Below are 60,948 nucleotides of genomic sequence, written 5' to 3'. Positions count from 1 at the left end.
CCACCACTGCTCCTGGAGTGCTGATGTAGAAGCAAAGGCCGCACTATTAACGAGTTCATGTCATATGCTGTCTCCTGAGGTGCATAACAAGGCCCAAATAGAAACGAAGCAAGGTTCAAATTTTGAACAAGACCAAACTGGGCTTCTCCCAAATGCATTTACAGAGCAATAATGTGGGAAACAGGTGAAAACAGATGATCAGTGCTTTGTTCTTCCCCTCTGAAAGGGCAGACATTTGTCCACTGGGTTTAACAGTAAACTAAAGAGAGGTACCGAAGAATGCTTTGAAGTGACAAATAAAAATGTGAGTCCGTGGACAGCTGTAGATTTATGACGATGACAAATCCGCATATAATCTCTGCTAATCACATAATCAGTCAGGCATTGTTCCTGGTGGAGATAAAAGCATCTCTGTATTATTATTTTTTTTACATTCTAGCCACTTTTACAACCAGAAGAGTGGGAAAGTGCACAAATGTAAGGTGCAGCTTCATTGCTCCTTCTTGGCTTTAAAGCAAGAGTGCAATAGGAAACAATTTGCTCTGTGATAGCTAGTATTGGATATGTAAGAGTATAATTTATTGCCCATGGATTGTGCAACTGCATGTTCTCAGTCTCAGCTGCGCGCCAGCAGGTGGCACTGTTTCCATTATATTGATCCTATTTGTGCACTTGGTGGACGTTACAGGTGCTATTTATAGGAGGGTGCATCATTGCAAAGTATATGCAGCTGTCAAAACATGCACATTTGGAATTTTGGGTTATGCAATAACAAGAAAATGATATATTTTTTCGCAGTAAGTACCCCCTGTTGTCATAATTTCCGGTGCATTCATGCAGAAACGTTAAAAAAAAAAACTCTGTTCATAGCCTCATAATTAAAACACAAAGAGTTTAAAGCCATATATTTGAATTTGAGTACAGATTGCATGATGCAGCAGCAGTAAAAGTTCTCAGCAGCCCTGCCTCGGTTCTCTTTACGCACAGGGGGATGATTGATGAACTCGCAGCGCACCTGCTGAGGACACTCAGCGGCCGGAGCTGCCCTCGTCTCCCCGTCAGAGGACAGTGGAGCAGACGGTGTGACACTACCTTGCCTGGGATTTCATACGGTCCCCCCTCCTCCTCCTCCTCTTTCGAGCAAGTAAGACTATTTATAGCTCTGTCCTCAAAGCGCTACAGGCATGATTCGCATCCCGTCAACCCCGCCTTTAAGTAGACGGTGACGCTTCTATTTCAGTGTTTTTGTGCAGAAGCTATACAGTTTCATGTAAAATAAACTACACATATATTACTGTGTATTCTACAAAGGGTTAATTAATGTTTAAATTATGTAAGAACACTGAGCTTCTTGAACTGCACCATGAGGTCAGCGCATTAATATTTCAACTTGCGCTCGGTTCTGCGGTCACAGGTGGTCGATTTTCTAATCGATTGTAAGTCCGCCAGGAAAAGTGGGCCGGTAAGTGGTGACATTCTTCACGCCAACACAGAGCTGGTGATTTTTTTTTTAACTAACACTGACCTCATCAACACTGGTTTCACAAGCTGTTATTAACATGTGGGTATTGTAGTGCACTGTCGGATATATAGTCCTGCTTGCGAATATATGAGCTCATTAAACTTAAGTGTGAAAGGGCTTATTGAAAAAGTTGTTGATTAATCAGACAGCATCACCCAATAAACATGGGATTTTATGTGAGCATTAGAGCGGGGAAGCAACATATTTAACCTGAAGAAAGCAGTAATTTGGGTCCAACAAACCTTTCAAACCATAAATTGTCCACTTAAGCACTTATCAGGGTAGTTAACTAGGCCTGTTTACATTTTTACAATTTCTACAAACCCTGTGTTTTTCATATTGCTGTCCTTATCAACTCTGCTGAATGTATCTTCCAGCAACTTTATGACAACTTGCTCCTCTGTATATGGTTTCAAGCCATGCTGCACTTGTTATATTGATCCAGTATGCTCTGTTTTCCTTCTAGTGCTGATTTCCTCTCTGTTCTGTGAACACAGCCTGCAATTCATCTGGAATCTCTGAGTTTTTGTCACATGACCGTTGCAAGGTTGCAACTGAGTGAATGATGTATTCTCGGCAGTAGAATGTGATTTTAATGAAATATCACAATTTTGAGCCATTTTTACTCCGCCAAGGAATGCGGTGGAGTTATGCAATGATTGCTGTATGTTTGTCTGTCTGTTAGTCTATCTGTGTGCAACATTACTCAAAAACGAAATAACGGATTTGGATGAAATTTTCAGGGAAGGTCAGAAATGGCACACGGATCACCTGATTACATTTAGCCAGTGATGTGGCTTATAGTCTGGATCCACAGATTTGTTAAAGATTTCTGCATCATTGCGAGATAGCGGCACAGCATCACTGTAACTATGACAACAAGTGAATGTTATGTCAGCTGCCTGCTGACGATCACATGATTGCGATTCTACTACTAATAAACTGCTGGGGACTTACTAGGACTTATCCGTTGGAAATCATGCAACGACTGAGCGGGCTTTGCGGAGTACTGGGCTCTATGAGTGCTTTTCTTGTTTACTGCTGGAAATGTTTGTCTCACATGACACATTCATGGGCTTTTGGAAAGTTGAAAATGTGACATGAAGTTTTGCAGTTATTTGTTAGGATCAATGGGGTCATCTGGACATTTTTTTGTAAAAAAAAAAATAATAATAAAGCCTGTTGATGCCTGTACTAGAGTTTCAACTAAATCCACACCTATACCTAAATCATACACACTTAAACTAATAAAAATGTGTAGTTTTCAGTACCAATAGTATGACGTCTTCAAATTGCTAAAAAAATCAGTAAAAACTCGGATTGCTCATCACCCCTGAAATCTACACCTTTGACCCTTAGGCACAAGCTACCAATAAATTAAATAGACTAATGTTTAAATATAGCTTTTAAGTAAGAAAATAAAGTGGACACAACATTCTCCTGGGGTTGGAAAAAGCAACTATGAGTCTCCTAATTACTGTCATAAATACTTGTCTCAGCATAGTACTCTACCTGCATAATTCTCACAGCTGCATTGTTATGTTATGCAAGAAGAGGAAGAGTTATTTGGATCATTTGCTTACCACACAATATACTGTAAATGCTTCATTGCAAATAAAAGTCCTGCGGTCCGATTGGTAGTCAAATAAAGAAATAATCTCTATGAAAAATATACCCAAATCTCAAGAATATTGAGGTAGAATGGCTCATTTCACAGTCATTAGGACACTATTAGATCATTATTATTGACTTTAATGCTGCATTTGGTCATGATTGAGCTCATTTAACTGCTTTATTGTGACATTTAATTTTAATTGTTTTTTTGCTCTTTGATTGAAGCAAATGCGCTCAGTTATCTCACACTTGAGTTGTGCATTTTGTTCTGTGTTTTACCCCATACTGCTGAATATTTTATATCCCATGTTCCATATCTTTTATTCAGTTCATACATTTTCGTGCTTACTTCATGGCTTTCTGTTTTGTTCATTTGTTTTTATTTGTTACTTTAGCCAAAATTTACTTTACAAAATATTTCCATCCTGAGAAATCTTATATATTTTTCTCAGCTTTAATGTATATGCAGTGTGCAATATCTGTGAATATAAACATTTCACAGCTTGCTGAACTGTTTATGTGATAAATACATCTTTGAATCCTACATATTTGATTTTTTTTTTTTTTACAGATACTGAGGAACCAAGACTGCAACACATGTGGTAGATAGACATGGAGGAGAATCAAAAGTAAGCAGTGTGTTTTTTATTTCTGTCATATCTTTTTAGATGCCAGTCATTAATGAAAGGTAACCAACAGTGCAGATGTTGTAATGAGGGTTAAGTTTAGTTCGTTTGGTCGTCGGTTGTTTTTGCTGTTCGCACCATAACTCCAACTAAAACTTTTCTCAGATGTGGTGCTCTTTTTTTTTTGTATGATGGCTTTGCTGAGCAGTGCTCTTTCCACAGGTGTCATGCGGTGACAGCATTTCAATCTTCTCTGAGCCAGGTAATAGGAAAACACCAAAACCACAGGCCCTGCAGTGTACACGCGACATTTTCACTTAGACAGTGACACAAGAAAAACACAGCTCATACTTGACATGAAAGCTTTTCACAGCCAGTCCAAATGACCCTCCAGCCGTCTTTCCATTTCTGAATATTTATGATAATTTTACATTAGACTTGTTCTTGGCAGGTTAATGCTCACAGATGTCTACACTGCTCAGATGGCTTGAGGGGGCAGGTACCATCTGAGCTGTGTCAGGGAGAGAAAGTCATTTTAACAGCACCTTACACTTAGCCTAACACATAATTTCATAGTACCAATGAATGTGTTAATGAGACAAAATGTTTTTCGATAGAACAAATTTTGGCAGGCATCTGTGAATTATTCACTGGACCTGATAAGTTACCATGTTCAGCTATTCAAACTGGCAAGAAGTGTTCACAAAAGCAGCATGCAGCATGACATCCCCGCTGTGTAATGCATGTTAACTATAGTGGATTATTATTATTGCCCTGGAGTTGGCGTCTGGCAGATTTGTATCAGTAAAAATATTCTGTACACACTGCGAAATAATCTGTCAGCTACGAGCAGAGATGACATAAGAAGTGGGAGTGAGCTTGTTTGTCAAAGTGGAGAGAATACAATGTCTTTTCCTTTTTTTCTCTCCTTTTTTTCACAACTGAAGTGATGAAAGTGATGAATTACGCTTTGTCACTGGGGATTTATTTCCTGTGTTTGAGTGCCATCCTTGACTGACCGTGACAGTGTGAAGGCAGCCTTCATGTCACGCAGAAATTACAGTTCCAATAGAGAAAAAAAAAACAGAATGCTGTGGTGTTTTGTGCTGGGTGACGGAAAGTATGACATGACAAAATGATGGAGCCAATCTTCTGCCTCAATTGGGCACAAAGGGATTGTAGGAAAAACACAATTGTAAACGTGTGTGTGTGGGTGTGTACATTAGTGTCTGTGTACATTTATGCCAATGAAACAATACATTAGAACATCCAGTACACAGCTAGAATACAGTGGGGAGGGTAGAGGTAGGATATTTGCTTTGTGAAGGATCTTTGTCTCAGTTTTCAGCACACAATGGGATTTAATTATTAGCTGATAGCGGAGTCACCTTTGAAAATGTCGGCACTGCTGCTTCGCTTGCTGGTAAAAAGCCGGAGCCTCAAGGTTCTTAGCAATGAGGCAAGGTGGCGTGTTTAATTAAGAGATTAAAAGCCTCAATGGATTTTGTCTTCCTCAAATTAAACAATCCAGTTCAATTTGATTTGACGTTTATGACAAAAATGTCAGAATACATTAATAATGCACAATATATCATGCTGACAGATTTTTAAATTACTGCATCTTGTATTTGTTTGGTTATGATGCATTTAATGCACTCGCAGGCTTTATTCTATTGTATTGTTTCCCTCACAGTTTGTTATAGCTTATTATTAGGTTTGTGTGGTGAGATTATGGCTATTGTCAGTGATAAACACGAAGCTTTAATTTATTCAGTATTGCTGTAATAATAATGAAGAGGCTGTGTGTGTTGTACCAAGCAGTCCTTTGTAGCTTATAGCCCATGGTTGTTAGTTAATGTCCTTATTAAATGATGGTTTATTGACTTTATAATTTCCACTAGTTCACAAGAATCATGAAGGTTATGAGAGACATTAAGGATTCCGTCCGATGAACATGACCTTTTTGTCAATTAAAAAGCCTCCAAATCCGCCAAAATTATGAAAAACTGTATTTATAGGAGGTTGCTTTAGTTCTGTTAGGAAATAGAACAATAGAGGTTTGTTGTGTTAGCCTATATTATAAATTTGATTAATGGTGAGTTTAGAGAGAAGATTGCTACTAGAGAAAGACATCAAGCGGGCAGAAAAATTGTTGCTTGTTAGCTTCTACAAGTTAAACCAATCAGCATTAGTCTTCTACCGAGTTTTACCAATCAGCTTCGAGGCAGTAATTTTCAGCGCTGCTCAGAAGTACCTTTTTCTCAGCCAAAAAAGGCCTTGAAAGGGGTTGTCACTGGCACGCTTCTGAAAGTGTTCAGGCCTTTCTCAACTGGTCAACAACATTTTGTGGCCATGCTGACCACTCCAGAGTTGACAGTTGTTGGCCTGCAAGGCTTATTCCCAATTATTTTCTGTCTATATATGTTACTACTCTGAAACAATACTAGAAACTGCAACAATTTCTATATATGCAGATGATACCAAAGTTTACATTTGTATTGACGATGATTAATTGCATGCTTATCTGACAAAAATCTGGATGAAAAATATAGAGCCAAAAGGGTTTTACCACATAAAATTATTTGTACTACAGACCAAGAAACAAATCAAGCCCTTGGTCTTGTTGTTGGCCTACGTTTTTATTGTCACATGAGAGAACACGACTAAGCTGTTTTGTCATTTGCAGAATATTCTTTTTTTTTTTCTTTCTCCCAAGTAGAAGCAGAAAAGCTAGTACATACTTTTATCTCCAGCAAACTGCTATAATGGTCTTCTGTCACTGTGTTAGGAAGATGCTCACAGGTTCAGGATGCCCTAAAACAGGCAGCAAGATCATGCAGTAGAAAACGGTTTAGTTACTGTCCTCAGAATCAGTTTCTAGTTCAGGCATGTATGGCTGAATTACTCCAGTATTCCAAGTTGTGTAGCAGTTTTATAGTGTTTGAGGAGAGTTGTAGGTGAGTGTGCTCGAACCACATCAACTCGAAGAAAAGTGGGTGAAAAAAGAGTCAGGATCTTCATAGAGCATCATATTTTAAAGAAAGCAACAATGTAGAGTGACACTGAAGTCATTCATAGGCAGGAAGGGATTATTCCTCTTATGTGATTTTACTACACAGAGATGGGTTTTCAGAGGTTAAATCCATGACCGGGGAGGGACTTTAACAAGCTCTCAAAGCTCATAATAGGCTGTGATGAATTAATTTGTATGAACAAAGCAATTACGGTACAGGTAAGTATATGATTCCCCAAACACTCACAACACAGAAGCTCATAATATATTATAGTCTGTTGTGCATCCTCTGCTACAGTTAGGGTGTCTAGTCTTATTCTAATGTTCTCCTGCCAGATGCATAAAAACAATATTAAACCATGAGCATGAAGCATTGCTAAGTCCTGTGCTTTGTATGTCTGTGTCATGCCATGAAAAACTCTCTTTCACATCCACATATTTCTGTGGAGGGGGGCAATTTTTGTGATTCTGTAGGATCCAAAAGGCTTAAAATCAGTCTTGGTAATTAGTACGCAGCATGCAGTACCAGTCAGCATAATTTCTTCTTTAGCTGCATTTCACACTTGGAAATTAGTTCTCATTCTATCCATCATTTCACACTAAGAAGTGAGATTTGTTTCTTAAACATACTTCCCTCATGATATGTTTCTCAGCTTTCACATTTGCCATGCTTGTTGACACCCTTAAACTATTTTTTGTGTGGTTCAGGATCTATTATTGGCTCTTGCTGTAAGTGTTTTCTGTTCTATAACAAGATGAATCCCCCAACATGGCATTAGGTTACCAGGCAACAGTGTACACTCCACTGCTTGGTTATAATTTTCTTTGAGTAGTTATGATGTTTAATAGTAAGTGACTACATGGACGCCTGCCAAAATTAACCACTGTTAGCAGAACCCGGAGAGCCTGATGTATGTCGGGAGGCGTAGAGGCTACCAGGCTATATTTGGCTGCTGTGTTCCCTTCAAAGAGATGAGTTCTAGGTCTGGAGTTGACATTTCTCTTAGACTGGAAAAAATGGGTTTGGGTCAGTGAGTTTTTGTGGGAGGAGGGGTGTTGTTGATGCCCAGAGGAAGGAGCTGGTCTCTGTTCTGCAGTGGCTCATTGTTGAAATACAGCACAGTGTTTATTACATAAAAGGTAGTCGGGACATTTGGCCAACAGAGTACTATTACTGTAATCCACATGATATTTTAGAGATAAGATTGCATTTATTAGAATAATTATTATAAAGAAAAGGTTGGACAATTGACTTAATATTTCAACGTATCATGCACTTTATTTTTTTATTTTTTACATCAGTGGACTTGGAAATGATCAAAAAACGTGCCTGTGAGTTTAAACCCGCACCCTGTGCTCATGTTCCCATTTTAAAAAATATGCTTTTAGCAGTTTTGCAGGAGAAGTTTTAACAATAATGAATCACTTGTCAATCACAATCACTTTTCACACTGCTTTTAAAATAGATTTATTTAACCGTCTGAACCCTAAAAAACCTGCCGCTGGTGTTGAAAAGCCTGTTATTTGTTTAAAAAAACAGCCAAAATGACACCATTTATCAGTGCCAGAAAAACACAATAACAAAAAAGAGTCGTTGGATTTATTCAACTTTCCAACAGCCCTTCAACTAATCATGTTTGATGTGTAGAAAATGCCAGAAAAATTAACAAAACACAATCTTGAAACCATCATACTTCATTTTCCTTTTTTAAAAATTCCGATATAACTTTTTCATACTGCACAGAAGGGTTCTTCCTACTTTTAGCCATTGTTGTGCTGTTTCCATAGTGGTGCAGGACTTTATATTGCAGTTGTGGTAGGAACATTTGTATTTTGGTGAATTCTGTATTCCCATATAGCTGCTGAATGCACCACCGTAGAACTGGGTCGACTCATCCCATGGCCCAGCCCTTAATTGAGGGTATTTAAAGCACCTGTGGCATCATGGCTGCCTTTTGTCTCTACTTGGTGGTTGCCACATGATCTGTTCTCTGTGACACTAAACGTCCTGCCTGTTTCATTGTTCTGGCATCTGTTTGGCTGAGGTGTGCAATGAAAATGCTTTTATTGTGGGCAGTCTAAGGCACACCTGTGCACTAATCATGGTGTCTAATCAGCATCTTGATATGGCACACCTGTGAGGTGGGATGGATTATCTCAGCAAAGGAGAAGTGCTCACTATCACAGATTTAGACAGATTTGTGAACAATATTTGAGAGAAATGGTGATATTGTGTATGTGGAAAAAGTTTTAGATCTTTGAGTTCATCTCATAAAAAATGGGAGCAAAAACAAAAGTGTTGCGTTTATATTTTTGTTGAATGTAATTCCTGGTGTGTGATTCCTGAGATAATTTGCTAGATTCTGGTCCTCTTCTTTTTCGTCTTATCTTGCCACACAGTGCAAAAATGAGTCCACAGTGAGTAAAAATGTGAGTCAAAAACATCCAGTAAATGTTTGGAGATCATAGGGTTAACCTGCAGCTTAAAATGACAACTTGTATGTAGTCCAGCCTGTTATGTCTGAGTAAAAGTTTAGAAAAAGTTTTTAAACAGCTGAATGATCTCCTATGTGACAACACTGTTTGGGGGGGGGGGAATCCAAACTGGTTTCATGACCAGCATAGAACAGAAACGCTGTAGTGAAGATTGAAAAATGACCTCAGAATGAACACTGATGAGAAAAAGCTCTCTGCTCTGTTAAACCTCAGTGCTATAGGTTATGATGTACTGCTGACCAGACTTGATCTCAGGCATGGTTCTTAAATGGTTCCAGCCTTACTGAAATGGCTGACAACATTTTGTGGCTAAGCTGAATCCTCCTCCAATAAAACACATCTGACATGCGTTGGTGTGCAAGGCTTATCCTCATTTTTTCAGTCAGGGTATGTTACTGTTTTGCCACATTATTACAAACTGCAACTTCAATTTCTCATATATGCAGATGATACCCAGCGCTATATCTCTGTAAGCTCACATGCTTCCATTTGTGTCGCTGACGTAATTTCATTCCTATCTGACAAAAGTGTGGAAGAAAATGTTAGAACTTAATCAGGACAAATGTAAAATGCTAGTTTTGGACAAAAGCGTCTGCTAAATGAAATTGTAGAATTGTAGCTAGTTAGTGGAGCAAAACCTGAAAGGAAATGGTTTCCCCAAATATTTGTAATAAAAACCGAAGAGCAGCTTAAAATTGATTTTTACTCAAATTTTCATTGTCACATGAGAATTGGCCTTCTGTTATTGCAGAATATTGCCAGAGTCAGACAGTTTCTCTCCCAAGCAGATATAGAAATGTTAATACATGCTTTTATCTCAGGCTGGAGTGCTGTAAAGCTTTTCTGTCTGGTGTCTATAATGTAGAAAGGTATTAGTCACTTGTCACAGCTTGCACAGAATGCATCAGCATGTGTTCTTAAAGACAGAAAACCTACAGTACCCTAATCTTAAATTATTTATATTGGATACCCTTGTTTTACAGAATCAATTTGAAAATAAATTTTTGGTTTTTAGAACACTGACCAGCCTTTTCACATCTAATTGCCTGAGACGGTTAAGAATAGGAATGAATGATATCCAAGAGAACAACATTCTGTAGCTGTTTCGACAGATGTTTTGTTGTGAATCATTTCTTTTGCATTGAAAGCATATTATGGCGCAATTTTTGCATTTTGGTTTGTACCAAACAAGCATGTTTTTCTCTATCTGGAGAGTGTGATTGAGAGTCCCTCAATGCTTCATTTGTAATGGCATGTTTGGACACATTTCAAGTTTAACACAAAATTGAGAACAGTATATGCCTGTTAAGTCCCTTCCATCCTCTGGTTCAAACCTTTTGATTGTTGCTGAAGTTAGAACTAACTGGCATGAACAGACATTAATCAATTACATCCCAAAACTCTGGGACAATCTGCCTGAGGCCTATACAGGTTCTGAAGCTGTTATTGTTTTCCATAAAATCATCATTTTACTATTGCTTTTTCCGCCTAGTGTTGTTTCATTTTCCCTTTTTAAAATTATTTTATCATAGAAGCTATGTTTGTTGGTTTATTTGAAGCACTCTGTGTTGGATTTTATGCTTGGATTGCCATTATTATTACTATTATTACAAGATACCCATAAGAACAATAGAAATTCCTACCACACGGTTAATAACTTTTTGTAATGTGGTGAGTTTATATATTCTATTTCTTACATTTCCAGAGGTGAAACTTCAAATAGTGCTATTTTTCTATTGTTCTTTACAAAGGTGACATGTCAGGAGGTAACAATAGCAGATCAGTGTCATTCTGTAGGGAGTGTGGGCCTTGTGAGGAGCTGTGAGCTTTGTTTTTTTCAGCAGGAGCACAGTTCACTTAACATGCTATAAATCAGCTAAATAAGATCAGTTAATTTGGTTAGGAATCATACTGAGCAGCTGCTAATGACAGTTTTTGCACTTGACCCTTTTATACTAACTGATCAACTGTGCTACTTAGCAAACCTCATAACCACCTTTTTCCCTATCCTACGCATAACTTTCTACTTTATATTGCTCCCAAAACTCTGTTTTTTTATTAGTCTCTTCTGTGTGCTGTGCTGTACGTGTTTGGAGGTTTTTATAAGGATCATGTGGAGTGCAGTGCTGTGCTTTATCTCAGTGCGTTGTCATGAAAATGAAATGGAGAGTCTTGTTCACACCTTTATTTATTTTGCTGCTCTTGGCTGCTGCTCCGGTGAAGGCGGAGAGTGTGGCTGTAAAGCAGACATTGTGCAGGCCAACTGAATGCAGCCCAGGTGCCACAAATCCATTCGAACTTAAATCAGTTTTTCTTACTCACGGACACACTGTTTGTTATTTCTATTTTCTAGATATTTTTTTGCTGTTGCAAGCCTGTTCAATGCAGACACAGAAACGTCAGAAATGCTGAAGTCTAATCGCAGTCGAATAAAAACATCCAGCTCTCCTGCACCACAAACAAGTCTCACAGTGCAGACACAGGCTGCTGAATAATGTTGTGGACAGCGATGTATGTGTGAGGAATATTTTTCTGTCATTATAGATAGTAAGAGGAAAGCTGTGGCCCAGAGGGAAAGTCTGGTTCCTGTTGCAGCTGAGACGAGGAGCGCTGTGGGTTTAGCCTGGTGTTCTCAGGGTTGTACATTCAGCTTCACTGTAGACCCCTGGGTCCTCTGGGGGGATCCTCCTTCCATTTGTTTTCACTTCCTGTCCAAATGGAGTTGAAGAGATGAATCATTCATGTCTTTGAGAGGCCTCTTCTGTGGATGAAAAATGGGAATGTTTAAAGCTCCTTTTTCAAGTATTTAAGGTGGATTAATACGCTTTGCTTTCTGTCAGGCTTTACTCTTTAGTTTCAGTTTAGTTTTTACCTGATGTGTAGGGGTAGTCTGTTTATTGGCCTGACTGATATTTGGCATTTTTCTGATTATTGATGATTATTGATAAACTAAATGCTACTTAAGGTCTGAAAAAGTGTGCAAGACACAAAAGTTATTGCCACAAATTAGGAAATTAGCTTCTCTCTCAGTGGCTAAAGCTATGCTAGTGGTTAAGTTAGAAGGCAGCCACAGATTACCCTGAAACAGAGTCTGGATAACAGTAACTCATAATCCTTTATGGTATGGATCTTTATTTTCAACTGAGGTGTTATAGATACAGAAAATAGGAAAGAACAACAGATGTCACTACAGGAGACAAATTGATCTCAACAAAGAGAATCCTAATTTAATCCATTCTATTTCTATTTGACATATTCAGCTACATATTAGTGAAGAAGCCTAGTTATGAATGATGGGTTCTCAGCTATCACATGCTGTTAAAACATTATATGCAATGTAAATCGGTTCCAAATAATGATTATCGACCTTTCTTGATTACCAATCATCAACATCTGTCCTGAAAAACCCATGTTCTCTGGCTTGTACCCACCTGCTTGTCAGACAGTGCTCTCGCCCCAGCTCCATCCAGGTCTGTCAAATCTGTTAGGTGAAATCAGTGAAAGTGATGAATGAGATGTGCTCGGTATGCCCGGCCTGGCAGACAGACTGTCACTTAGCTGTCACAGGATGAGGCCGTTTACCTTAATGGCAGAAACAGACTTCACAAGCCCATTAGTTGTCACTCCTCGCCATCCCCACCATCCTTCGGGGAAGGGGAGGCCGAGACCAGGCCGCCATGCGTCATGCTAAACATCTCTTTGTTGTTGCCTTTCATCTGAGGGTACTTGCCTCTTCTCCCGAACCCATCCTGTGAGTTATGGGACGGCGGGAGGTCACGGCCGCAACCCCTCCCCACTTGGCGTGAAATGTGCAGAACAAACGGATCCAGGAATTACACAGAAATTGGACACACTGGCTGTATTTCTAAGAGCAGAGCCCGCGTGATGGTCTCGGTGGGCGGATAGGTGTGAAAGGGTTACAGCCCGTCTGTTTCCAAAACAAAAGATTTTTACCCCCTTTGAGTTGACAATCTTAATGCATACTCTCCTTTTTGGTTTTGAGTAGCAGGATTTCAGCAAAATGTCTATAAAAAGATGGCTTGAAAGCAGTATAGCAGTCTCTTTACAGCAGACAGTTTTACTCACATCCTTTAGATGTACTATAAAGCACAAAATAACATCAATGAGAGGGGTATTGTGTTAGGAAGCCGACCAGAAGACGAATGAAGATGCTCGGAATGCCTGGTTTTTTTTTTTCCGTCTCTCACTTATGAGGTCTGTTTTGCTCTTTTAACGGTAGGAATCTCCACACTTTGTAGTTTTAGAAAGGAAAACATCCATGTTCCCGACTTCATTGCATCTTTTGATTATTCACACGCAGCTTCAAGGAGGTCGCATAGTTGTAACAGTTTTTGTTTTTTTGTGTTTTATAAAAAGATGCAGCCAAAGCTTGTTAGGCCCTGTTGTTATTGAAGCGGCTGGGTTGAAAAGTCAGTTTGGTTACTGGATCTGAGATGAAAGGCAGAGGTCAGGAACGCTGCAGTCACTCCCAGCGTGATGGCATTGCTGTGTGGAATTGCATGTGCACGAGTGTGTGTTTGTGCGTGCATGAAAATTTGTTTGCAGAGTGAGTGTTCCCGATTTGTATTTCTGAAGCGTCTGGACCTCTGCGCTGTCAGTGGGTTGGCAACACTTTCTCCTCTTGAGCCCAGTTGCTTTGAGTACGTTTTGTGTCAGAGTATTTGTCTTTCAGGTCCTTGGAGTTTTCTCTGGAAAGTTCACAGTAATAGCATCTCTAGCTCTTTTACATTTCTTGTCCCTGTTCTTAATCAACCTGCAGGGTGCAGTGTTGCTGAAGGATCCACCAGGGGTTTTTACCCCGCTTGGCCGACGTCCCACAATTACAAGCCCTGCTGACTTACTGCTACATTTCCCAGTCGCAGCCAGAGCTGGTGAAACTCAGAAAAACAAGAGCTGATTGTGGAGACAGGGATAAGGAATTTGTAATATATTCATTGCAAGGGATGTAATGGCACAAACCACAAAATGGCATAATTGTAATGGGCTGTAAAAAGAGTTGACAAATCCAAAGTGTATAGAAAAACAGAGAGGAGATTTGGAACAGATCGAGACATGAAAAAAACAGAATAAGACTAATATCTAACGCAAACTCACAAAAAATTCAGTTTTTCCCACCAAACAAATGAGATGACCCTTGAACCATTTCTCACAGAGACATTTCTCACAGGAATTTCAAGGTAGAACACAGTCTTTCCACTGTACTTCTGAGTTTGCGTAACATAAACCCGTGTCCTCGACTGCATAAAATATGATAGCTCATGATGGTGATTTCATAACTGTATGGTAGAAAAAAAGAAATGTATATGAATATGATGCTGTAATAAGATACAGAAACTCAAGGTCAACCCAAGCTAAAGCGTTTAAAAATACATCTGGATCCCCTCCAGCTTTATGCATATGGAGCAGCCCAGACATTAACATTGGAACAGAGGTGGCGAGTGCACTGTGGGGCATTTCCCGGTATGCATAGCACTACCTTAATAATCAGAGGAAGAGCTATTTTTCAGAGGTATTGTTGTGTCTGAGACCTTTGAGACACCACAGGAGGAGAGCGCTGTAGCTGTTGTGCGGTCAAGCAAAGAAGTGATGGCGTAGGTGGAAGTGGCTCGGACAATAAGCGTCAGCCCGCCCTTCCCATAGTAAACCCGATTTCCTGTTGCACTTTTGTAGGTCAGACCTTTAAATTCTATGAATGGAGTTTTGTTTGCATCTTTGAATGTCATTGACAAATCCACTTGAACAGACTCCATTATCTAACAGTTCCCATTATCTTGTTCTTTGCTAATCGTTCTGAACATATTCAGTTCTTGGAATGAGATTTTTCCTTTTAAAAGAAACTCTTGAACTTTGGTGAAAACTGCCTTTACTTTCTCTAAAATATCAATGCTGATATTTTGCCAAAGGACAGACAAGCCCAATAAAAATGTGTTTCCTCAAATGGTGTGGTGATAGAGAATATATTTTGTCATCATATTAAGATAATAGCTCAGAGGCACTTAGGTGGGCCGATGCTATGATTATCCACTCATTTGGGCTTGACTAGCAGGATGTGGATTGGAAGGATGCCTCTGAACAGACAACCTTTGTTTTTATTAATCCCTGAGGGATTTTGTAAGGTCAGCTAAGCTTGGCTGGATTCCATCAAAGTCACATGTGTCTACTTGAGCCCTGTGTACTTATGATACAGATGCTACATTTGTCTCCTGCAGGCATTTCAGTGATGTACGTCTAAGAGTCTCTGATGCAATGATTTTGGTTTCAGGCAGAAGAGTTCATGTTCACCGGTTAATAGTTCACAAAAATGGCAGCTGACACGAAGGATGGTCTTTCAAAGGCACTAATCAGGCTTTTTGTGTTTGTAATAGTGCAAGAGGATCAATGGTTTGTGTTGCTTTGAGAGAAGATGTTGGACAGCAGGGACAAAGTGGAACATAAAGAGTGCTTGTCCTCGGTGAATGTAGGCTGTACAACAACAACGTGGTCAATTTGATACAAACAGTGGATCAATGGTTTCCAGCAGAGATGAGCACATTGATCAGTAAAAATACTGAGAGCTGCCCTCTGTTTCCAGTGTGCTTTTGTGCTACGCATCTATTTTTAGAAAGCCTGTGGCAGCAGATGAAGGCATGGCATCAAGGACCAATTCAAAGTTGGAAAGTAAACTGACCTCAAGGTCACTTCACAATAAGTGGATGCTTTGAAATTGTGTTTTTGCCCATTTGGAGCTCAGTCGTCATTCAGTCTGTCCCTCACATCTCAGATAGAAGGTTCACGTTTTTCAAAAAGGTTTTTTTATTTTGAAGGATAGACGCTGTTTGAAAAGCACCGTCAAATGAAACACACCAAGCTGCGTGGGCTGTATCCGGCTGCGTTGCAAGCTGCATTGCAAAAACTTTGTTGGCAAAGTTTCAAGAATGAGCACTAAACATGACTGCCTTTTTAATGCTTTTCATGTTATTTGATCCAACCTGTTAAGTGCAACTTATATCACCCTGAAAGTCCAACAGGAAATTCCACAGGATGCCAGACAGAATAACCCAATAAAACAAGAGCGCCCAAATCATTAGTGGGGAAACATGCTCGCGTAGCTCACCCAGATGTATGGGCTAATTGGATTTCACCATCAAATCAACAGTTGTAGTGCCTTTGTGCTTTTATGAGACTGACCACAAGGTAAAGGGGATAATGGGCCGTTTGAAGTGACAAAACTTCAACAGCGGCTTTTAGCAGGTTAGAATGGCTGAGCTCGGTTGCCAGCTCTGTGTGATGCACTCCACATGCTGAGACTGGCTTCATGCTATAAATTGATCGAGGATCTCTTCCACAGTTAGCGATGGTGACTCATCAGTGGCTGATGTAAGTAAGATGGGGGGTGGTGAGGTAATTGGTGTGGAGAGGTAATTTCCCTCCTGCTCTCGGAGCTGTGGGGGGCCTCTGGAGAGACGAGGCTCCGGGGACGGGGTGGTGCAGCTGGGGCGCATGGTAACTTGTGAGAAGTTGCTGTTAATATAAGCCTCCTCTGTCAGGAGGAATATCCCCACTGAATGCAGGAATCAGCACCTGGCAATGATCACATCCGCTGCAGTGCTCCTGAGGTGGCATGATGAAATTGACATTATAATAAGCAGGAAGACAAGCAACACGTAGGACACCAGAGAGGTGGATGAAATGAATTCATTAAAACTGATTCTACACTGTAAATACAACACAACTTCCCCTGCTGCTTTAAAAATATTAGGTAACTGCACTTCGCTTGATTTGTATGAGTATCATATGATGGGTAGTGATAGTGCAAAACTAGCTGAGTTAATTAGAAGAACTTGAGAAATCAATGAACTTAAAATGAATCAACTAGTCATGTATGGTTATAGACAGGCTTTGTTTGATTTTGAGTCGAGACAAAACCAATCTGTGAAGTGGCCCCCAGTTTCATTACATACATTATTGTAAGTAGAATTACAGTTTTAACTCTCTAACAGTGCAACCTCGGAAATTTGCTAATTTACTAATTTCTTTACTTATAATCTGAATTTAATGAGTTGAGTCAACTCTTAGCTGTTCATTCAATCAGCTCATCTTTTTAAGTCATAAATGCCTCCACTTGTAAAAACTCAAGACTGAATATAGACAGTTTAAGTTCAGCTTTTCAGCCGTTAGCTAAACTGATATATTTACATTCGGTAAACTAAACAAGACAACTTGATTTGACTAAATTCCCCTGTGGTGTTTTACAGTGCAATAAACACGTTTATCAATAAGGATCTTGTAAGAGAGCTTTGAGATCCACCGTGTGATGTGTTTATTTGACATGAGACACCCCCCTTCCTCTGAGATGCACGGGGGCTTTGAAGTTCACGAAACAAAACAACGTGGCTGACTCACTCCCTCCCACTCCCGGTTCATCCACTGTTAAAGGGAACAAAAGACTCCGTCGCCATATCAAATTAGTTAAAAAGGAGTAGGGTTTGTCCACCTCTCATATCTGTTGCAACACTTAAGTTGTGCTCGCTTCCTTCTCCAGTCTGCCTCCCTGCTGGGTTTCATCATGCACAGTGTGTCACAAGGCAGCATTGCTGTGGTGATTAAGCCAGAGAACTTTGGGAGTTGATTTGGAGCCGGTACAGTAATTGTGGTGATGTGAATAGGCTCATTTGGTGGAGGAAAAAAAAAGAAAGAAGCAAATCCCCAGGTTGTGACCACAGTTACTCAAAATAGAGCCGAAGGAGCTGTGAGAAGTGTCTGTTTGTTAGCTTTCTTGTCCCAATAGATCACCTCAATCGACTAAACTGGAGTAAGTTTAAAACAACAGCAGCAGAATGATGGTTTGGTGTTTAAAACGGGCTGTAATGGCCTTTCGTTTAGTTTCATAAAGTGCTGAGGGCACTTCACTGGTGTAGCCCACTTGTTCCCTCATCTCTAATATTCCCCCCACTCCACGTCGAAGCGACAAAACAGACACACACTCGCGCGCGCACACACACGCACACACAGAGTTTGTGTTTGATATGAGGGAGGTGACAGACAGTGAAGCCCTGGCCCTGGAGAGCAGAGCGGAGTGGCTCTCCAGCAGGGACGCTGACGTTCACACTTAAATGCTTTAATAGGACTAAAGTAGACAAAGGCCGCCAGTGACGCAGTTGGAGCTATAATGGGCTTGCCACATTGCAGGTTTACTGGACCCTGCCTATTGGACAGAGCTATTTCCAATCCCACAATCCCTCATCAGCCCCAGGAAGCTAGTTATAAATAAAAAGTGTAGGTTAATCGCTGCTAACATGTCCTGGTCAAATGTCTCTGTTATGTTAGTAGGGCAAGTTGACTAGGCTCCTTGAAGAAGATACTAATTATGAGAAATTAACAGATTTTTGTATGTTTGTAAGACAAATTCAGTGGAGATCATTCCGTAAAAAAAAACACAAAAGACGTCTGGATATAAATAACACTAATCCAGGCGTGAATCATCAGCATTAAATGGCAAAAATAGTCTCTAGGTTTGCAAAATTTTTATGGTGTAATAGTGGAAATCCAAGCAACAGGAACATTGCAAAATAAGTCGTGACCTCGCTGTTTTAGTACATGGTCAAGATGCAGACAAAATCACATTATCATGCCATTAGAAATAGAGATTCCTTTGTCATGATAATTGTCATTCATGTGACAGCAGCACTTCCTCTTTTGATCAATTATGCCTGAGCCTATGATGAGGCCGGCCTACAGGGTCAGAGCTCGCCTGTCTGACAGATACTGTGACAGATGGAGCTCTGGGTCTTTAGCCATCATTACCTTGGACTTGAAGGCTTGTTATTGCTCACACACAAAAAAAACACGCACATCTTATCCAGCATGGAAGCCGGCACTAATTCACAGGGATCAGGAGTTTGTACAATCTGTAATTTAAACTCTCATTTTAGAGTTTTTCTCAAATAAAAATCATTTTTGGTACTTTTGATATCAAAAAGTAAATTATTTATTTGAGTTTTGTTATAATAAAGAGATAATTCTGGAGTGAAAGAAAGTGCATACACAGTTCCTGATGTCTGTTTATTAGCAATCGAGTCACACAACATGCGTCGTACATCAGCCTAGGATTTGTTTTGCGTCTGGGGGTGAGCCTGCAAGCTGTGCATTTCCTCCTCGGCTTCTTGGTTGCGCAGCGATAAAAGGATTGAGGGGTTAAATGTTTGTCCAGCTGAAACAACACAGTAAAACTCCTTCTCTGTGTCTCTGTAGCCCAGTCGTCAGAGCTCAGGACCTAAAAATAGCCGTGCTGGCTCCACGCCCCTGGCTGGGGGACAGGTCAAATTATGAAGGAAGATGAAAAATTTAAAGGCACAGGCTGCTTGGCCACAAACCCAGCCCTGCATCAGTGGTCAGATACAACATTTGACTTGGCTTTCATGGAGTCAGATTATATTAACTAAGAGTCTCGTGATATTATTGTGGAAAGGTCCTGCTATATGTAGCTGCTCGGTTGTCAGAAGTCCTGTGTATGTATTTAGACTGTAGTGTTTTCTTTAAGCATCAAACAGTATCTAAGGTATTTCAAGGGAAAGGGATTTGCAATCCGGGGAAGTGTTCTTGACACAGTTTGAGAGTTTATGTAATTACGATCATGCTGTTATGGCATCTTACAGTTGGCTTCCTTGGCTGCTTGAAAGCATGCTTCCTGAGTCGCAGCACTGCCCTGGATACACACTGAACCCCGCACATATACTGTGCTAATGCAGCGAGGTCACACTCTGCATCTTAAATGAACGCCGCGTTCATTTGGTGTCTCGCTTGTCTTAACACATCCTGTTGGGTTTTTGTCACACATGCTGCTCGAGCCCAATTGCGCGAGTGTTTTGGTTGTGTTCGATGAACATATACCATTGTGGGTATCTGTGCTGTTTTTTGCTGAAATTGAAGAAACACACAAAAGGCAAGCGAAAGCCTTTAACGTGGCGTCTTGATGCGAAGTTTGTGTCTCTTTTCAAGGCAAAACAGGATCATTCCAGCCATGTAGCCTACCTGAGAACAAAATGAAGACATAAATAGAGTGAGTGAGGGAGACTGGTTCAACAAATCAGAAAGAGACACAGAGAAAGAGAGAGAGAGAGAGAGAGAGAGAGAGGAATCAAGCCTCCATCTGCAGAGAGGGAGTCAGGAGACATGCCTTCTGGCAGGAGCTGAAGAAGACAGCTGTGTTTGGTGTGGTATTTTTAAACGCATCAATGCTGCTCCAATCCCTGCGCCTCGCCTGACCTATTTTTAGCCAGGGCTGGCCATTGTTCTATTTCTGTCACCTGTGGGCCACGCAGTTGTTGATTCACATGCAAATGAAGCTTGCTCCCTCCCCGGCTTTGCATTGCTGCCTGTGCGAGGTGCTCAGTACACAGTGCGCAGCTTTCCTAGCAACTCACAATTTTTTCTCTCAGACACTTTGCTGAGGAGAGGACAGAAAGGAAAAAAAAAAACCCAGCACAGACCGGAGAGAAATAGAAAAAGGCAGAGAGGCAGATAAGAAAAAGAAGCCGGACTTGCCATCTTCCTCTTGTATTAGTGTTTGGACCAGACTGAGGCAGGCAGGGCACCCGGGAGAGTACAGCAGCCCTGCGGAGAGAGAGAGAGAGTGTGTTCAGCTTGTGTTATTGCTCCACAGTGAGAGTAGTTTCTCAGAGGAGGAGGCAAGAGGAAGAGGGAGAGAGTTTGCCTGTTGTCGTGGTCTCTCCCCTGAGTGGCTGAGGGGTGGCTCTTGGTGACAGGAAACGCAAAGCTGGCGATGAGACCTGAGCGCTGAGTGGAGTATGCTGCAGACGATTTACGAGGGCGAGTCAAGTTTCTCCACAACAGAAGGGCGCGTTGGACACCAGCAGCTCCTCAACCAGAGCAAGATGCACAACGTGAACAACTCAGGTGATCTCATAGCTTCCCGGCGTCTCTGCTCCTGTTGAGGGAATCTTGTTTTCCGAGCCTCTCTCTGTCTCTCTCCCTCTCTCTTTTTATCTCTAAATCTACTTCTCAGCTATTTTTCTTACATCCTCTGTGCCTCTCGTGCACACGTTCGCTCTCTCTCACTCCCAACTCTTCAGCCGGTCTCTCATTCTGTGCGAAAAAAGAGAAGTCAAAGCTTCTCAGCTCAGCAGCGTGGTAGGACCGGCCACTTCTTCCTGAATTGAGGTATTTACTCTTGTGATGCAGCTTTTATGAATTGTGCTTGAAACATGTTTCTGTCTAGAGGATGTTTTTGAGTTTAAAAAGTGCTGGACTAATACGAGGAAACGTGTTCACCCTGTTCCCATGCTCCAGTTGCCTGGAATGAGTCACTGTGAACATGACAGGGGATGTTGTGTTTTTGCGAGCTTCCATGTCAGCGTGCACTTTTCAGGGAACAGGAGGGAACTGTGACAGAAATACCGAGGGGACATGCGAAAAGGTTTCTCTCAGGATATTTACCACAGACATCGACTGTTTCTATTTTTGACCTGACAATTGAATAGAAGAGTACACGGCTGACATCAGTATGAGTAACGTCTATTCACTGCATTGACTCAAGATGAGTCACACCTTATTTGCTTTGATTTCTTTCTCTTTTTTTGATCTGCATGTTCCTATTGATGAAATGCAAAAGTTGTCTTTGGGCTTTAGCTCAGAGTTGAGGCGTTGTTGCTCTGTGAGAACATTGTCATGTGGGTTTGCTGGGAAATGTGTCATGACCAAGTGTGGATTAAGTCATGCGAGTGCTTAATTTACTGCAAAAAGAAATATAGTTGGGTGTTCACTACGTCTAGAAATAGCCGAGATGAGGATGTGGAACAATTTTAGCAAACTGTTGCTTGTACATTTAAGGCTTTTGACACACTCGCAGCAAAATAAATGTTAATAAAACTGCCTTCCATCCAGAGGCAGTGGGATAAACGTGAGGGGATTTAAAAATAAGACGGGAGCATGACAGAGGGATGACACATTCCACGTCTGTCAATAGAGCAGGTTATTTGACTATCAGGCTACAAGAGCAGGGCTTTTCTTCTCCTTTTGTCTTAGCGGCTTGCGAGCCAAACAACAGATATACCGAGCGCCTGAATTCGGGCTCCTTGCTTATTCTGTGGGTCAGCTATTCTTAGGTGAGTTATTTTCAGCTTATGGCATTAGCCTGCTAAGATTAGGCGTCTGTGCGTTATCATTCCATCTCGGCATGGTCCTGATATAACAGCGGTTTAGAAGAGATATTTATAGAGAATTCTGTCATTTGCGTGTTTAATTTGTTCTTTCCACTTGATAGTAAATCACCTGACAGTGACTAACAGTGTCTGTCTGTAAAACGCTGTTCCAGGGTTTACTGGGTGACATGTAAGAGCTGCTCCACTCCCTGCTGTTTCTTTCTTTCTTTTTTTTTTTTTTACTTGTTTAATGTTAAAAGATAATTAATATAGATGCTGAAGTGGCCATCTAAACAGATCGTATGCGAGTTGTTTTCCAAACTTCTTGACCTTTTGCATGATACTCTACTTCTCTGCTGCTATGTTTCAAGTGGATCAGCAAAATAAAAGCACGCATAATCACGTTTTTATTTTGATTAGTGCCATCTGAGAAGAACGCTCCTCACATGGGCTCTCAAACAAGGAGAAACTAATTAGTTTCCCCCCCAAGTGCGGAACATCATGCACAAAATATCAATAGGGACCTTTCAGACAACAACAATGCTGCACCTTTCAAGTCCACTTGTCTGAATCCTGTATCTATTCAAGTTGCCTCACCATGTGTATTTGAAGTGCTCACTGCAAAAGAGAAATGGCACAAAAGATGTAGGATTTTTAATTAAAAATCACCCATTACAAACATGAAGTGGCTTTTTATTTTAGAACTTCGTAGGAAAACGGTACAACAAACAGCAACATTTCCTTCTGTTTTTAACTTATTTTGTCAGACATGCTTTTCCTCTAGTTGGAGTGTTTGCTGTGGCTCAATGAATTAAAAGAACTGACTCTTGCTGATTGATTTATTAGGAATTTCATTGATTATATGACCTACTGCCAGCCAGTGCTGCTCATAGAGATATATATCGCCAAGCATTCGCCGGGTTTTCTATGTTCTGCTGATGTTGTTTTGCATGTTGTTGTTGTTGTTGTTTTCGTGAGGTGGTCTGACTGGACAGGAGGCGACTGGACTCCTGGCTCCCCTCAGCGAAAGGCCTCGTGGTGGCTCGGCTCGGTTCTCTTTGTTAGTAGATAGCTTGCAAACCGCAGCTCTGGCTCAGCTGCAAGGACGAGCCTGAGTCTTAAAAATAAAGACCTGTTTCCTGCTTTAGACATGCCAGCTGCTCAAAATAACAAGGCACTTAATGAGAGATCCAGCACCACATTGCAGTCCCAAGCATCAGCTTATTTTTGCCCTCAAACATCTTCTGTATCTCTGGTTCTATTTATACAGTCAGACAGGGAATTTAGATCAGCAACCATCTCTGTTTCACACTAAATGCTCACAACATACATGTTTGAAGTCTAGCAGACAGTTCTGACATCATGTTTTTTGCCCCAAACTGGCAAATCGGGATTTAAATATACACTAAATATATTGATTTATGGTCAGTTTGGGTGAATTTTATCTTAGCCTCATGGTTCAGCGGAAAACAAATGGCCATTGTGAGGTTGTACTGCAGGAAAATTGCATTGATTTACATCGATTTGATTCTTTTCTGCCTTGACCGTGAATTATATTATTCTCAACATTCCTGATTTAAGTGTTTTGTTTTGCTAATTTAACTATTGCAAAACTGTAACTGTAATTTCAGCATCATATAATGAAATATTTCAATGTTTTTGACGCTACATGTTTTATTTGTGCTGTTGTTTTAACTGAAAAACACACTAAGCCCAAAGGCCTAAAAAAGCACTTATGTAAATTTTTTTAATAACAAATTAAAATGTTAATTTGTTTTTTAACACTTTCCCATCACACTAAACACAATCTGCTCTGTCTGCTCTGTATTACAGCAGCATTTATGTGTTTTTTCCCTTTATAAAAAGGAAATCTTAATATGCAGTCTTATTTGGTAACACCGAAAGGTGCCTTGAGGTGCAAGCTCACTTGTGAAGGTGTAAGAATAGTTGAACTATATATATTCAGGAGGTAATGTTTACAATATTAATAGCGCTCACTTTTGTAGTTGGTGTATATGCTGTCAAGATAAACTGGTGAAGTGTCAAGATGTTCTTTAAAACCCCAACATGAGCCTTATTAGTTTGGTAATATTTAGACATGAATGTGTTTCGGAGTCCTCACGAGTGATAGTAGCATCACTGTTGGTGTGTTTCTCCGTCTGCAACGATGGGAAGCCTGCTAATGTGGCCAGAGGCAAAAGAAGAAAAAAAAAGAAGACAGCCATCCAACATCTCAAATTAAGGCTGTGATTGTCACTCTAACCACCACCACGGCTAATGAGAGGCAGATCGGTTATAGAAATAAACACTTTGGGGACAGTGGCGGTGCGACGCTGCAGTGGGAGCGTGGTCACAGGCCATGAGTCACCCTATCCCCCCTTGGCAGGCCCTCCACAGGGAGGAATTTGGGCATGGGGCTGGGTGCTTGTTGCTCCCTTGTGCTAAAAACAAATTTGGGAGCTGTCATTCATAAATCTCCTGTTTACCAGCGCCGACAGGCACTTGTGTGCACTTTCCACCAATGAAGACTTTCACCCGAAAAGACACTCGTATCAGCGGGTCATGATTGCCATAGTACAACTGAACCAGATGCTCTTCTTTGCGAGCAATCGTGTCAAAAAATGACCCGAAAGTTACATAAATGTGACACTGCGCGTTATATTTTTGCCCGTGTTAAATTGAGCAAGGGGGCCTCACAACTGTGACAGTCTTTCGCACATTGCCTATATTAAGACCCAGCTCAGAAAAGCATTTATATTTAGCCCTAGTTACTGGTGGTTCCGTATTCTCCTCTGCCTCGGGAGTATTTTTGTGATACAGAAACAGCAGATTTCAGTTATGGTCGTTTCAGGCTGCATTTTACTTAAATATATCGGCCGTAGACATAGATTTAAAGTATTCTGTGGTTGAGAACTGGCGTATATCTGTGTTTCAATCAGCGCAGAGAATAGAGTCTATATGTAAGTTGTGGATTATACATTATACAAGTTGGAGCTTCGGTGCGGCTAGAACAATGCCTGCCTACCTTTAGGACCTTATTATCTCCCCTCAACATTGTCACTCCGTTCAGTGTTATTCTCGCCGACACGGTGGACAGAGAACAGACAAGAATAGAACAGGCACATGAGGCTGTTGTGGTTTCCTCAAGGGCCATTTCATACAGCCTTGGTTATCAAAGGTGGCTTAAGCTTTCACACTCCTCCTCCTCGTCTTCTTCCTCCTCCTCCTCCTCCCCCCATTTCTCTTCCCATCCCGTTAAACCACTGTCTGCGATTTTTCTGATGGAGGCTCAGCTTGACGGGCTGATCAAAGTGGAGATCCTTAATGCCACTCACAGTGAGGGCACAGAATGAAATATGAGATTAATTAGATATCACAGTGGTGAATTCTCTCAGGCAGCAGGTGTTTTATTTTTTTTTCTTGTTGCTATATTTAGGTCCATTAGGCAAAAGTAAGGCTGTCTGACTCTCTGAGCCCTTCAATGGTTCACAGGTTCACGGCTGCTCTTGGAACAGTGCCCGCTACAAAAGAGTCCTTTGTCAAGTACTTACAAGCTAAGATTAATATTCCCTGTCAGGAGAGAAGGTTCTGTTCTACAGGTGCCTGTTCTCTGCGCCTGCTGAGCCGCTGCCCTCCTCTGTCATTTGATTGGTGCTGTTTTTAGAACACAGAGAGGAAAATTACAGCACAGGAGTCCCCTCTAGCTGTCTTCACTTTTTGAACACGCTTTAAGACAACTTATCGCTTAGCCGCCGATCCTCTACAGAGAGCCTGTCTGCGTGTTGGAGGGGTTTTGTAACTCTTCCTCTCCATCTCTCTGCTGGGGACTCCTTTCTTATATAAGAGCTGAAAAAAAGCTGATATAATAGTCAACATGTCACATTGCCACTGTAGGCAGGAGATGACATGCAGTGAGACTCGATATCTGCAGAATGGGGAGACATAATTACGTCGCCAGCGTTGCCATGGCAGCGGCAAGTTAGGGTGGTGGATACTAGGGTGTGGGGGTTGTCACAGACCAGGATTGCGCCACTTGCTTTTATGTTGCTATTTATAATCATCACCGCCGCATACACATGGAATGGTGGCAATGAAAAACAGGCTACATGACAAAACAAATGGGCGCCACCGAGCTTCACAGCATCAGTGAGCACGAGGGCACTGCTTCCTAATTGATGGCTACTGTAGGAGGACGCTGGTTCTTTAAGATTTTACTGGCGTTTTCCTCCCAGTTTATGAGCTTAATGAACAACAGCACCAGGACAGGATTATTTACACGAACACATGAAGTGCAACTTGTCAGCTTTGCTTCCGGAGAACAGGTGGCGTAGCAACATTGCCTGCATTTGTTCTCTCAGATGTGACCCTTGAGAAGATTAAGGCAATGAATGCACTCAATAAGTCTCCCTCAAGCCACTGGAATTTTAAGTAGGTTTGAATATTTCTCCGGTCTCAAAATGGAAGAGATATTATACAGTCTGGACAATGCATATCCTCCCTTGAATGTCACACCATGATCAGCATAACTAACACGTCTGTTTTTCCAAGGATTTGGCATTTCTGTTTTAATATATCCTCTGCTTTTAATATCTAAAATTAATTCACAGATGTGATTCTTTAAAAAAAAGTGCCTAATGAAGGAAGCTGATAAATGTAGTGGGATGGATTAAAACAAAATCATAGCAAGGACAAGTAAAATATTGTACAATCACTAATCATCCTCTATGGAATAGAGATGAAGTAGCCCTGTCTCCTGTGTTCTTAACTGGCAATCGATTTTCTCTGTGGAACAGGCTATATATAGAGCTCGGAGACCAAAGGGATGCCCTCTCACTTTGTATCTGGCAATTACTTATAATAGAGGCAGTTCCTAGCAATGCACACATAGCAGCATCTGCACTCAAGAAAAGGAGAAGACCACAGGAACATGAATTCCCAAACCCATGCGTTTTCATAATCTCCTTTGCCGTACATTATTTATCTTAAGTAGGGATATCTGCATGATGTTCTGATGTTGACAGGGAGAAGGACTCTGTTTATTTATTTAGCCAACGGTGGGAAGACAGGATTTATGTAAATACTTTAAATGACCGCTCTTAACATTTCGTGCCAAATGTCCATTGAGGTTCCTACTGTATATAGCTGCTCCCTGTGGACTCCACACTGCCGGATGTGATCCCGTGTTTGTTTATAGAAACTATTATAATTACAGGTTTCTGAGGATCATGGGAGAGAAAAAGATGTGCTCTCACTTTTGAACCTTTTTTAGTCTGTCTAAAGTATCTTTTTTTGTCCTCTTTCACTCTTGACATATTTTCTTCTGCAAAATCATGCAGATATGATACACGGGCACATTTGTTTGCATGGTTTGAATTGGTAAAGGTGCAATTAGGGGACTAACAAATCTCTTCTCCATTTTCTGGACCACAGTGGATATTAAGCCAGACGTGCCATTGGCTGTGGAGCCTTTATCTCCTTTGGACCTGCGCACAGATCTGAGGATGCTGGGGCCAGGCTCGGACCCAGGACTGTGGGAGAGGCAGCTGCAGCAGGAGCTGCTCCTCATACAGAAGCAGCAGCAAATCCAGAAGCAGCTGCTAATCAGCGAGTTCCAGAAGCAGCATGAAAAGCTGACCCGTCAGCATCAGGCTCAGCTCCAGGAGCATCTCAAGGTTAGCATCGCACCCGAGCACTTCGCATGGAGGACAGCGCAGCAGCATGGCGGCACAGCGCAGCACAAAACAACAGAACACAACACAGCAGGCGTAGATCAGTAGAAAACTGTATAGCTCAGGACAACATCACAAAGTGCAGAAAGAGGAGAAACAACTCAGCACAGCAAGGCAGAGTGTAGAGTAATACATTACGGCTCAGCGTGAGTTTTGTTTTCACAGTCGAGCACAGAATTGTCCATCACAGCAAAGAAGCAGAAATTAGAGTTTTCAGAAGAGCTGCTGTCATTTTAAAAGTGTGTTTATCAGTTGTGCTCCCTTCATGCTGATATGAGGCCCGCATGTTTCCCAGCTTCAGCAGGAGCTCCAGGCCATGAAACAGCAGCAGGAACTTGCAGAGAAGGAGCGTCGTTTGGAGCAGCAGCAGAACCAGCAGGAGAAGGAGCAGGAGAGGCATCGGCGAGAGCAGCATGTTTCCAGCCTGAGCCTCCGGGGCAAGGAGCGCTCCCGAGAGAGTAAGAGCTCGACACCGTCAACGTCACGATCAGGAGCTGAACTTAAAAGATAGGAAAAAAGAGCGCCGAAAGCAAAAGCAAACATGAAGCTATAAAATTTACCCCTCAACCTTTTCAATCATTTTATGAAAGCATAACCTCAGCAGTAGGGCCTGAGTGAAATCTGCATATAACAGCTGAATATGAACCCACTGAGACAATACTCCCGCATATTCCCTTTGGGCCATACACGAGTTCTGTTATGATCATTATTACCAGAATAATAGCCTTCAAGTCATGTGGCAGCATTGCCTTTGTAAGCGTGCATAATGTAGCCATGTTTTATTGTAATAATTGCTTTATATACACACTGCTGGGCTGCAAAGATTACCTTGGCTTGATGTTAAATTGTTTATTTAGATTTCAATTATCTGTTGTAACTACTCATACTGGAGTCCATTTTAGTCGACTTATTAAATGTAAATGTATTCACAATACCAAACATCATCAGTAAGCAACAAGCATCAGCTCACATGAACATATTTTCCTCTTTGGTCGGAGTGAGCACACAAAATAAAATGCTGTTTTAGTCTGAGGTGACATCTTTAAAGATGTGCAAGCATGAAAATCAGTTTTTTGCTTGTTCTGTGCAGCAGCCCTTTAAGACCACCTCTTTTGTATTCAGCAGGACTAATGGTATTCTCGTTCAGATCACATTTGGCACTAAAGTGGTTAAAAATTCATGGAAAGTATATTGTTCTTACTGCGTAGGACAATGCAATTACTATTCATAAGGAGGACAAACTGTTCTGATTTCATGTCGCTGGCTTGCAGATATAAGATTTCTCAATATTAGATCCTGGAGGCAACAAGACAGTCTGAAGATAACAAGAAATATACAACGAAATAGTGATGATGGTGCTTAACCGCTAAGCAGCACATGCAAGTGGTGACATCAAGTTGGCTGGTGACATTTAAGCTTCGAATTTAGGAGAAAATGTCTTTCAATAGCGCAATGAAAATAGTGCCAGATATAGTGTTTCATTTCTGTTTTTACCTTATAGCTAATAATAGACCAGATTTATGACTTTGTCAAGTCAGGTAATTTGAAACTGCACCCTGCAACTGTAACCTTTCTGCAGCATCACTGTAACACAAACTATTATCATCAACCACTAGGGGGAGATCTTCCTACATAAGTTTGGCAGCTCAGGAAAGTAGAGAAAAGTCAATCAAAGGAGATTATAAAGACAGAAATAGAGATTTAAGGGCTTCCGGAGAGTTTTGAATTCAAGGAAAACACTTGAGGAGGCTAAAATTAGAGGTTGTTTGTTATGTAGGCAATTATATGTGGTGAGTCATTGCCCTCTAGGGTGACCCCAATCCCTGCGCTTCTGTCTTTTGGTCTCACAGGTGCTGTGGCCAGTACCGAGGTGAAGCAGAAACTCCAAGAGTTTCTGCTGAGTAAATCAGCGAAGGATCCTACCAGCAACGGAATGAATCATTCTTTCATTCACCACCCAAAACTCTGGTATACGTAAGTAGAGAGCGTTTGATAAAAAATACTACATTTAACATCACACATTAACATCATCTACACTGTGAGATTATATTGCCATCTGAAACTTGATTTCTTCTCGTGTTATCAGGACTTCCCACCACACGTCACTGGACCAAAGCTCTCCACCTCTGGGCGGCACATCCCCCACCTGCCAGTATACTCTGCCATCACCCATAGAGAGCAAGGACGACTTCCCCTTGAGGAAGACAGGTTAGATAATTTGCACACAGCACGAGAATAAAAATGCAAATGCTCACATATGTAATCTTCATTCTGAATCTAAACACACACACGCACACACAGCTAGATTAAAGTTTGCTATTTTGCATTTACTAAGCTGGGCTATCAATACAATGAGAGCTTATATGACCCTTATCAGTCCAGAGGTGGGTATACCCATGGAGTATTTCCTGAGGTTTGCTGTTGACCTGCTAATAACATCAGTTAGGCTCACTGTGACCCCTGCCCTGCTCCTCATTCCTCCAGGGCTCAACACAAAACTTTCCTAAGAGGTGACGCACGCCAGAAATTCAGCTTATTGTAAAACGCAGCAGTCGAGCAGCACAGCTTAATGTCATGTTTTCGCTCTGCAAGTTTAACTTTTAATTGCTGTTATTTGTACTAAAATTACCTTAAAAAATGAGCCACATTTGTCCCCACGTTACACAAATAAACCAAGTCTTCTTTGAAACTGTTTAGTGGTAAATGGCAGAATTAAGGGAGATTAATTTCTCCTGAGTTATGGACTTTAAAAACAATTTTGAAACGACGCAGGTTCCCACCGAAAAGCAGCTCAGGTTTGTTGGTTTAAAGTTGGAGGCAGCCCTTTGGGGACGGCTATGTAAATAAGAATAATTCCTCCCTCTTTTGGTTTGCACGACCGCAAGAGCTTGCCAGACTGAAAAACTTCATAATTCTGCAGTGAGGTCACCAAATTATATTATGCTCTTTTCCCCTCTGTGTCTCTTTTAATTACATTGGAAAACAATTATGCTTGTTGAGTTATTTAACTACAGGTCTGTCATGTTGTGTGTGTACACAGTGTAGAGATCAGGCGCAGGAATTATATCTTGTAAAATAAAGTCGAACAAATATTAGAAAGGTAAACGAAAGCTTTGGGGGATTTTATTTATTTATGGATTACATAATCTTGCAGAGCCATGCCACCTTCAGAAGAGAGGAATATCTCCTCTAAATGTATGTTTGCGTCTTTAGGGCACAGTTTTAGATCCACAAGGTGAGGGAAATAACTGTTTATGGTGGCATTGTTTGGCTTTCAGTGTGAATACAAAAAGGCAGGTTTAAACTCCTCATTTCTGTGCCTGAATCTCTCGCACTGATAAAACCATTTCTTGCCCTTTTGGATTCCTGAATCTATATGTGGTCATTTCCTGCTCGGGCCTTTCTCCCCCACTTCCCGTCTGTCTTCATTAAAGTCCTCAGAGAGCTTGGCACGCGAGGGGGGACACACAAAGGTAGTGTTGTTCCCTCCACCGCCGGCTGTCACCGATAGCTGATTGGCAGGTGTTGCCGGCTTCGGACTGGCACAGGCAGGATGAACCTCGACAGGACTGTTTGCTTAAGCAAAGATAGCTCTCTGAAAACAAAGTGGAGATGACTCGAATGCTCCGTGTTCGACTCCCCGCGGCTTCACGTGGCCAGAGGGCCGAGCAGCATCTTTTTCTGGTTGACTTTGAGGTTCACAATGAGGTTTATGATGTACATGTGATATATGCTTGTAATAACTTTCTAATCAGTAGGTGTCTTCTAAAATTGAAAATATGAACTTGGCATCTAATTCAAGTGAGCTTTATGCATTTACAAACCATTGTCACACGCAAAAATAAACTCCTAAAGGTGTGTTTTAAGAAACCACCAAGATGAACTTGATCCCCAGCTGAAATTTTGCTTTTTAACCCTCTGAACCCCAAACAGTTTGCAGGGGTCTTTTTGCTTCCAGCACATTTTCTTTACTGTTGGCAAATTTTTACTGGAATATAAAGTTCTGCAGCTCTATAGAAACAGTACAACAGTGGGTAGAAGGAGAGAGAACTACAAATTGTCTTCTGTATAGGATAATACAGTTATAATACCATAAATAATTATAAAAAGGAAAAAATCAAGTTGGGATGAACATGCACAAGATTTTGAAGTGTCCACAAGTGTTACAAACACTGAAAAAAGATAACTTTACATACTATAGATATTTTAATACTTCTATGCCTGTCTTCTGTCTGCTTTGTGTAAACACAGCCTGCAGTGCAGCCGAGTTCAGTCGAAAACTTTTAGAATTTTTGTTACGTAGCTGTTGATTGTAGCTAAGTCAGTCATGGCTTCACAGTTATGCTGGGAAGTGCAGCATTTTTTGTTTTTTACAGGTTCTGTTCAGACCAAATTATTTATTTTTGCCGATTTTTTAAATAATAAGTATAGAATGAAATGATCGTGATGAAATCTAAGGATTTTAAGCTTAATTTGGTTTGGTTCTCTGATGGAATGTCAGGTCACAGAAGAAAGCTTCTGTTTCAAAACTGAAATGTGATGATTCTTTGCTATAAATTATGTGATTTTGGTGATTTTTATGAAAAGATGATACGCCTTTCATATCCACTGGGCTCATATTTAGTATATGCAGCTATAGTAGCACCTGGCAGCCTATAAAGAGTACAAATTCACAATGAGCAGGGACAACTGTTTCCTCTCTGAATCAGTAAGTCTCTGTTAGAGAAGCAATCTGTGCTTTGATCTCTACTGTCAGGCGCCCTGTTAATCGCTACATCATCGTCTTTATGTCACTCAAGCAAAAAGTGGTTTAAAGAATTTTACGCGACTAACTTGTTTATTCGCTATATATCCTCTTTGTTTCAGTTCCTGCGACTAGAATAGAGTCGACCGAGGGCACGCGATAGTCTGTGGCAAGAATAGTTGCAGCTTAGCAGTAAGAAGTGCAACACCCTCTCTGGTCTTGACCCAGTTTCCAAATGTGTGCATTCAGCAGGTGCAGGAAAGATTTTCAAAAATAATCCTGCAAAGGTAAAACTGTAAAGCCCGAGGCATATCAAAGCGAAGTTTGTGCGGAGACTCCCTTTGTCGAGAATACAATCAGATCTTGTGTATGAAAAGCATTAATGATGGGGAATTAAGCCGCAGATTTGGCGTCTAAACTGTAAGAGGATGTAGCTTTAGTTTAAAAGTTTGTGAAAAAAATGGGCTGTAATGTTTTTCCTATTCAGCATTAAGCAAGAATGTCAGCGAAATGCATAGCAGGCTGCCGTATAAACAGAACACACACCTCAGCTTTCCACAGGGCCATCTGTGCAGATCCAGGCTCTAATGGACACAGTGACAGCATAGTTAAAAATTCTGATTAAGTGGAGATAACACACAAGGAGATTGATTTATGACTGCAGTACATTGCAGGCATCAGTGTATGAAGTGACCCAGGTGTTCAGGCGATATGGTTTGCCGCTGCCATCGTTGCCTCCTGTTGCACCTTGCATCAGGACTCTTTTTTTTTTCCCCATGGAGACCAGCGAGAAAGTGTTTGTTCCCGTGCTGCTGTCTAGCGTTCCCGTGGCGACCAATTGGGATGCGTAGCTTGGTGGCAGCAGCGTGTAAAAATAGAAAGCAATCAAGGCAGCAGGGCGTGAAGCAGATTCATACGACTCCCAACAGCGTTTTCTCTCCATTTATCTCTCCTGCCTCCTTTCTTCCTCCCTCGCTCTCTTTCATTCTACCTCACACCCACAGGATTAGAGGTCTGTGCCACGTATTAGGGAAGAGGGTTTTTGCTACTTTTGACAAAAGCCAGAAATAGCAGCATCTGGCCCACTCTCCGAGCTGTGCCCCCATCTCCGTTCCCTCTCCTCCTCCCTGCAGCGTTCCCACGTCACCGCCGCACTTCGTATAGCTTGTATGTTGTACACATCGCAAAAAGGGCCTATTTAATTATTGATCAGCGCTAAATAATTGAAACAGGTTGGCTATTGTGTAACAGCGGGTTTACATAACTTCAATACAGCTTTGTGCTCTGGCTTTCGGTCAAAAGACCAGCTTATCTATTCTGCTTGTTTATTTGAGTGTGCAAACCTCACTGTGGGATTCCATGTGTAAAGTCTCTGATGGGAAGTCTATACGAGACATGACCGCATGAGTCACAGTGACTAGACAGGAGCACGGTTCAACAGTCTCACACTAAAGCATTAACTTGCATTCATTATACTGACTTGAAAATGAATTTGCTGCTTTGACTCGACCTCTAGACTTGCATTATGAATTTTTTTATTGCTGATGTATAGCACAGTATGTGCTGCACATAATAAAATCAGTGGTGTTGCCCCCTTTTAAACAAAAGTTTGCAAAAAACTCTTTAGAATTATTTAAATGCCCCTTTTCATTGTAAAGTGAGCATTTATTTGCAAAAAATCTCATTTCAAATCTATTCTATAGGTGTTGATTTGCACCTCAGAATACGTTTTATCCCCAAATTGAATTGAAAATAATAACAAAAAACTGATGTCTTACTATATTGACTGATTTGTCCAAGATTTAAGTTCAGTTTTGTTGCTTCTTTTGATATTGTCATCTTTTAGGCGTAAAGATCAAAAGAAGCAACAAAATTGAATAAAATCTTTAACAAGTACAGTAATACAGTAAGACATCATATAGGTTTTAGTTCAATTTTGTTGCTATTTGATATTTGCTTCTTTGGAATTTTGTTGCTTTTTTTTTAATATTTGCACCAAAAAGATGACAATAATCAATCGTATGCAACAATGTTAGAATGCAATATCGATGAACCCCTGTTATCACAAGTTTAAGAGTCAATAAATAATCTAAAGTGAGACAAAATGTGTATTTTAAAGCTTGAAAGCAATAAGCCTACTGTAAAAGATATCACATCAGCGTTTTTAGTTGACACTGAGGGAGTAGATTTGTAAGTCTGGATCGTTTCAGGCCAGGCCGTGTGTGACTGAATGTGTTCGGACTGCGTATTCGGGTATCTCTGGTTTGCATTAGGAGGAGGTGGGGTGCGGGGAGCGCCTGAAACATCTGCCATGTTTTTGTGTTAGTTTAACTGTTGCTACTGTATCAGACTGTGGTCACCAGGGCGGCAGGTAGCGGACTATTTCACTTAGAGCCTGTGTGTTGCTCAACCTAATTTAGTCCAGATGAGGTGGAAATGGGCCCAATCCTGACTCATTTAATTTATCTGAAACCTGCTCGGAACTTCACTGAATCTGAAATTGTAACATGTTCGATGCTGATTTATAGTCTCTTTGTTGTGCTTTTAGTTTATGGTATTGCTATTTCCTTTGATTAGCTGAAACGATGTATAAAACCCGACTGATTAACTCTGAAAATCGTCACAGATTGCATAACTCGTCTCCATTTTATGAGACGTCTTTATCGTCCATAGAACTGAAACTTACAGAAAATTCGTCTTTTGTGTTTTTTTAGCCTCTGAGCCCAACCTAAAGGTACGATCCAGACTGAAGCAGAAGGTGGCAGAGAGGAGAAGCAGCCCGATGCTGAAGAGAAGAGAGGGAAACATCATAACTCCCTACAAGAAGAGGGCCCTGGAGCTAATGGGTACGCAACATAGCTAACCACATGTTGCATTTTCTTCTTTTTCTGTTACAACACTCATGAAAATTTACCCCATATTGTATTATTACATAGCTGCACACTAATGAGTCATTTTGCAATGCAGTATCACATAATGGTCGTTGCACTTTGACGTACAAAAAAGACCATTGTAATCATGCAGCCATAACCATACACATTAAACTGTTGCGAGGCTGCAGCTGTTATGCCAAGTGTCTTTCTGTGCATTGTGTGTGTGTGTGTGTGTGTGTGTGTGTGTGTAGAGCGTGAGCATGCATACTGTGTCTAAACTCCTTGATGTTTCGTAGACTCGACGCCCACAAACAGTGCCCCTGGCTCTGGCCCCAGCTCTCCCATAGGGGCCTCCAGTGCCTTGGGGGCTGAAAACGGACCCTCGTCTCTGCCTACTACCACAAAAACTGAGGTAAGTTTAGAAAATCGCCATTGATTTGCCAAAAAAATAAAATAAAATTGAAGCAGTAAGCTTAGTTCTGCGTGCGGATGATTTGAATATCAAAACATTCATTTTAATGTCAGGGCACTAAAAGCCCGCCTGCCCTTCTGCTTGCAGCTATAAAAACAGCCAGTTGTCCTGCGTCTGTTACACTCCAGTGAAAATGACTTCCCACACTGACATTAAATAGGCACAGCTTGACCCACATGTCTGATTACCCCAAGTCTGCTTTTATTAGATGACACCACGCAGGAAAATATATTCAATTGGCGTCAAAATGCAGAATGTATTTGATTTTTTTTCTCCTTCCAGATGTGCTGTTTAATCACATTCATACTTTTTTCTTTTTTTAAAGCAAGAAAAAAAGATCTGTAGTTTGGCTGTGTGTTGCTGTTGGCTTGTCATTGTGTCTCTGTCATTGGCCTGGCTGGGAGCCTGCGCTGAGTCGTTCTGAGGCGTTTCCCAATAGATTCATGGCTGAGTTGCTGACCAGAGCTCCCCTTAGACTGAGCTCACAAAGCAGACCATTATAGAGTGTGGCAGATATGACACATCTCCGAACAATCTCAAACAGAACAGCTGTGTTTTCCTTAACCATCGCTGTTTACTCTCCCAGGGACCTCCAGTGACACAGGGAAGAGGAAAGACGCCCTGACATCGGGGCTGAAAGTTGGGGCTTGGGGCGACAGGCAAACTGTGGATTTTAATTGATATCCCAGGCGCTGGTAGCCGAAGACACCCACATGCTAACAACATAAACACACAGGATTGCTATTGTATCGGGCCCAAGCTGAGGCTCTCATGAAAGTCGCCGGTGGACTGTGGGGGCTGCTTGTGGACCTCATGCCTGTTGCAAAAGCAAGGCGTGTTTGTGCACCGTTACATTAGGTATCCTTTTTCAGAGGGAACGGGTCCCTCGGGTCAAATACGGGCCGGATATCCACATACAGGTCACTGAGTACTGGTAGGGGTTGGAAGGATAAACATGGCTGTTCCAAAACCACATGCTGGTCGGCTGCTCTGCTGGGTACAGGAAGTATGCCCCAGTGCTGATGTTCTCTGAGAGAGTAGCCCGAGGGTGGGGACCGGGGAGCAGCGACTGAAGAACTGAGGATGGAGCGGTAGATTTAGAGGTTTGCAGTGCTTATAATAGCGTATCGTCCTCACTGGTGCCATTCTAGGAAACTTCTGCAGCCTGTTTCGTTTTTATATCATCTATCATAAAAGCTTTCTGCTCGCAGCGAGGTGTGCTGTTGTTCGTCATAGCGCGTTAACGTTTATGCCACTGCTCGTGTTGCCTTTTGAAATTGTCCATAGTGGATTCCTAAATCTGCCACCTCCTCTTAAATCTGCCTCTGCCCTGTGTGTTTGATGTAGAGATGGCCTTCCCAGCCGAGATTATTCCGACCTGAGGGCTCCGTGTCCATGCTGAGCTTATACACCTCGCCCTCCTTACCCAACATCTCCCTGGGACTTTCAACTGCATCCTCACCCATCAGTGTGAGTACAAACTTGCATTAAAACAGCGTAGTCGTGCAGCTTTTCAACTCAGCCTGAGTCTGCAAGTCGCAAAACCGGTCATCAGTGGCAGTAGGGGTTCTCAGGTCACTGACCTGCGGCCCCAAATGATTTTATCGACCTTAGATAAATATTGTTCTGCAGTGTCTTGTGTCAGGCATGCTCTTATCCTCCCCTATTACCTCATTCATCACAGCCTTTAAAAAGTCCACTCAAGTGCAACTCCTGATAACATAGCACATGATATATCATCTTTTAGCTCTCTGGCACATTCCACAGAGGCCTCCTCGTAAGCTTCTAACCATTGATGCTCTCTGATTTCGGCTTTATCTCAAATTTGTCACTACAAGAACCAATTTTCATTCATAAAGAACAGCTGACATTATTGAATTTGGCTTGTTAAATAAATTATTACGCTGCCAGTTCTAGTGAACAGCATGTGCAGTTAGTTTACAGTCTTTTCTCTTCTCTCAGGCTGCTATGGGGTTGAAAGACAGATCAACAGAAATTAAGCATGGGCTGCCCGGGCACCTGCTGGGCCCCGTGCCCCTTCATACGGGCCTGGAGTCCAAAGTGAGCCCCAGTCACCAGGCTCTGCTCCAACACCTCCTCCAGAAGGAGCAAATGAGGCAGCAGAAGATGCTCTCCTCTGGTAAGACTTTACTTAATCTCAACTGTTTTGTGTTGCACTGAAGACACTTACACTAATCTTTTTTTTGTTTTATCTGAAGGCCAAGGCTCCATGTCGTCCCACCCTCAGTCCCCTCTGGCCATGAAGGATCGCCACTCCAGCAGTCGCCCCAAACTACCCAAACACCGGCCCTTGAACAGAACCCAGTCGGCGCCGCTGCCCCAGAACACGCTCGCCCAGCTTGTCATCCAGCAGCAACACCAGCACTTCCTGGAGAAACAGAAACAGTACCAGCAGCAGATCCACATAAATAAGGTATTGTGCTGGTCATCAGTATTCACACACACAGGGGAGGATTTTGACTTTCAAATAGCTTTTCGCAGCATTCTGTATTCCTTTTTAGGTCTCGCGAGGTCTCATTTTCCTGCGGGGAGTCTGATTTAATCATTTTAAGCGCACAAACGCTGATCTATTTTTAGCCTTTTGCAAAAGCATCCTTGGCAGCTCAAGTTTACAGACCTCGGCCGTAGTCTGCTCTTCCCTGGTGTTATTTCTGCAAAGCAAAGAACTTCTGCCTCACTTCAAATGGGGAAAAAAATCCTTCCCCTGGACTAATTCTGTTATCATAGCTTAAGGCATCAGTGGTGTTCACATGCTAACTCTGTGAAATTCAATTCATCTAAGTTCAAATGAAGAAAAAGTGCCCATAATGCATTTTGTTCCTCTGTGGCAATATTTGTGTTTCTGTAAGCTGGCCGAGGTGACCTCGCTATACACAGACTGTAATTATTCTGGTGAGGGACGTGTGTGAGGTGGCAGACACAGTGAAAGGCAGCATTGTGTGAGCTCACATACTGATGTGTCCCAACGCTGGGCCCTGAAAGAGCCATGGGAGCCATAGAACAACTCATACCTCGAAGTAATAAAAAGCACAAAGCACCGCGAGTGATTCTTGAGCCTTACAGTGCAGAACTTTAACAGTTTCTGTTTGATTTCCGCCTTAACAGTAAAAATAACCAACACGTGTCTGCGCCGGGCAGCTCAAATTAGTTTTAATATCATCTGTAATTATTTAAAAGTACTCCGAAGCTGATTCGATTTGAAAAGAGCTTTGGAATAATAGCGGCATCTTGTCTGGAAACACGTGAACAGGCCCTGCTCTGATCACTCAGGCCAATGAGATCGCGAATAAAGCCTCTTTAAGTGGAGGTTATAAATGGCCACTAATCAGGGATGAGCCCTCAGTGTTTTTGAGAGGGATCTCCGAAACATTGCCCTAATTAATTTCCTAGCAGTGGCTTGTCTACGGTTGTTTTTAAACGTCCTTCAGTGCCAGCAACAGTAGGGGGCACTAATGGAAATTTACAAGAGCTTAGGGATTTTAGGAAGAGGTATGAACAGTGTTTACTAATGCCTAAGCTAAGGAGGCTAATTCTTATAGCTGAAGGGATATTTATAAAAGGCCTAGATTCTGTAGACTGTAATGTTGTTGGTTACCAGCTGTCAATGGGAAGACACTTCTGTGTCTGTTCTTGGAGCCCTCTTGTGGTCAAATAATCATATCAGGGCACCATTAGTTGGATGGAGGAGGAATGAAATATCCCTCTGAACTAAATATCCTGCAAATATTTGCAATTAATTTCTAAATTAACTCTCCTAAACTGTATTTTTCTCCCTGTGAAAGCAATATATTCTGCTATTTCTGACACTTGTAGGTGCAACATCCTACTCTAATTGATTGAAATATTTTGCAGGAACAAACATAGATGTGGTAAAAATCTGTATTGTTGCATGATGTGCTCATACATTGTGTCAGTACAGAGGACACTGACTCAGTCTGATGAAGCTGAATCACATCTGCTCTGTTGAAATCGTCTTCCCTAAACCTATGTAGTAACATTCTCCCCACACTGGAATTCCTGTACCAGTGTTTGTGCAATATAACCTCAGTTTTTCTTGGGGAAAAACACGATTTACAATAGGCAAGCCCTGGCACATTCTGATCTGTATTTTATAAAGCATGCCAGTAGCAGTAATCCACTTACCTGGCCCAGGCAGGCAGGAACAATGGCTAATCTGCTCTTAAACCTTCTAAACTGTAGTTTCCCAAAGCCACCAGCCAGAAACAACTCAATTTGTCACATTGTTGAAGTTACAGTGGCAGATCGTAGTAGATACAGCTTTTTGTTTGCAGTTGTCGGTGTAAATGGGGCATTTAATGCAGGATTTTGTATCTTTTCCAAGTTCTAAAGTCTAAACCTGTTTTGTTTCAGTTAAAGAAAAACACTTTGTTTAGCCAAACACAGAGTGGATTTGGCAACATGTAATACAGTTCATGTTGTTTCTTGGGATTTATTAAGTAGCCTGACAATAAGTTATTGACAAATTTGATCTAAGTTGATGTGAATATGACTCATGAGGAGCCTATTTATGCAGTAAATGTAAGTTGTCAATATTTCATTAATATATGTAAAATAACTTAATATCTCAGTACAATTGCCAGCATGATCTATTCTAGCCTTATTTTAGCTTCCTTGTTTTATTTCAGAATTACATTGTACTTATATCTTAATGTTTTTCTATTTTCTAGGCACTGTGTTTCTTATGTTATGTAATTTATTTTTCTGAGCAATATCTGCCTCGAGCAATTACTTTGGGATTAATGAAGTTTTATACTGTTTTATCCTAGTAACAAAGAATAAACAGATTTTTTTATTTGATTTTAAAAAAGGACTGATTTTGCTTAATGTAGCTTGAAAACAGCAGGAAAAAAAATCCCCTAAAAGGTGTTATTACATGATTATAAAAAAGTGAACGAATCCTTCTACTACTCCAACTTGTCGTATAAACCTCCAATTGTCATTCTTCTTGCTTTGCTCTAATTAAAACGTGATCGTTGCGGCTCATTGGCTGCAGGATATCACCATTAATACGTAGACAATGTGTTTTGCAGCTGTTGTCCAAGTCCATCGAGCAGTTACGTCAGCCCAGCGCACACCTGCAGGAGTCGGAGGAAGAGCAGGAGGAGCAGCAGCAGCACAGGGAGGAGATGGAGAGCATGCAGGAGGACAGGCTGCCCCCTGGAGGCGTCATCCGGAAGCACACGCTCAGCAGTAGCAGCAGCGGCTCCAGCAGCGAGCTCCCGGAGCTGCCGGCTCACTGCGGGGTCATCAAGGTCAAGGAGGAGCCGGCCGATAGCGAGGACGAGGCTCTCACGGGCCAGAGCTTAGAGTCGGAGCAGAGCACCTATCTCCACCAGGTCAAAGGGAGGCTGGTGATAAGAGCCATGATCTGAGAAGGGAAGAGGATGAGATCACACACTTGCAACATTCGCGAATATACATCTACATCCCTGCAGTTTACACATATAAGACACACACACATACACACACGTTTCACAGTAGGCCAGCTCTCCCCGTCACGACATTCTTCTCACTCAGCTGCAGCCTCACTCGTCCCCACACTCTTAAGACTCTCTGTTTGTGATCTTTGTGTAGTGATCTCTGTAAAATATGTACGTTTCACTCATGTAAATACGAAGACAATTTAGACCGTTCTTTTAAGGAGCCGCTCTGGTCATCTCGAGCTCAAAAAAAAACAACAAAAGTTGTATGTACATATACTGTGGATTTAGCATCAGAGGCGAGAGGGAAGCTCAAGCATGTGTACAGCTTTGAAGAGCCACCTTATGTTCCCATTGTGTACATTTTTTTTCTCCCATAAAATATTTGACTACTCCACTATCCACTTTCATCTTTGAGAATTACTCTCACGTTGTGTTGAGGAATTTAAAACACTACATGCTCCGTTGTTCTTGAAAATCTGTGATGATGTTCCATGTTAAAAGAGCATCTGTCTTAGAGAGAATGTATTCTTAAATCCTAAGAGAAGGACGCTCCCACAGGGCAGACTTTTTTTGGTGTTTTTTTTTGTGCTGGGAGTGATATTGCCATTGGAATATGGTCCACTGCTCATATTGCAAATTTGAGGGATAAAGCACTAAATCCCTGCTTGGGTGTTGCAGGCATCCTCCAACACATCCCAAAGTCTCAGCGTCTCTTTCTCGGAGTCGGTCCCAGAGCCAGGGCCCTGTGTTGAGCCGAGGCTCTCCTCCCTCTCTCCCTCTGGGTCCAAAATCAAAAAAGCTCGGGCCGAGTTCCTGCCCAGCTTTCAGCAGAGGAGTCAGACAGAGAGAAAAGAGAGAAAGAGCGAGAGGGCCGGGCAGGAAATGCCTTCTAGAAGCCAGGAGTTGGAGTGATTCATGTGTGCAGGAATGTTGAGAGAGGAGGACCTAGGGTTGGAGGAGTCCAAGGGGCCAGGCTTGAGAATTGATTTACTGTCAAAGAGAATTACAAAGTGAGTGGGGATATGGTTAAGGGAGTCCTTTTTTAAAGGAAATCGCTTCCTTTGTATTCCCCAGTGGCATGCTTACCTCAACACACAGGTTTGATGTTACTTCAATAAAAAACCCTGGACGGGACCTCGCTTCTTCTTCTTTTTTTGTTTTTTTTAAGCCCATTTTCCCCTGAAAGTGCCCATTGCGACATGTATAGTCTGTCTTAAAGTGATCAATCAAATGTATTGCATAGCCGTAAACCTTCCTGTTTCATTTGTACCGTCGACTAAATGTAAAAAAAAAAAAAAGGAGAAAAAAAATGCTAGTATAAGGTTCTGTGTTTGGATTCATGTGAAAATCAAAATTGTCTGTCTTATGCTGTACATTCAGGTTGTCCGGTTTTAATGTTTTTAGTGTAAGTAAACACAATCAGAACAATGTGAGTCTTGTTCTCTTGCTCCTTTGATTTGGTTGTAATGAGAACCCCTTTGCCGCCAGTGGGGGTGGAGGTGGAGATGGAGGGAGGTTGGGGAGGGAGGGTGGGGGTCCTGTGGTCTGTTCATAGCAGTTTGCATTTCTTCTTCTTCTTCTTCTTTGTTGCCTTGCGTGATAAAAACCTTTCGTTTTTTAAAATAAAGTTCATTTACCTCTGACATCCCTGCGTTTGTTTTTCCACCATCTTTATTACGAAGGTTGCGTGAAGCGAGTAAAAACTGTTTTCTTGTAAATCCGTTCTTTCTAATTTTGACATTAACATCCCAAACAAATCATTATCCCCCGGCTTGCTTTTCCCACAATAGGCCCTATAACTCGGCTCTTTATTTTCAGGAGATCTATGTAACCCTTTAAAGGGAGCTTAAGGGACTTTCGAGACATTTCTTTGATGTGAGCGAGTAAGGCTTCTTGTGCTGCATTAAAGCAGTCAAGATAAGGTGAGCTGCGAGCGGGTGATATATGACTTGCGTGAATACTTTCAAACCAAGCTTAAGCAATTTCACAGCAAGCTTAGGGTCATGGGACTGACCTGATATGCTATACACGCAATGATGAGACCAGAAAAGTTCACTCGTAGTCTAATGTTGCTCTCTGCAGAATGCAACTCTGAGAACTTTTGACAGTTAGACAGGCTGCTGCTGGTGGCTTCATGCATCTGATGGTTCAATTTAGAGGTTTGTTATATAGAATAACATCCAAACATGCACATTTTTTAATTAAACTTGCATGAGAGCTCCTAAAGCATTTTCTAGAAGGTGTAGAGTTACTTCACATTAGGAAGTATTTGAGCTAAATTAGACACTGACTCTTTCTTAAGTAGACTCCATCTGTCTTGGGCTTCAGGCCCTTGTGATTTTAAATGAGCTGTTACAAAGGGAGAAAAAATAACGAAGCCCAAATCCATCTGCGCTGCCCCTCCCCGGCTGCCCACAGAGCCAGTTGTAAAAGCAAACAAGCATTTTTAAAGGTGTAAGGAAGTAAGAAAGACATAGGCCTACCTATTTCCTCTAAATGGAATAGACTCCAAAAGTGAGGCCTAGAGTTTTATCACCTACAGCTCTATAAAAAATGGTATTTGGATGCAGTTGTTGTGCGCACACAAGAATGCGTGATAGATGGTGGTAATGATGACTGTGTGGAGTCATAAATTTCAAGGCTGCAATTCAAATGAGGATCAACAGGAAAACACATTCTTACCCTCTAAAAGTCTGCCAAATCACGGAATAATCGGCAGAGGTTCTTGAGTGAAAATGACACAGGCAGAGTAAAATGCACTCTAAGCATTGGGCTGCTGACAACACTTAAAAAGCAGTGTTTATATATGTTCATACCACAAGGACTGGACCCTTTAACTAAAACCACATGAATTCATTTGATATATCAACTTTCTGTTTGTGAAGTATCAGAGAACTTGCAAAAAATAAGTTTCATAACTGAGAAAACAGGGGGGGAAAAGTTGGTCCCTGAAATTAAAAGGCATCAAGTTTTGAAGTGATTTCTAACAACTTGGCGTCTTCTTATGATTCAGTCAAAAACAATTGGTTTTACTGCAACTTTTGGACAATGATCTCTTTCTAATCCTATTGTGCTCATTGGATTTACACCAGAGAGCCAAAACAAATGCACTTACCCAACTACTGACTGAGAATCAGTAGTTCTCTGGTTGGAAATTCTGTTTAATTTCATTATTATCCCACTGATTCACAGACAAAAAGCACATTGATGCACTCCACACAGTAAAGTACAGACCTTTCACAACTACATTATACAGAAAAAAATCTAACCTGTGACTATGTGAAGTTCAAACTGATGACTGAAAAAGATGCTAAATACAGCAATATATTCTTTTTCACTTGCAAATGACAAATCTTTGACATTTTCTGATTCATCTCTTAGTTGTCTGATTCATCTGTTACATATGTATGTGAATAAATCGTGCTTTATACTCGGAATAAAGCAGCCAAATGGTTCTGTATTTAAACCCAGGGGCGTAGATTCCATTTGAACATTAAGCCAAACGTCTGTGGGAGGTCTTTTGAGCATCCAGTAATTCATTTCCTGTATTTTAATGAAGTGCTATGCGTCAATTTTGTGTAATTTCTTTGGACGAAAAAGAAAAAAATTCAATTTTTAAAAGATTGAAATATATATATATATATATATATATATATATATATATGTATGTATAAATGCAGTAACTCTCATGCATTTGTATCAACTTTTCTCATTTATGATTGACCACTAACATGAATGCTGAATATACTCTTTTTGTCCTCCTTTCTGTCTTTTGTTTGGGGAAGTAACCTCTTCAAACACGCACATGGCGTCTATTTATAAAAATGAACTAACTTGAACTGAATGAAGTTACTTAATTTATGAACTCCTGGACTTTCATAGTGCCTGTTCAAAACACTCTTTGCATTCAAACCTATTAATTGGGAAATGCATGTGTTCTTACTCTCTGACATGTCTCTCCATGTTTATGCCAATGTTTTCTTAGATTTCTGTATAAATTTAAACTGCATCTCATGATCTTTTGAGGTCCTACATCTTCTCAGTATGCACAGACAAAACTATCTCATCTTTGTATGCACTCAGAGGGTTAGTGGTTGAAATTTTAAAAGGGGGAAATCTAAAATCAGTCCACCTATAGCTGATAACGTTAGCCAGGTATGCCTCCATTGCTCCTATCACCTTTTGTACTGAACTGTGCACTCTGTGACACTATTAATAGGTCATCGGTTTCCACTTTAGCCCAAATTGTAATCAGCGCCTCAGTTTGATGAGGTTAATGCAATCAGTGATAAGGTTGTGAGGATGGAAGAGTCCTCAGTTTGTTATTAATTTGGAGCTTTATCTTCCCAGAGCAGGTGAACTCCACAGTGTGATCACAGCTCACCTCATTGTCACCAGAGCTTAAAGCTGAGTCACCAAATAACGTCCAGAAGCGTGGCCTCAAGAGCTTAAAGCTGAGAACAGAACACTTCTAACCTTTCACCATCTAGAATGATATCCTGTCCTGAAGAAAGACGTGGGACAAGGAACAGGGCAATCTAAATCTAGCAGAGCATCAAGTGACAAAAGGTTCCTATACTTTCATCACCTTGCAGCTACAGTGACCGTGTTTGCAGTGTCCACATCTTTAGCGATGCATGTTTGTATTTCTAGATCATGCAAGTTAAAGGTAACACCCTGCAGCATGTAGAGGCAGCTGCTGGCACACTCTTGCAGCAGTCTATTTTTGACTGCATTTGGATTCCTCTGTCCCTTCAGGGTGTATATAACGTTATGACAGAGTGTGTAGGACATAAACAAGCTCCACAGGTTTTGGCATTGTGACAGTGCACAGACAGATACTGATAGATAACGAGGTAACGAAGGTGTAAACAGTTTTCAGCTGTGTATGTCAGCGAGTGTTGTTGTAAACATATAAACTGATCAGCCACAACACTGAAGTCCTTGTCGGTCATTGATTTAATTCCTATAACCTCATCTTTGTGTATCAAAGTTACAGATTTAGAAGTTTATTCCAGGAAAATAGCACCACTCTGCCTTAAAATTGCTCAACTATAGCTTTACATTGTTGATTTTCCTTCAATGTGAATGCTGATCAAGTGCATGGCGCCAAATCTTCAAACACTGTTCAAACACTACTCTACTTCACACAATGGCAATTTTTAATACTGGAGGAATTCTTAAGAAGAATAATGATACAGAAAGCCTAAAATCTAACAGGATTGGTTCCTTAGATTTGTTAAGTATGAAACCCTGGAAATCCAAATCCGTGTTTTTGAGGCTGTCATCAGTAAACTGCAGTTTAAAGAGGAAAGTGTGTATAAAAATACCATGCAAACATGTGCTATGGACTTGGAAAGTTCACAGCCTGGTTCTCAGATCAGGCTCAATCTGCAGCACCTGTGTGATTGAGCTTGGCTGTGTGCTGTTGCCAATCAGCTGGGCGGGGATATAAGGAGGGATCTCCCAACTGCTCAGTTGATGTGGAAGGTTTGACGCCATCAGTCGGCCTGCTTTCTAGAAACCTAAGTGTCTTTGTGTTGTCAATGCACAGAGCCCAGCACTTCCTTCCTTTTGTTTTGGAGAATGCTTTTCTTTTGAGGGGTCTTAGTTTTTGTTTGGTCTACCACCTTGGTAGATTTAGTGGGGGGATAGAGGTATTCAACCACTCTGTCCTCTGTTAGACCACAGAACTCTGTTTTCTGTTTGTTTCTGCAATTTTTCTGTTAGTTTCACCTGTGAACAACTATCCATCCATCCATCCTCTATACACTGCTTTATCCTCACTAGGGTTGTGAGGGGGGGCTGGAGCCTATCCCAGCTGACAGCGAAGGCAGGGGACACCCTGGACAGGTCGCCAGTCTGTCGCAGGGCTACATATACAGACAGACAATCACACTCACATTCACACCTACGGGCAATTCAGAGTAATCAATTAACCTCAGCATATTTTTGGACTGTGGGAGGAAGCCGGAGTGCCCGGAGGAAACACACGCATGCTCAGGGGGAACATGCAAACTCCATGCAGAAAGATCCTAGGCCCACCCCGGGATTCGAACCAGAGATCTTCTTGCTGAAAGGCAAAAGTGCTAACCACTACGTCACTGAGCAGCCCCTGTGAACAACTATAGTTCATTCAATTTGTCTGAGACTGGGGGGGGTGAAACATAACAATTAGGGGCTCATCCAGGATGAATTTGTGAAAATCCTGATCCTGTTTTTTGCAGCTGTTATTCAGTTGGTTGTTTTTCTTAAATAAATAAAAAAAGAATAAAAAGTTACTGCACAAGTAATGGAGTCCACAGTGGAGGCTTTAACTAAAAACCCCACCTGGGAAGTGCTCAGTGCCTGGAAGAAGGCAGAGTTGGTAGAGATTCCTTGCCATTTTGAAATAGTAGTGGCAGCAGGAAGTAAAAAGGAAGTGATAAAAGAAGCTGTGGTAATTGGGATGCTGGCAAAGCAAATTCTGAACTCTGATTATGAAGCGAAGTCTGAGAGTCTTCATGAAGAAGATGAAGTGGTTGAGGGGGATGTTGAGCCTGCCTCTGGAAGTAGTGGGGGAAAAACTAGAGCTGGAGTAAATTAAATATGAACAGATGAGACTGTGGCTAGTTTTTCAAGAAAAGCAAAATGAGCAGACTATCCTTTTAAAAGAGCTTGAGCTTGAAGAGCTCAGAATAAAATCAACTCACCAATCGGGGTCCAAAGATTTTGATCTGGCATGGAATGGCAGACTCGTGCCTTCCTTTAATGAAAAAGAGGGGGATGACTACTTCACTCTTTTTGAGAGGCTGGCTGATACTATGAAGTGGCCTAAAGAGTTCAAGCCATTGCTTCTTCAAAGTGATTAGTAGGAAAAGCTCAGAGCGTTTATGCATCATTGTCTGTTGCTCAATGTTCAGATTATCTGGCTGTGAAAGAAGCCATTCTCGGAGTCTATGAACTGGTGCCAGAGGCCTATAGGCAACAATTTCGTAAATTGAAGAAGAATGAAACTCAAACTCATGTTAAATTTGCCAGGGAGAAGCAATGCGTGTTTGAGCGCTGGTCCAAGTCACAGATGGTCAAAAATCTAGAAGGTTTAAAAAACATCATCCTGTTGGAGCAGTTCGAGATGCGTGCATGAGAGCGTGGCAACATATCTCAATGAGCTCACCCTGGAGAGAGCAGCTATCCTAGCTGATGAGTTTACGATCACTCACAAATCCACTCTATCAACAAAGTCATCAAGCACCCACAAATACAATACAAAGCAATCTTTTCCTTCTAAACCTGTGCATGTTGCTGCCTCAAAAATGACCCAAACCATTGTGTGTCACTACTGCCATATGAAAGGTCACATTGTTCTTGACTGTCCTTTTACAGAAGGAAAAATGAAAAAGCAAAAACAGTAGCTCGGCTCGGAAGGCCCTTAATTGCTGAAACTTTGGTCGGCATTTGTAAACCTATAGATAAGGTACCAGACGATTTTAAGCCTTTCGCTTCGAAGGGATTTGTGTGTCTTCCTGGTGACTGGGCTAGCAAGCGACCCATAACAATACTGTGAGACACCGCTGCATCGCCCTATATTGTGCAGGTCCTTCTCATGCCGCCAAAATAGCTCTGACCCATCTTTATTAATCCCACAGTGGGGAAATTTGCATTGTTACAGCAGCAAAGAGGATAGTGCAAACTTTTAAGAAATATAAGTACAAAAAGTAACAGTATTGGACATATCGGCGGTATTGCATGGATTCTTTGACTAGAAATACTTAGAATTCATTTTGACCAGATTTGTCCATAAGTAGAAAATAAACAATAGAGCAAATATTCTAGTATATGCACTACCATTCAAAAGTTCAGGGGTCACCAAGACAATTTCATGTTTTCCATGAAAACTCACACTTTCATTCATGCATTAATATTGTTGCACAAGGGTTTTCTACTCATCAATTAGCCTTTGAACACGATTAGCTAACACAATGTAGCATTAGAACACAGGAGTGATGGTTGAAAATGGGGCCTGTGTACTCCTGTGTAGGTATTCCATGAAAAATCAGCCATTTCCATCAACTATTATCATTTACCACATTCGCAATGTCTGGACTGTATTCATGATTGATTTATCTTCCTTGGAAAAAACTGCTTTTCTTTCTAAAACTAGGACATTCCTAAGTGACCCCAATCTTTTGAACATTTATCTGATGACTTCTTCCAGCGTGGATGGAAAAACTGTGGAATTCGGAGATCCAGTCAACACCTTGAGCTCCTGGTTGTGGTCCTTGAGCGTTTTTTGAAGTGTGGCAAAGCACGCTGACCTGCTGGGGGAGTCTCAGGGGAGTGTGCTTAGTCTACAACAGTGTTTAGTGGGTGATACAAGTCAAAGTTTCCCAGCAGAACATTGGACTGTAACTGGAGGTTGATGCTGTGTATATCTATCAGCATCAAAAAGAAGGGACTGAACATGCTGCTAGTATGTCACGTCTGCTTTTAATCCGTTATTTTGGCTGTCATAAGGAGTGATGAAAAAATGTGACAACTCGTTTTGGAGTGAGCTTACTAAAGCCTGTGGAGAAGGATTGGCAGATGAGATGGTATCCCACCCATAACCAGAGGAAACTGCTCTCTGCTGTTAGAAAGACACTAAAATTTTCCATCATTAGTGGCCTTTTCATTAGGTTAAAACTTAGGTAAACATGTAAGTTTGCAGTTGATATTATTAGAGTGATAACAAGAAGAGTAAACTTCCAAATGAAATCACAAATGACAATGGAGTTAAATTGCTGAAGTAGGTCTTAAAATCAGTTGGCAGCTCTGGTCATCCTGACCCAGCAAAGCCCAAATGTACCATTTAACACAGACCAGCTGTGGAAACTTTACCTTTGTGTGGCTTCTTTCAGTCAGGTGGTGAGTTTCAGTCGATGATGCTCAGCTGGAGTTTCCTCCACCCAGTTGTTCTCGACACATTTCATCAGGTCACAAATCTTTAAATCAAGTCTGACAACAATCTGAATCCACAACATGATTGTATGAAAATCCAATGATGCTGCTGGAACTGAACAGCAACTAAAACCATCTGATACTTTCACATCGACTGATAGAGAGCCAGACAAGTCTGGGACTATTCTGAATCCTACACTGTAAAAAAATTATAGATTTTGGCAGATTAGGTGCAAAAAAACCATACAGTAAAATAACAGAAAAATTGTCATTTCATAAATATGTAATCTTTAATGAAGAATATTCACTTGTCTAAGATAATCTAGAATTATATATATATGACACAAGTTATAGACATTACAGACTGATGAAAAGACATTCATTCAACATTTTTGCTGTGACAACAAAAATGTATTTAATTCATGTTTTTGTTTTTAAAAATGAGAAAATGTAAAGAAATGTGCATTAAAATTGAATAAAATAAACTTAATACAATTCAATCGATTTGGGTTTGGTTGTTTTTTTGTATATTTACCACATCCAGAAACATGTGATTTTCTGCTGTGTTTGAAACCTGTTTTCCTTCATTTTATTAGTTGTCAGGGGTCTAAAACCAGAAAATATGTCGCAGACACCTATTAATAGATCAGTGAATGAACAGCACTGATGGTACGTAAGTGCTACAACCAGCTATAAACTCACAGTAAAGTATATTTGACATCATTATATGTAATCTTTGGCTCCACAATTTGTTTATTAAACTATTTGCGAGACGTTTAATGTGCCAGTTTCCTGTTTCCATTCATGTGGAGATGGCCAAATTATATAATATCCCATAAAACTACTGTGTGGGATGTGTTTGATGTTAGCTATTAACATCTATTTGGTTTAAATTATCATCATTGTGCCTATGTTTGGTCGACACGGAATATAAATGTGTTGACCTCATAAGTTGAGGTAAATGAGGAGGTCATTTGTTAGATGAGCTTTTAGTTTTTTAAAGCTTTGCCCACCAAAGTCGAGGATGACAGAAGCCTTGAACAGCACATAAAGGAAACTTTCCAGCTTTGCCTGTCAAGATTTGTACGGATCTGGCATCTAGTCGTACAACGTGGTGTTTTTCTTTCCATGTGTTGTTAACCAGTGTAGGACAGCGCATGAGGAGACTGTGTTGTGTGCTGGTGTGAAAAAGTGCACGGAGAAAGAAGTGTGATGTCAGGTGGGTGTGCATTTCTGCTGGATTCCTTGTGGTTTGTGAGGCCAAGATTTCTCTCTTTGATGGCATGTGAGCCTGTCATTGTGCATTAAATCAAACACTTTACAACGTTTATGCACAGAAAGCTGCATCTCAGAGGTAGAAATTTGTTCAGCAAAGCATTTTTATTGATTTTAAATAACAGCATGTTTTCCATTTGCACATCCGTTCACGAATTCCACGTCTTCTTGTCTTGTCTCCTGAGATGAAACATTGATGACCCGCCACAGATAGCATGTATATTACTGTCGCTCTCTCTGACTGGTGTCATCCATAGTGTTATCTTAGCCTTTCCAGGATTAATAACCTTTTCAAGTTTAATGAGATAAGCGACCTGGGGGAGTTCTTACTCCTGCTGTGTTCAAAGACCATCCGGCTTTAGTAACTGCTTTATCTCAGCCCCTGATTGACCCGACTGATAGGTGATACTGAGGAACCACAGTGGCCGAAGGGAAGTAGCCTCTCTGCTGAGGGAATGGGAACCAGCGAACCTGGGCTCTCCTGTCTGACAGAATCCCATCAGATGGCGTCTCCTGCCTTTGATTCCTGTGACCGGGTCCTTTTTACGTGCCTCCCTCCCTCAAGCCATCGAGCCCGGGGCCCATAAAGCGAGTCTGCCACTCTCCAGCTGTAGTTGGACAGGACGTGTTTGCCTGAATGCATCGCCAGGCAAAATGACGCCCCGAGGGCTCGTAAGACTTTGTGATTTCTTCTCCGAACTCCAGGCCAAGAGAGCCTTTTGAACTCACATCGTCCAAAATGCTGCCATTTGTGGCTTGTGACCGTGAACCACTGGCCTTATGCTGTACATGGCACGGCAAATACATGCATTAACTAGAGACATAATCTCAAGGGAGACACAAAAAGCCAGAAATATTGGCCTCATGCTTCAAAGAAAATGCAAATGTACATCAACTGTAACTCCAAAACTATACAAGTATACAACAGTAATTCAAATAAACTACCACTCAACAAATATGCCTTCTACAATTTGTTCAATTTGAAGAAAATGTTGCATTTCTTTATTTTAAACTACTCTTGGAGAGTTGAGACAATGGCATGGCAAGAGGAATGTAGGCGTCTCTGGGGAAATATATTTCAAAGAGGGTTTAAGAGCTCCCTCATTATCACTATATATTGAGAGAATAAAATGAGGGCCCCCGGAAAAGGTCCCCAGGGGCATCTGCATGCAAAGGGAGTCGATTGTCCTTCACGCTACACACTATATCACCGACTAATCTCTGAGGGAAACATCTGCGTGTGGACGGAGGCACGTGTTGTTGCAACTGAGTAGCAGGTTTGGAGACAGCGGAGAAAAAAAAAAAAGCAGCGCCTCACGCTCCATTAATGCTGCTGCTGCCATGTTCGCTCATCTGTGCAATTTCCAAATAACATCATCACTCAGATACACCCAGAAGAGGACGTGCCTGATACCTGCTCCGTGAAAATCATACTCTAGAGTTTATTTTGAGCACTTTACTTCAACTTAAGATCCATTTCGGGGGGAAAGTTTATTCAAAATTCATCATTTTGTGCAAGAAAAGCAGAATTACACTTCCATTAAAGTCGTTTTTATGCTTTATGGAGAGTAAATGTTCTGTGAATGACAACACGTTGACGTAAACAGTCAGATTCTAGCACATTCAGTATTTGTGGGAATGAACAATGGGTTTTCCACAGTTTTCAACCACATTTTATGGCCTTTTTCGGTGATGATTAATCAACAAAGGCCGCAAGATGTGGTTTGAAACTGCAGAAACAACAAGTCGGACCTCGTGTTGAGATTTCGTTCATTGGCTTGAAGGAGTCTTTCATTCTTATTTAGCTTCGTTTATAACATCATTATTGTTTTAAAGCTGAAAGCTGAGCCTGATGTATGGCATTAATTTTACTTTCTTCTAGAAGACAAATCAAATTAAGGCAGCCCTGTATTTAAAATTATGCTTCTGTCTGGCAAAAGTTGTTTATCTTCGCTGTGTGAAACCGCTGTGGTGTCCCGAGGGGCCGTGAACAGTTTGAAGTAAACCTTTCTGGACAAAATGTGAGCTCTGAGAAGTTTTAGAAGTCAGCAAAGTGCCCTGGAGAGTCACTGTGTAATTCACATAATTCATAATGAGGAATGAACTACACAATTTCATGTTGTGTGACTGGTTTGGGTGGAGGCCAGGCTGTGAAACAGCACTGTGACAGATCCACGGTGCTACATCACAGTTTTAACAGAACAGCACAGTGTAGGCACGCTGTTGACTGAACATAACGCACCACTAATGCAACGGAAGAATGTGTTACCCCACCAGACGGGAATGTGTGCCCACGCTGGTGCTAAGAGTCGTGACAGAGCATTTCTTTTTCGACAAAGTGGGAAATCACCATCTACATGAGGGGATCATGTGATTTAAATGCATAGGATGCCACAAATTGCGGTGCACTAAAGTTAATGGCAGTTCCCCCTCGTGTTTTGAAGTTCAGCTGGCACTGCCACCTCATATGGCCTGGTGTTAATCTGCCATGAAAAAGGCTGCATTATGCCAAGAGTGTAGTATAAGTGAAGTGGGAAACAGGTGGCCTCCACTTTCTCTCATTCCTGGTCTGAGCACCGGCTTCTGGACACAAAGTTGGACAGCTCGCAGTCTTTTGGGGGAATTTCCTCCCCGGCCACTTTATTAGTGAGTGAAAATAAACCTCAGATATTACTCAAGTGTTTACATATGTGCGTCTGTGCGGCGCATGAATTTTTCAGCTTTAGTGACGAAGCTTAAAGGAGCTGACGAACAGGCGTATTTCGGGAAATGAGCTTATTTGCTTTCTTTTCGAGAGTCAGATGAGAAATGTAATACTGCTGTCATATCTGTAGTAAATATAAAGCTACAGCCAGTTAGTGTTGGCCAGAAATGACTGAGTATCTTTGAAGGCTTGATATGAATCAAGTTTACACTGTTATGCTGTAAATCTTTTTGAGCTTGTTTAGCATAGAACCACAAGTTCTACTGCTGCCTTAAAATGTGTCAACCAGACACATCCTGAACTATTATTTTGATGCCATTTTTTTGAGTTTTGAAAAGTGAAATTAGCTTTACAACTAGTTGTTTCAACTTTCTTTACTGTAACATTGTTTCTTATTTCTCTGGCTTTCTTTTGAAACCATTTTATACCTCAAATAACACGCTCTAGTTAGTCTGGTTTAAATAAGTGTACAAAGGTCGGGACTGAATTCAGCACTAACCTTCCTTATGGTTACCACTGTTTTCATTATGTAAAGAAACAATCAGGATATGGCACATCTAAAATGACATGCAGGAAGTTTTAATTGCGATTTGTCTGCAAAAAAATGGCCTTCGGAGAATTGTATCTTCTAAAAATGAATCTTGGAAAGTCTGCTTGCATTTTAGTTTCGTTTCTTTAAAAATTAGATCTAATGAGTTGATTCAACTCTCGGCTTTAGATGAATTTAACTCATCATACTGAGACCTTAGATCAGACCACTAATGTTAGAAAGTTTTAAAATGATCCTCGAACCCTGAAATAAAGGGTATTTTAGGTTGAATAAGCTTGACATTCACACATTTTCTGTATTTACATCAAGTAAACAAGGGAATGATTCCTTAATTCATTGTTTCACATTATGCATCCAGGGAACAAAAATAATAATACAATTATGACTAATAATCTCTATTTATAGAGCCCTTAGTAAAACCAATAAATCTTAAAACCATAAGGTGGATAAAAACACAATTGAGTGTACAAAATGAACATAATGTTGGAAAAGTCACATCATGAAAAAAAAAGATGTGAATTAAAATTAGAAAAAAAAAACTCTCTGATTAAAGTATGGTTTAAGAAGCAACTCTAAAGAGAGCAGACCTGTTTGTTTTTTTTGTTTGTTTTTTTCGGCAGATTGTTCCAGAAATTCCGGGCCCAGATGACAAACTCTCTGTCCCCTTTCAATCTTGGTACAAACAAAAGACCTCTGGCCAAAGATCTCAAAGTATGTACTGGTGCATCTGATACTAAGAGGTCAGAGATATGTTGCTGGAGAAAGGTCATAAAAGTAATTATTTAAAACTTTAAATCTATGCAAAAACACTCTATGAGTCAGTATAAAGAGGCTCAAACTGCTGTGATGTGATGACATTTCTTGGTTCTGGTTGAAAGTCTTGGCATCTGAGTGCTGTACAGTCTGGAGTCGATCAATAAACTTTTGGTTCCAGCAGGTGAAATCCAGGTGTGATGAAATAAAAGTGTGTGAAATGGTGTCTGCGTCTTTAAAAGTTAAGACAGATCGTATATCTGAAATATTTTTAAGACAAAAATCAAAAGCTTTGTGATGTGCTGCTTAAAACTTTAATACTCGCAAATCGGACGCCAAGATTCTTTCCAACGCGTCTGACATGATCCAAAAGGGAACTAGATGATGAGCTGCGACCGAAAAACAAGACTGTCAGTTTTATCAGAAGAAAGAAAAGTTTTGACATCTGTCTGATTGGATGCTGTAAGGTGGATATATCTGCATATCATCAGTTTAAGAATGGAATGAGATGCAATGTTTACGAATAACACGCTTAAAAAGAAGCATGTAGAAAGAAAACTGACCCCTGTGGCACACCATACATGCTACAAAACTTTCTTTTTTATTGGAATTTTTATGTTACCAGACGAATAGCATCTGTAGAAAAGTGAGCATGCTACCTTAAAAAGTGTTAAAACCTCACTTATATACTGTATGACAACATGAATCTTGCTTTAGTAGTGTGCTTCTGTGTTATTCTCTGGGAAAATCCAAAACTGCACAGTGCAACAACCACTCAACAGCCATTTAGCTTAGCTTAGCAATTGAAAACAGCTTGCTTAGCAGTGTGTCCAAAATGTAGAACACCTCTAAAGCGCAATAATTAACACATCAGAATTAATTTATTCAGTTTGTTTGGAGGTGTTGTTAGGTTTTGCTAACATAGCGTTGCTTTTCTCTGTTTCCAGGCTTCGTGGTAGGTGACATATTCAGCCTTCACACAGGAAAGTAGTAGCAATTTTTGCAAGAAATCAAAAATAATCACCTCCCTGAAAATGTCAAACTATTCTTTGCAGAACGAGATTCCCTGGCGGCACATGTCACTGTGTCTTAGTTTCTGCTACAACAATGCTGACACTTTTTCTTTGCACTGTACCAAAGAGATTAATTTCGAACTTTATGTATAAAATGTTTAAAATGTCTAAGGTGCGAGAAGCTGGTTAGAACAAGTTGATCACCAGGGAATACATTTGATCAATCTTTGCAGGCGTTTTCTAAAATAACCTGCTCAAAAATACTTGCTTGAGAAAGATCATTTTTAGTTAAAATATTCCAACATAGAAATAATTAAATAAAAATGAAGCCTTATAGGTTTGAGAAAGATCTTTATGTATTTTACTCCTGGGATTCCCTACAGTTTCTAGCCCTAAACTTTCCATGAAGACATAATGTATGAATAAAAACATTACACTGTCTCTTAAGGGAATGCCTGTGGCTTCATGTTTTGTAGTCACATACGAAGAAGTTTAAAAGAACGCTGCCTGTTTAGCTCGTACAGCACATCTTCAGCAGTTCCATAAATAAAACTTATGCTACTATACCTGTGATAAAAAGAGGACATAAATACCCCGGCATATAAATTACTCCATATGTACATGAAAGACAACAGTCTGTTCTGAAGGAATGTCCTCAACATATCTTCAAAAGACCTTATTCACTGTTATCACTTATATCTTGGCTGCAGCGTGCGGCGTTATTTCATAGATTTGAAGAAATTGATAGCAGCTTGTCTGCAAGTCTATCTCTAGCATGAGAGAATGTGTCATAACACATCAACACTGACTGTTTCTTGTGCAAAGTGGTGAAAAAAAATCAGGAATCTCACCTAGTTTGTGATAGTACGAAGGCTGTTGCTAAGTGGGGTGACGAAAATGAGAATTTTAAGTTAAATTAATTGTGGTTGGGTCATTTGATTGGCCACTACAGAAGACTGCGAAAACTAATGAACACAAGCTCAAGCAGCATGACTTTTTTTTTGCACAGGTAGTATGTGGTGCAACCCCGGTTTTTCACACTAATAGACATAGTCAGGTGTCAGTCAACAATTCCCAGGCAGCCTGGGGAGTCATGGCAGCTCCATCCCTCTGTTACAGCGCTTGGATCAAGATGAGAGACCGCGGGGGGAAAGATGGAGGTCTGCTTTCCATAAGGTTCTGGTATCCTGGGAGGCAGCTCCACTTCATAATCATAAATCGTCTCGATGGAAATTGAGGGGGTTCGTCATATCCCAACGTATAACAGGCAAGTTTCATAATCAAAAGATGGACTGGCGGTTCTCGTGACAGTTTAATATTAAAGGATTTTTTTTCTGTTTTTAACATTTCCCAAGGTTTCTGCTCACTTTTATTTGAAGTTTTGCAACGAGAGCAGGCAGCTACAGATTGCTTGGAGGTCAATGCAAGTTGAGTTTACGAAAAAGCGCTTAAATCTGGGGGTGGATGTATATTCCAGCTCTTTTCCTTCAAGCCTGAGGATGTAAAAAGTTAATATTTGTGATTTTGGGTTTTGTGCCACCATGAGATGGACCCTTCATGTCTCTGCTGGTAGATGACTGAAGTCCCTGGCCTCTTCCTTTTGCTTGTGCTCCAGCCAGCTCTAGCCCATGCGTGTAATGCTGTTTGTAATGAGAAATCTAAACAGCGAACAGCAGTGAGGCATGACAGGAATGTGTTTCCATTGGACAGAGCTCAATGCAAAAAAAGAGAAGAAAAAATAAGAAGAGGCAGAGATGTGTCCAGAAGGAGCACTCACTTGGGCCAAATCAGAAGACTAATGTTATTGTGTATTGGCTGTCACTCTGCCAGGCCTCCCTCACCAATTGGTTCCTGGTCTCTTTACCAGTTTCTCCCCCACCTCCCCTTTTCTCTGTGTTACTCCTTGTGCTTCTCCAGATCTGTGTTTGCTCAGGTGGACAGTGACACAGTTCTGAATGAGCCCCAGTCGTCCCCCTTTCTACATGCATGGCTGTAGACTGTCATCGACTTGGCGTCCGGAGAGGCCTGCAGGGAGCTGAAGCCGCAACCCAGGTTCACTGTGGACGGAGGAGGGGAGCAGGAAGAAACACTTGGAGGGAAATAAAAAACAAAACAAGCAAAAAGCTAGACATAAATGCAAAGAAGAAGGGAGAACAGAAAAAGATGCTGGAAAGGAGGGAAAAAAAATCAGACCACCCATTCTGAAAATTAGAGAGTGGTGGTTGTAGTCTGTAGAGGCCGTTTTGGTTTATGGTCCATGGAGATGTCTTGAAACAGCTCTGTTTAGAGTTTATTTTATCATGCCACGCTGTCTCAGACCCTCTGTCAGGAATCTCATTCTGCAAAGACTAATTACAGTGTAAACACTGCATTAAAGTCTGCAGGCCACTCTACTTCACTATTTACCTTTTCCTCCAAACAATCCTGACATCCCCGCACAGATTGATTTTGTCCGCAGAAACCTCCTCTGCTGGTGTTTATTTGTTTTGAAACTGGCATGCAATTCATGCTGAAATGGATGGATACAGAGTTCAGTGAGAAACACGAATAACGTAGTTCAGTTTGAAAGACAGGAGGTTCAGGTCCCACCTGCAAAATTCGGTTCACTGTACGGCTGAGCATAACCAGACTCTGAGGAGTAAATGCTAACGTTCAAAAATGCCAAAACATTCAACAGATATAGTGCTTTACATAACTGGTGACTGTCAACGTCGTCTAATGCTAAAGGGCGGCAACAAAACCCAATAACTCATTCTTTATAATACAAGACAACCAGGAAACCACGCTTCATTAGCACATGCATGGGTGCAGAGGAGTGGTCACTCAGTGTCAGTCACCTGCATGGCCAGAGCCAGAGACACTAATTATTACCACATGGGCCCAAAGGGCCGGAAGAGACTGCTTTTAAGGCAGACCAAGAGTTATGGCCTCCCAGATCTTTAAGCATATAAAATAAACAAGGGAATTGCTACTGCAGGCAAGTGTCTGTGTGTGTCACTGTTTGTATCCTTTGTTTTTTACTTTTTATTGTGCAATAACTGCACATTTATATGCAGCTATGCTTTTATTGTACAGTTCATAAGGTTTGTAGATAAAGAAGGTGGTTAAAACAGTGAAAAGGTACAAACATTGCAATGAAAGCAGTCAGTAACAAGTTTAAGTCATGCATATGTATTTTTACAGAAGCAGAGGTGATGGTCAATAGAGTTGTGATGACTAATCTTTAAGTTTCCAACTGTTTTGATAGTCAGTTATTGAATTTTTCTATTTATTAATTTATTTCATTCTAGCCTCCTAAATTTGAGTATTTTTTGGCTTCTTTACTCCTCTATGACAGTGAACTGAATATATTTGGGTTTTGGACAAAACATTTGTCGTCTCAGGCTTTGGGAAACACGAATCAACCAAATAACTAATCAATTAAGAAAATAATTAGCCCCAACCCCAGTCCTTAGTCACTGGACTTAAACATTATCGTCACTCTCAAAAAAAACAATGGAAATTATCATTAGCTGCAGCTCCACTGTCAGTTATTTTTTCTTTTGCATTAAGTTGTAAACAGCAGTTTCATGTTTTTAGCTACCCACTGTGGAGCTAATTTTAGCTGCTTTATACACCTAATCTGCACTGATGCACCAGATCGCATCAGCTGACTATGTTTCAGTTTGAAGATTAGTCCGTCAAATAAATATGCTGCAGTAAAAAGTGCAATAATTGACTCTGAAACATAATCAAAATTGTACTAAACTGCAGTACGTGTGCTTGTTGCATTCCACATATGATATATACTGAGATCGGGTCACAGTATGATTTAAAAATGATAAAAGTGGACAGAAAGTAACAGAGAAATGCACCATAATCCCTTAGTATTTATCAGCGATGCAGCATGTGACTTAAAAAGAGGAGTGTAGCATTCTTGTGTGTTGTGTGATTCTTACACTGACACCTGAGGAGTGTTGACATTCAGGCTGGGCCGGTGTACCCGGCAGCTGCCTGGGAGGTGTAATAGGTTGTCTTACA

The 60,948-nt window shown here is 41.0% G+C and overlaps 1 protein-coding gene across 6 annotated transcripts; it reads left to right on the top strand.

Moving 5' to 3' along the window:
• Positions 1-1,002: 1,002 nt before the first annotated feature.
• hdac9b (histone deacetylase 9b) lies at positions 1,003-43,147 on the top strand. Of its 6 annotated transcripts, XM_051956653.1 has the most exons (12): positions 1,003-1,144; positions 3,708-3,765; positions 27,862-28,103; positions 28,456-28,620; positions 30,004-30,134; positions 30,247-30,368; positions 35,619-35,750; positions 36,074-36,189; positions 37,597-37,719; positions 38,212-38,389; positions 38,469-38,683; positions 41,322-43,147. In XM_051956653.1, coding segments are annotated over exons 2-12 (1,767 nt in total). In that variant the 5' UTR covers positions 1,003-1,144; positions 3,708-3,764; the 3' UTR covers positions 41,664-43,147. The 6 variants fall into 6 exon arrangements, with proteins under 6 accessions (XP_051812613.1, XP_051812614.1, XP_022050209.1 ...); XM_051956654.1 differs by lacking the exon at positions 3,708-3,765 and having other exon boundaries at positions 1,006-1,144; XM_022194517.2 differs by lacking the exons at positions 1,003-1,144; positions 3,708-3,765 and adding an exon at positions 20,424-21,187 and having other exon boundaries at positions 28,456-28,618; positions 30,011-30,134.
• Positions 43,148-60,948: the final 17,801 nt, after the last annotated feature.

The sequence above is a fragment of the Acanthochromis polyacanthus genome, chromosome 12 (assembly GCF_021347895.1).
Source record: "Acanthochromis polyacanthus isolate Apoly-LR-REF ecotype Palm Island chromosome 12, KAUST_Apoly_ChrSc, whole genome shotgun sequence".
In the NCBI taxonomy this organism is placed as follows: Eukaryota; Metazoa; Chordata; class Actinopteri; family Pomacentridae; genus Acanthochromis; species Acanthochromis polyacanthus.
Note: the sequence above shows the minus strand (reverse complement) of the source record. Positions and strands in the feature narration are given on the sequence as shown.

What these genes read in the sequence shown, in the direction of transcription:
- hdac9b (XM_051956651.1), top strand. Translation starts at nt 21,079, where the DNA reads ATGCTGCAGACGATTTACGAGGGCGAGTCAAGTTTCTCCACAACAGAA. An exon ending in CACCCAAAACTCTGGTATAC is followed by an intron (nt 30,135 to 30,246) that starts GTAAGTAGAGAG and finishes TCGTGTTATCAG; the next exon opens with GACTTCCCACCACACGTCAC. An exon ending in CTTCCCCTTGAGGAAGACAG is followed by an intron (nt 30,369 to 35,618) that starts GTTAGATAATTT and finishes GTGTTTTTTTAG; the next exon opens with CCTCTGAGCCCAACCTAAAG.